General features: G+C 49.4%; 2 protein-coding genes across 2 annotated transcripts in view; one reads left to right on the forward strand and one right to left on the reverse strand.

Moving 5' to 3' along the window:
- Positions 1-8,878, forward strand: part of coq9 (coenzyme Q9 homolog (S. cerevisiae)) — a 56,632-nt gene extending 47,754 nt beyond the window's left edge. Inside the window, exon 7 of the mRNA XM_068048943.1 lies at positions 8,751-8,878. Coding sequence (XP_067905044.1) covers positions 8,751-8,878 — 128 coding nt within the window. The remainder of the gene's footprint in view (positions 1-8,750) is intronic.
- Positions 8,879-14,735: 5,857 nt separating this feature from the next.
- polr2c (RNA polymerase II subunit C) lies at positions 14,736-42,470 on the reverse strand. The gene is made up of 9 exons (XM_068049840.1): positions 42,247-42,470; positions 37,711-37,760; positions 37,489-37,557; positions 33,966-34,018; positions 32,310-32,438; positions 26,745-26,796; positions 22,583-22,751; positions 22,043-22,117; positions 14,736-15,535 (listed from the first exon to the last, which is right to left on the reverse strand). The coding sequence occupies exons 1-9, from the start codon at positions 42,330-42,332 to the stop codon at positions 15,391-15,393; spliced, it is 828 nt and encodes a 275-aa protein (XP_067905941.1). The 5' UTR covers positions 42,333-42,470; the 3' UTR covers positions 14,736-15,390.
- Between the last annotated feature and the right edge of the window lie 29,619 nt (positions 42,471-72,089).

The raw sequence follows: 72,089 nt of genomic DNA on the forward strand, positions 1-72,089 counted from the left end.
TGAGGGAGGGAGGAGGGTATGTGAGGGAAGGGGCCGGAAGTGTGAGGGAGGGAGGAGGGTGTGAGAGGGAGGGAGGACGGTGTGTGAGGGAGGGAGCAAGGTATGTGAGGTATGGAGGGGATGGGAGTGTGAGCGAGGGAGGAGAGTGTGTGAGTTATGGAGGAGGGTGTGTGGGAGGAGTGTGAGTGAGGAGGTGGGGGGCCGGGAGTGTGAGGGAGGGAGGAGGATGTGTGAGGAGGGGTGGGAAGTGTGAGGGACAGCAGAGGCTGTGTGAGGGAGGAGCGGGTGTGAGGGAAGGGGCTGGGAGTGTGAGGGAGGGAGGAGGGTGTGTGAGGGAGGAGGGTGTGTGAGGAAAGGGGCCGGGAGTGTGAGGGAGTGGGGAGGGTGTGTGAGGGAAGGGGCCGGTAGTGTGAGGGAGGGAGGAGGGTGTGTGAGGGAAGATTCTGGGAGTGTGAGGGAGGGAGGAGGGTGTGTGAGGGAAGGGGCCGGGAGTGTGAGGGAGGGAGGAGGGTGTGTGAGGGAAGAGGCCGGGGGTGTGAGGGAGGGAGGAGGGGGTGAGGGAAGAGGCCGGGAGTGTGAGGGAGGGAGGAGGGTGTGTGAGGGAAGGAGGAGGGTGTGTGAGGGAAGGGGCCGGGAGTGTGTGTGAGGGAGGAGGGTGTGTGAGGGAAGGGGCCGGGAGTGTGTGTGAGGGAGAAGGGTGTGTGAGGGAAGGGGCCGGGAGTGTGAGGGAGGGAGGAGGGTGTGTGAGGGAGGGAGGAGGGTGTGTGAGGGAGGAGGGTGTGTGAGGGAAGGGGCCGGGAGTGTGTGTGAGGGAGGAGGGTGTGTGAGGGAAGGAGCCGGGAGTGTGAGGGAGGGAGGAGGGTGTGTGAGGGAAGAGGCCGGGAGTGTGAGGGAGGGAGGAGGGTGTGTGAGGGAAGAGGCCGGGAGTGTGAGGGAGGGAGGAGGGTGTGTGAGGGAAGAGGCTGGAAGTGTGAGGGAGGGAGGAGTGTGTGTGAGGGAGGGAGGAGGGTGTGTGAGGGAAGGGGCCAGGAGAGTGAGGGAGGGAGGAGGGTGTGTGAGGGAGGGAGGAGGGTGTGTGAGGGAGGGGGTCAGGAGAGTGAAGGAGGGAGGAGGGTGTGTGAGGGAAGGGGCCAGGAGTGTGAGGGAGAGAGGAGGGTGTGTGAGGGAAGGGGCCGGGCGTGTGTGTGAGGGAGGAGGGTGTGTGAGGGAAGGGGCCGGGAGTGTGTGTGAGGGAGGAGGGTGTGTGAGGGAAGGGGCCGGGAGTGTAAGGGAGGGAGGAGGGTGTGTGAGGGAAGGGGCCGGGAGTGTGTGTGAGGGAGGAGGGTGTGTGAGGGAAGGAGCCGGGAGTGTGAGGGAGGGAGGAGGGCGTGTGAGGGAAGAGGCCGGGAGTGTGAGGGAGGGAGGAGAGTGTGTGAGGGAAGAGGCCGGGAGTGTGAGGGAGGGAGGAGGGTGTGTGAGGGAAGAGGCCGGGAGTGTGAGGGAGGGAGGAGTGTGTGTGAGGGAGGGAAGAGGGTGTGCGAGGGAAGAGGCCTGGAGTGTGAGGGAGGGAGGAGGGTGTGTGAGGGAAGAGGCCGGGAGTGTGAGGGAGGGAGGAGTGTGTGTGAGGGAGGGAGGAGGGTGTGTGAGGGAAGGGGCCAGGAGTGTGAGGGAGGGAGGAGGGTGTGTGAGGGAGGGAGGAGGGTGTGTGAGGGAAGGGGCCAGGAGAGTGAGGGAGGGAGGAGGGTGTGTGAGGGAGGGAGGAGGGTGTGTGAGGGAAGGGGCCAGGAGAGTGAGGGAGGGAGGAGGGTGTGTGAGGGAAGAGGCTGGGAGTGTGAGGGAGGGAGGAGTGTGTGTGAGGGAGGGAGGAGGGTGTGTGAGGGAAGGGGCCAGGAGAGTGAGGGAGGGTGGAGGGTGTGTGAGGGAGGGAGGAGGGTGTGTGAGGGAAGGGGTCAGGAGAGTGAGGGAGGGAGGAGGGTGTGTGAGGGAAGGGGCCAGGAGTGTGAGGGAGGGAGGAGGGTGTGTGAGGGAGGGAGGAGGGTGTGTGAGGGAAGAGGCCGGGAGTGTGAGGGAGGGAGGAGTGTGTGTGAGGGAAGAGGCCGGGAGTGTGAGGGAGGGAGGAGGGTGTGTGAGGGAAGGGGCCAGGAGAGTGAGGGAGGGAGGAGGGTGTGTGAGGGAAGAGGCTGGGAGTGTGAGGGAGGGAGGAATGTGTGTGAGGGAGGGAGGAGGGTGTGTGAGGGAAGGGGCCAGGAGAGTGAGGGAGGGAGGAGGGTGTGTGAGCGAGGGAGGAGGGTGTGTGAGGGAAGGGGTCAGGAGAGTGAGGGAGGGAGGAGGGTGTGTGAGGGAAGGTGCCAGGAGTGTGAGGGAGGGAGGAGGGTGTGTGAGGGAGGGAGGAGGGTGTGTGAGGGAAGGGGCCAGGAGTGTGAGGGAGGGAGGAGGGTGTGTGAGGGAGGGAGGAGGGTGTGTGAGGGAAGGGGCCAGGAGAGTGAGGGAGGGAGGAGGGTGTGTGAGGGAAGAGGCCGGGAGTGTGAGGGAGGGAGGAGTGTGTGTGAGGAGGGTTGGGAGGGTTTCTCTACCTCTGGAAGATACTGGCTGATAAATGAAACTCCTGTCTGTGATCTGATTGACAATGGGGATTGTGTGGGCAGCTACAGGCTGTTGATTCTGGGCCTGTGACTGTGGACGTATCCCCGAACTGGTTGTGAGAAGTAACTGAACGGTGATTTGATGTTTTCAGGTTGTGTGACACTGGTGAAGGATTGTTCACATTCCAGACCCGAGAGGGAGAGGAGATTTACCAGCGAGTGCATGCAGCAACTCTCTCTATTGCAGAGCAACACAAACACAACATCATGGACTTGGAGAAGAACATGAGAGTCAGTACCAACTCTGTCTCAGATGGGGGAGGGGAATAACGCATGGAATGTTCCAGAACATAAATACACCAGTGTTTCTTACCACCTGACCATGCCCATCCATCCTCCAGTCTACTCTCGCCCGGTCTAATCCCGCTCTGTCTAATCCCGCCCGTTCTAATCTCGTCCGTTCTGATCTCGCCCGTTCTGATCTCGCCCATTCTGATCTCGCCCATTCTGATCTCGCCCGGTCTACTCCCGCTCTGTCTAATCCCACCCGGTATAATCCTTCCCGACCTAACCTCACTCGGTCTATTCACGCCCGCTATAATCCCACCCACTCTAATTCCGCCCGTTCTAATCTCGCCCGGTCTACTCCCGCCCGATCTACTTCTGCCTGGTCTAATCTCGCCTGGTCCAATCTGGCCCGGTCTATTCCTGCCCGGTCTACTCCTGCCCGGTCTAATCTCGCCCGGTCTACTTCCACCTGGTCTAATCCCACCCGTTCTAATCCCGCCGGTTTACTTCCACCTTGTCTACTCCCGCCCGGTCTAATTCTGCAAGCTGTAGTCCCGCCCGGTCTAACCCGCCCACTCTAATCCCGCCCGTTCTAATCTCGCCCGGTCTAATCCCGCCCTGTTTACTCCCACCCGGTCTAATCCCGCACAGTTTAATTCCGCATGGTGTACTCCCGCCCGTTCTAATCTCACCCATTCTACTCCCGCCCGGTCTAATCCCGCCCACTCTAATTCTGCCCGTTCTAATCTCGCCCAGTCTATTCCCGCCCGTTCTAATCTCGCCCGGTCTAATCTCGCCCAGTCTAATCTCGCCCAGTCTAATCCCGCCCGGTCTAATCTCGCCCGGTCTAATCTCGCCCGGTCTAATCTCGCCCAGTCTAATCCCGCCCGTTCTAATCCCACCCGATCTAATCCCTCCCGGCCTAATCTTGCCCAGTCTAATCCCGCTCTATCTAATCCCTCCCGGCCTAATCTCACCCGGTCTACTCCCGCCCGGTCTAATCCCACCCGTTCTAATCCCGCCCGGTTTACTCCCTCCCGGTCTACTCCCGCTCATTCTAATCTCGCCCGGTCTAATCTTGCCTGTTCTAATCTCGCCCGGTCTAATCACAGCTGGTCTAATACCGCTCGGTCTAATCTCACACAGTGTAATCCCACCCGGTCTAATCACGCCCGGTCTAATCTCGCCCGGTCTAATCCCACTTGGTCTAATCCCACCATGTCTATTCCCACCCGGTCTAATCCCTCCCGGTCTAATCCTACCTGGTCTAATCTTGCCCGATCTAATCTCGCCCGGTCTAATCCCACCCGGTTTACTCCCACCCGGACTAATCCCGCCCGGTCTAATTCCGCATGGTGTACTCCCGCCCGCTCTAATCCCATCCATTCTAATCCCGCCCGTTCTAACCCTGCCCGTTCTAATCCCACCCAGTCTAATCCCACCCAGTCTAATCCCACCCGTTCTAACCCCGCCCGCTCTAATCACACCCAGTCTAATCCCACCCAGTCTAATCCCACCCGTTCTAACCCCGCCCGCTCTAATCACACCCAGTCTAATCCCACCCAGCCTAATCCTACCCGTTCTAATCTCACCCGGTTTACTCCTACCCGTTCTAATCCCACCTGGTCTAATCCCACACTGTCTAGTCCCACCCGGTCAAATCTCACCAAGTCTACTCCCGCCCGGTCTAATCTCCCCCGTTCTAATCTCACCCAGTCTACACCCGCTCGGTCTACTCCCGCCCGGTCTACTCCCGCCCGGTCTAATCCCACCCGTTCTAATCTCACCCAGTCTACACCCGCCTGGTCTACTCCTGCCTGGTCTAATCTCACCCGTTCTAATCTCACCCAATCTACACCCGCCCAGTTTAACCCCACCCGTTCTAATCTCAACCAGACTACACCCACCCGGTCTAACCCCACCCGTTCTAATCTCACCCAGTCTACACCCGCCCGGTCTAACCCCACCCGTTCTAATCTCACCCAGTCTACACCCGCCCGGTCTAACCCCACCCGTTCTAATCTCAACCAGTCTACACCCGCCCGGTCTACTCCTGCCTGGTCTAATCTCACTCAGTCTACACCCGCCTCGTCTAATCTTGCCCGGTCTACTCCCGCCCGGTCTAATCCCAGCCGTTCTAATCTCACCCAGTCTACACCCGCCCAGTCTAACCCCACCCGTTCTAATCTCAACCAGTCTACACCCGCCCGGTCTACTCCCGCCCGGTCTACTCCTGCCTGGTCTAACCTCACTCAGTCTACACCCGCCTCATCTAATCTTGCCCGGTCAACTCCCGCCCGGTCTAATCCCACCCGTTCTAATCTCACCCAGTCTACACCCGCCAGGTCTACTCCTGCCTGGTCTAATCTCTCCCGGTCTAATCCTGCCCGGTCTACTCCCGTCCGGTCTACTCCCGCCCGGTCTACTCCTGCCTGGTCTAATCTCGCCCGGTCTAATCTCACCCGGTCAACTCCCGCCCGGTCTACTCCTGCCTGGTCTAATCTCACCCAGTCTAATCTGACCCAGTCTACTCCCGCCCGGTCTACTCCTGCCTGGTCTAATCTCACCCAGTCTACTCCCGCCCGGTCTACTCCTGCCTGGTCTAATCTCACCCAGTCTAATCTCACCCAGTCTACTCCCGCCCGGTCTACTCCTGCCTGGTCTAATCTCTCCCGGTCTACTCCCGCCCAGTCTACTCCTGCCTGGTCTAATCTCTCCCGGTCTAATCGTGCCTGGTCTACTCCCGCCCGGTCTACTCCTGCCTGGTCTAATCTCGCCCGGTCTAATCTCGCCCGGTCTAATCCCGCCCGGTTTACTCCCACCCGGACTAATCCCGCCCGGTCTAATTCTGCATGGTGTTGTCCCGCCCGGTCTATTCCCGCCCACTCAAATCCCGCCCGGTCTAATCCTACCTGGTCTAATCTCGCCCGATCTAATCTCGCCCGGTCTACTCCCGCCCGGTTTACTCCCACCCGCACTAATCCCGCCCTGTCTAATTCTGCATGGTGTACTCCCGCCCGTTCTAATCCTGCCCGTTCTAACCCCGCCCGCTCTAATCCCACCCAGTCTAATCCCGCCCTGTCTAATTCCACCCGTTCTAATCTCGCCCAGTCTAATCCTGCCCGTTCTGATCTCGCCCGGTCTAATCTCGCCCAGTCTAATCCCGCTCTGTCTAATCCCACCCAGTCTAATCCAACCCGTTCTAATACCGCCTGTTCTAATCACGCCCGGCCTATGACCGCTCTGTCTAATCCCATCCGGTCTAATCCCTCCCAGCCTAATCTCACCCGGTCTACTCCCGCCCGGTCTAATCCCACCTACTCTAATTCCGCCCTTTCTAATCTCGCCAGGTCTAATGTCACCCGGTCTAATCCCGCTCGTTCTAATCTCACCCAGTCTACTCCCGCCCGGTCTAATCCCGCCTGGTCTAATCTCGCACGTTCTAATCTCGCCCGGTCTAATCTCACAGAGTCTAATCTCGCCCGGTTTAATCCCGCTCTGTCTAATACCACTTGGTCTAATCCCACGCAGTCTATTTCCACCCAGTCTAATTCCACCCGTTCTAATCTCGCCCGGTCTAATCCCGCTCTGTCTAATCCCACCCGTTCTAATCCCACTTGGTCTAATCACACACTGTCTAGTCCCGCCCGGTCTAATCCCACCCATTCTAATCTCACCCAGTCTACACCCGCCCGGTCTACTCCCGCCTGGTCTAATCCCACCCGTTCTAATCTCACCCAGTCTACACCCGCCCGGTCTACTCCCGCCTGGTCTAATGTCGCCCAGTCTAATCTCACCCGGTCTTATCTCACCCGATCTACTCCCGCCCGGTCTACTCCCGCCCGGTCTACTCCTGCCTGGTCTAATCCCGCACGGTCTAATCTCACCTGGTCTACTCCCGCCCGGTCTACTCCTGCCTGGTCTAATCTCACCCGGTCTAATCCCGCCCGGTTTACTCCCACCCGGTCTACTCCCGCCCGATCTAATTCTGCAAGGTGTTGTCCCGCCCGGTCTAATCCCGCCCACTCTAATCCCACCCGTTCTAATCTCGCCCGGTTTACTCTCGCCCGGTCTACTCTCGCCCGGTCTCATCCCGCCCGGTCTAATTCCGCATGGTGTACTCCCGCCTGCTCTAATCCCGCCCGGTCTAATCCCACCCGTACTAATCCCGCCCATTCTAATCCCGCCCATTCTAATCCCACCTGTACTAATCCCACCCGTACTAATCTCGCCCGTACTAATCCCACCCGTACTAATCTCGCCCAGTTTACTCCCACCCATTCTAATCTCGCCCGGTTTTCTCCCGCCCGGTCTAATCCCATCTGTTCTAATCTCGCCCGGTTTACTCCCGCCCGTTCTAATTCCACCCATTCTAATCCCACCCGGTCTAATCCCGCCCTGTTTAATTCCACATGGTGTACTTCCGCCCGCTATAATCCCACCCGGTCTAATCCCTCTCGTTCTAATCTTGCCCAGTTTACTCCCGCCCGGTCTAGTCTCGCCTGGTTTACTCCCACCCATTCTAATCTCGCCCGGTTTACTCCTGCCCGGTCTAATCCCACCCATTCTAATCTCACCCGGTTTACTCCCACCTGGTCTAATCCCACCTGGTCTAATTCCGCACGGTGTACTCCCGCCCACCCTAATCCACTCTCCTGCTTACTCACTCATTAAGAAAAGATGACCATAAAAAAGTCATAGCAAGAGTAAGCCTGCTTCCTTGGGTCTGATAATCAGTTACACACACACATACTACAGAACACTGTGCAAAAGTGCCGACAGCAAATGAGATTGTTAACCACAGACTCACTAACCATAATAAGATAAGAAATAGGAGCACCAATTGACCATTCGGCCCCTCAATGCTGTTCTGCCATTCAATACAATTATGGTTGATCTTTGACCTCAACTCTACTTTCCTGTGCAATCCCCACATCTCTCAATTAGGCTCAGGTTCAAAAATCTGTCTTTCCCAGTCTTCAAGTGAAACAATGCTGGAACATCCACTGCTCTCTGGGGTAGAGAATTCCAAAGATTCACAACCCTCTGAATGAAGACATTTCTCCTCATCTCTGTCTTAAATGATTGACCCTTTATCCTGAGTTTATTCCCCCAATGTTCTAGATACCCAGCTCGGGGCAAACAATGTCTCAGTGTCTACCTTATCCAGCACCTTTAGAATCTTGTATGTTTCAATGAGATCACCTCTCATTTTACTGAACTTCCCTCCACCACTGACGCACAGTGTCAGCAGTGTGCACCATCTACAAGATGAACTGCAGCAATTCACCAAGGCTCCTTAGACAGCACCTTCCAAACCCGTGACCTCTACCACCTAGAAGGACAAGGGCAGTAGGTGAATGGGAACCATCACGTGCAAGTTCCCCTCCAAGTCGCACACCATCCTGACTTGGAACTATATCGCCGTTCCTTCACTGTCGCTGGGTCAAAATCCTGGAACTTCCTTCCTAACAGCATTGTGGGTGTACCTACCCCACATGGACTGCAGTGGTTCAAGAAGGCAGCTCACCACCACCTTCTCAAGGGGGATTAGAGATGGGCAATAAATGCTGGCCTGGCCAGTGACGCCCACATCCCATGAATGAATTGTGAAAAAACTGGGCTCAGAGTTTGTGGGTTTCGGGTGTGAGGGGATGGGGAGGGGGAGAGGGGGAAAGGGGTGCTGCAGTATAAGTGCTGCTTGCAGGTGCTGGTGAGACTGTGTTGAATGCAGTATTACACTGGGATGTTTAAATCCACTGAGACTCTTTTCCAGCTCCAGCCCGTCTGGCAGCAGGTCTGCGAGAGGCAGGATTCACACTGTCCCTCAGGACAAGGGTCCAGACCAATGGACAGGAGCTTTTTCTGGGATGAAGTGATCACGTGTGTTGTGTTTTGCAGCTACTGAACAAGAATACAGAACTGGAACATTTCCCATCACCACCCAGCACTGTCCTTCCACGCAGTGTCTTCTGGCATCACATCACCAATTCACAGCACAGCACCGAAACCGAGCACAGCAACCGTAAGGAGGGGGGGAGGGGGGAAGGGAGGGAGGAGGGGGAGGGAGGGGGGAGGTGGGGCAGGGGGGAGGGAGGAAGGAGGGAGTGAGGGAGGGACAGGGGAGAAGGGGAGGGGGGTTCGAGCACACACACTCCCCCCACCCCACTCCCCAACCCAGGCCTCCTTTATATATATTTTATCAATAAATAATTTATATAAATAAATAAAATAATAAATAAAAACAGATAAATAAAACAAAACTCAAATTAAAATGCCATTCGCGGCGTCAATGATGCACTCCAGTCCCTGCGGTGCCCACCAGTCGTGGAAGGCCTCAAACTTACCGGCAAAGACCGAGGGGCAGGCAATCAGGGAGGAAGGACCCCCCGACGGCCAGCAGCCTGGACCTGTGAATTGCCACCTTGGCCATCCCAGGAGCAGACCATCGAGGGGATCCTCCTCCTGGCCCACGCCCCTCCGCACCGGGTGCCCAAAGATCAGGAGCGTGGGACTGAAGTGCAGCCAAAGCTTGAGGAGCAGCCCCTTCAAATACTCAAAGAGGAGCTGCAACCTCGCACACTCCATATATACATGGAACACGGATTAGCCCAGGCCGCAGTAATTACAGGCGGCCTGGGGGTCCGTGAACCTACTTAAAAGTCTATTGCACGGGAGTGCCCTGTGCAACACCCTCCACCCCAGGTCCCCGAAGTAAAGGGAGAGGACCCTCGCATAGAGAGACGTCCACGGAGGAATTCCCTGCGCTGTCAGATGGCAGCATGGACCGCCAGGGCGTGTCCAGGCAGCAGACGAGGACGAGGAAGTGGAGAGCGTGCAGGAGCAGCCCATACAGGAAACACCTCCACACAGTGTGGAATGGCATGGAGGGCATTTCCAAGAGGCAGCTCGGGTTGTGTGGGTTCCCGAGGAGGGTTTCAGAGCCAGGGTCCAACGAACAGTTCCAGCCAAGCAAGGGTCAGCTCGGCCGGGAGCGCTCCACTCTCATGAGCCCCCTAGCTATCCACAGTGAGGGGCATCTCAAGGGCTTCGGCTATTCCTCCGCCCACTGGTCCATCCCCAGAGCCGGTCACCCGAACAGCCGAGGCACTCTCCTCTGCCGGCGGGGGAGTGCCCTGACTGGAGGCGATCATGTTCCAGACTTTAAATAGATCCCGATAAAAGACAGGCAACCTCCTGAGTGGCAGGGCTAATGGACTCCGCCGGGATCTGCGTGTCGTCTTGAAGGCCGTGCCCCTGGCAGAAAAAAACATCACCAGCGCACACCATCTGGGAGGACGCTCGACGTACAGGTATCTCTGCAGGGTCTGAAGGCAGAGAGTCGCAGCCTGGGTGCGGATGCACACCAGCGACTGGCCGCCCTCCTCGATCAGGAGAATCAGGACCGCGGCAGAGACCCAGTGTTTCCTCTTGCCCCAGAAGAAATCGACGTGTTTCTTCTGGATCTTGGTGGCGAATGTAGGGGCGGGGCCAAAGTGACCAACCGGTACCACAGCATCGAGGCCATCAGTTGGTTTATGACCAGCGCTCAGTCCCTGTAGGAAAGCACTCGGAGCAGTCCTGTCCAGCGCCCCAGCCGAATGGTGACTTTTGCCTCCAACTCCTGCCAGTTTGCTGGCCAGGCTTCCTCAGTGGGGCTCAGGTGGACTCCCAGATAGAGGAGGTGCGTGGTGCTCCACGCAAAAGGTGTCAACTCCTCTGGCAGGGACTCTACCCGCCACTGACCCACCAGGAGTCCGGAACACTTTTCCCGAGGCTGCCTTTGCTGACAATGCAACCACTAGGTGGCGGAGTACTTCCACATGTGCAAATGCGTCTGTCTGCGATGTTTTCAGCAGCTGCCAGGATTGAAGATGGCGCTGCTCAATTTATCACAAAAAACAAATTATATCCAATCACTGCGATCCCACCCCAAACAATATCCCGCTTCTCTTCCCCGGCACTGCCTCCCGCTCACAACTCGCTCCCAGCTTCGCTGCTGCCTTCCCTCAGCAACTCGCTCCCCCTCGCCACTTCATCCCCATCAGCCACTCCCTCCCGCCCTCCCCACCCCCTCTACTGCTCCCCGTGGTGTAAGCAGGGGAGGGAGAGAGAGCGGCAAGATGGGGATAGGCAGGGGAGGGAGACTGCGAGCGCGCGAATGGAGGGTGGGGGGGTGGGCAGAGGTTGGCTTCCCGCTGGGTGTTGGGGCTGGATAACATTCCAGTACAGCTGCACGCTGGCGTTTTTGTGCACATGCGCGAATTAGTCCTGGCGAGAATGTAGGCCGCGCATGTGCAGCACCTTACTGATGTCAAGAGATTGTTCTGCACATGTGCGCAGCTGGGAGCACTCTGATGACGTCGGTGCACCAGATGTGTTGTCAGGAGTCACTTTATTCTCCCAATTGATCCTTGTGGAGGACACAGCAGAAAAGATCTGCTGTCACTTGCATCCTCCGCATGTCAACGGGATCTGTGACCAAGAGGAGCATGTCATTGGTGTACGTCGAGAGGACGACCCGTGTGCCCGGCCCATGCAGAGCCAAACCCGCCAACCTACTGCAAAGCAGGCACAGGAATGGCTGCACACATGGTATATAATTGGCTGGACATGGGGCATCTCTGACGTACTCCGCTCCCAAAGTGAAGCTGTGCCGTCAAGGATCTGTTAACTTTGACCAGACACACTGCAGCAGCGTATAAAAGCCAGAATCGGGCCACAAGATGTGGTCTGAGTTTGAACACACACCGAGTCCTGAAAAGATATTTGTGATCCACCCTGTCGACCGCCTTCTCCTGATTGAGGGAGAGAAAGGTGGCCGACAGGCCAGTCCTCTGGGAAAGATGGATCAGCTTCCGGACCAGGTGGATCTTTCAATAGCCTTGTATGATTCAGGGGGAGAGGGGACTAGAAATAGAGAGATTGGGCGAGGGGTGATGGAGAGAGAGGCAGCATGCGAGAGGAGAGGCTCGAAGTGTAAATCTTTGATGATCTCCATTTCTGATCCAGTATAATATTTTGCTTTATTGGTGAGCTTTGTGATTTTGGTGAATTTTTCTCCTGGAATTGAATGAGTTTCCTTCCCTTGTGTTCTAACAGAGCTGTACTGTACAGGCCAGGCAGCAGGAGATACAGACTCCTTCCCTGGGCAAGCAAGCCCTTTAAGCAGTGACTGCACACTGTCTCCACACTTCGCTGCTCAGTGAATGACCTGGTCAGAGTCTGCCTGTGGAGACGGTTGGGGCATATCTTCAATAAGGACCATCGGGAGATTGGGACAAAGCACCTTCATCCTCTCAGTACTGTGCACAAATTAAAAACAAGACAAAGAACTGCTGCCTAAAGCACTGCCGGCTATGGGAGAGGACAGGGACTGCTGGGAGTCCTGGAAGAGGATAACTTTTCAAAGCCTGAACACAAGGGCATTAGAGGCATGGGACAGAGCAGGCCTGAGAGGGAAGGACAGTTTACAGACATTCAGCAATCTAACTCAGGAGAATTGGTGCTGCTTTTGTCTCCAGTGTGTACAAAGTCCGGCCACGTCGCTGAAGAGAACATTTACTTTGAAAACATTCTTGGTATCTGTACATAGGATTTTGTACACAGGTTAATGCCTAGATAGACTGACACAAGGATACCTTCCCTCTGAAGATTGAGAATACTCTCCATCTAATGTTGGTATCCAATCAAAGTCACTTTATAATGGTTACTAAGTTCTGTTTCAGAAGGGCTTTCTGTGCTTTTATTGGATCACAAGCTCCTTTCAGTGTTGGGTCTTCTCTACATAACCTGAAGTGAGGCAAGTGCTGATTTGTCCTCTTGATTCACTGGCCTCTCAGCAACTCCAACTTCTTTCAGATATGCTGGGTTTGTTGTTGTTTGAAATGGATACATGTGGGTTGATGGGTCCAGTTACTGCCTTAATCCTATGTTTGATGTTTGCTTGTTAAGTGTCCTTCAGAATTCCCAGCCACAGCTTAATCTAGCAGCAGAGCTGCTGAGCCGACCAACTCACACCACCTCCCAGCAGGATAGGATCAGCCCTGTAACTAGGGCCAGGCACACAACGGACTGAATCTAACTGAACCAAACCCCCACAGCATCAGTCTAACTGGAGCTGGTACTTAGTGCTCGGTGTGACTCAGTAACCCCAACAGCGATTGCACTCAGCATCACTCTGGCGGGTGGGCTAGCAAGTATGTACAGGGTGTGTGGGGCAGCCTGCCCATGGTGTCTCCTCACTTTGCCTGGTTTCACTGGGAGTTTACTATGTTGTGGCTGAAGTCTGTTAGAAGCTCAACATATCACTAAACAGCAATGCTGAAAGGGGATGTTGTACACCACACAAGGTAGCTCTGCCCCACCTCTTACACAGCCTGTCCTGCACAGCCCTTACCACTCCTCCCTCACACATCCTGTCCCCCTCCTTCATCCCTCCCCAGAATGGTCAGGATCACTGCTACCCCACCCCCTGCCAGCCAAAGTGAAATATTAAAGGCAGTCTGAGTGAAAGAAAGACATTAGCTGGCTGCCATTGTGTGTTCTACAACCTCTGTCTTGGCTGGTGTGCAGCATGCTGGAGTACACAGAGGCTGGTAAGGACAGGCCCAAGTGTTGATTTAAAACCCAAACTGCTGGAGTCCACTAACCCAGCTCTCCCAGTAGCTTCTGGATCTTTGCAGTCCACCTCCCTCAGCCCTTGGTCCCAGCCACCTTCTCTCCCCTCACCCTGGTCTTCAGGTTCCAGCCGAGGTATGGAGTTACAGCAGGCTACCTTGACTTTGGAAGCTCCTGTAGCGGGGTCCCATCTGCAGCAGCTGGAACTCAGCCCTTGCCAGAAGAGTGAGGCCCTCTAACTTTGACCAGGTTGGGTGGTGTGTGTGGGAATTACACTGCCAGAAGGTACAGAGCAGCCTGAAGTGTGAGTGAAGTAGACAGGTATCTGGAAGGGAAGCGTATCCCTCATCAGCTGCCAGTGTTACCCATCAGACAGGCAGCTGGAAAGGGCACCAAGGCCAGTGCCCAGGCTGCACTCTCGTTCTCCAGTGACCCTCGCCACTGTATCCCCTGGAGACAGGTCCTCCAACCACTCCTGTTAGCTCGGGATTGGGAGGGGTGGTCGTGCTGGGTCAGTCAGCAATCACATGTTAAAACAGGCTGCTCAGGAAATCTGCAGTGAACTGTGCACTGGGACAATGATATAACCACTAAGGGACTATCACACACAGCTCCTGCAATCTTTAATTACTGTGGGGGACAGGAGCAGAGTCAGACTGAACACCTCACAAATACACCAATCCTAATATCCCTCAGCGGCACATACAAAACCAGCTGCCAAAAGGATGATGAAACATAAAGTCAGACCATCCATTGCAATCCTCTCTCAGACATGTCCTCCTTTAGCAAGAGCGTTCCTGTAACATGGAACAATGTTAATGCTTCGTCCTCATGCTGACCATAGCCCTCTCCTGGCCATGCATACTGCTCCCAGCTGCCAGCTGCACAGTGCCTAGCCAGGGGAGACACAAAGCAGCCTCAGGAGCAGCAGCAAGCACATCAGAAACACAGATACCTCAGTAAGACAGTGTGAGAGCAGGGCCAGGAATATGTCACAGTTACTAAAGTGTGAAGACTTAACAACCTCAGAGGGTCAGCTGTTCCGGAACAGGCGACAGCAGACAGTGTACCTTAGTACCTGTGTCCCATCTCCACCTCATCTTGGGCCACAGTGTGTTAAGCAACATACATTTATTTGCAGCATGAACAGATCCACATTATACTCTTCTCATTGTCTGCTGGCATGTGACTAGAATTAGCAGCTGTTTCTAACCGCAGCACAGAATCTGCACCTCTTCAATAAAGTGCAAAATATCTCACACTGCATTTGTATTTAATATATTTAATCAACCCCTTGTACAGTAACCCCCAGCTTTAATTCCCAGACAGCAACCTCTAGCCTAAATCTCTGTCCCTAGATTCACCATACTTCATTATAAAACCAGAAAATGCTGGAAATACTCAGCAGGTCTGGCAGCATTTGTGGAGAGAGAAACAGAGCTAATGTTTTAGGTCAGTGACCTTTCATCAGTGCCTTTGAAGGCTCCTAAAACCCGGATCTGAAACATTAACTTTGTTTCTCTCTCCACAGATGCTGCCAGACCTGCTGAGTATTTCTAGCATCTGCAGCATTCTGCTTTTGTGTTGTGGCCCAACACTCGTGTGGCCCAATTTCAAAGAATTCCTTTATCTTCAGCAAAAACAGCAGCAATGACAAAAACAATAATGTTTACAAATGAGCAAACAGGTGAACAACCCCCAAAACAGTGGGGTGCAAAAGTTACACATCTAAGAGAGTGGGGCAGCTTCAGATCCCCACGCCGCCAGTGTGGACAGGTCCAAACTCCCCCCACCCACCAGTGTGGACAGGTCCAAACTCCCCCCACCCACCAGTGTGGACAGGTCCAAACTCCCCCCACCGGTGTGGATGGGCCTGGTTCACAAGAGTCTGACCCTCTGGTCGGGACAGATCTGGATCTTGCTAATTGATGGTGAGGACATCACTCTGGATTTCATGACTCAGCATTGTCTGCAGGTCACTCAGCTTCTTCTTTAGGCCGGAGAGAGCTGACAGCACGATGGTCTCAGGGCGCAGCGCTCCAGAAGATTCCACATTGAAATAAAACCTGATGGGAACAAAATTCAAACACATGATGCACAAATGAAAAGTTCAAACAGTCTCATATACCAGGAGTCAGAGTGTTTAAACAGGGTCTCATATACCAGGAGTCAGAGTGTTTAAACAGGGTCTCATATACCAGGAGTCAGAGTGTTTAAACAGGGTCTCATATACCAGGAGTCAGAGTGTTTAAACAGTGTCTCATATACCAGGAGTCAGAGTGTTTAAACAGTGTCTCATATACCAGGAGTCAGAGTGTTTAAACAGGGTCTCATATACCAGGAGTCAGAGTGTTTAAACAGTGTCTCATATACCAGGAATTCGAGTGTTTAAACAGTGTCTCATATACCAGGAGTCAGAGTGTTTAAACAGTGTCTCATATACCAGGAGTCAGAGTGTTTAAACAGTGTCTCATATACCAGGAGTCAGAGTGTTTAAACAGGGTCTCATATACCAGGAGTCAGAGTGTTTAAACAGTGTCTCATATATCAGAAGTCAGAGTGTTTAAACAGTGTCTCATATACCAGGAGTCAGAGTGTTTAAACAGGGTCTCATATACCAGGAGTCAGAGTGTTTAAACAGTGTCTCATATATCAGGAGTCAGAGTGTTTAAACAGGGTCTCATATACCAGGAGTCAGAGTGTTTAAACAGTGTCTCATATATCAGGAGTCAGAGTGTTTAAACAGTGTCTCATATATCAGGAGTCAGAGTGTTTAAACAGTGTCTCATATATCAGGAGTCAGAGTGTTTAAACAGTGTCTCATATACCAGGAGTCAGAGTGTTTAAACAGTGTTTAGTTTAGTTTAGAGATACAGCACTGAAACAGGCCCTTCGGCCCACCGAGTCTGTGCCGACCATCTTCTTTTGGGCCTCCTTATCTCGAGAGACAATGGATACGCGCCTGGAGGTGGTCAGTGGTTTGTGAAGCAGCGCCTGGAGTGGCTATAAAGGCCAATTCTGGAGTGACAGGCTCTTCCACAGGTGCTGCAGAGAAATTTGTTTGTTGGGGCTGTTGCACAGTTGGCTCTCCCCTTGCGCCTCTGTCTTTTTTCCTGCCAACTACTAAGTCTCTTCGACTCGCCACAATTTAGCCCTGTCTTTATGGCTGCCCGCCAGCTCTGGCGAATGCTGGCAACTGACTCCCACGACTTGTGATCAATGTCACACGATTTCATGTCGCGTTTGCAGACGTCTTTATAACGGAGACATGGACGGCCGGTGGGTCTGATACCAGTGGCGAGCTCGCTGTACAATGTGTCTTTGGGGATCCTGCCATCTTCCATGCGGCTCACATGGCCAAGCCATCTCAAGCGCCGCTGACTCAGTAGTGTGTATAAGCTGGGGATGTTGGCCGCTTCAAGGACTTCTGTGTTGGAGATATAGTCCTGCCACCTGATGCCAAGTATTCTCCGAAGGCAGCGAAGATGGAATGAATTGAGACGTCGCTCTTGGCTGGCATACGTTGTCCAGGCCTCGCTGCCGTAGAGCAAGGTACTGAGGACACAGGCCTGATACACTCGGACTTTTGTGTTCCGTGTCAGTGCGCCATTTTCCCACACTCTCTTGGCCAGTCTGAACATAGCAGTGGAAGCCTTACCCATGCGCTTGTTGATTTCTGCATCTAGAGACAGGTTACTGGTGATAGTTGAGCCTAGGTAGGTGAACTCTTGAACCACTTCCAGAGCGTGGTCGCCAATATTGATGGATGGAGCATTTCTGACATCCTGCCCCATGATGTTCGTTTTCTTGAGGCTGATGGTTAGGCCAAATTCATTGCAGGCAGACGCAAACCTGTCGATGAGACTCTGCAGGCATTCTTCAGTGTGAGATGTTAAAGCAGCATCGTCAGCAAAGAGGAGTTCTCTGATGAGGACTTTCCGTACTTTGGACTTCGCTCTTAGACGGGCAAGGTTGAACAACCTGCCCCCTGATCTTGTGTGGAGGAAAATTCCTTCTTCAGAGGATTTGAACGCATGTGAAAGCAGCAGGGAGAAGAAAATCCCAAAAAGTGTGGGTGCGAGAACACAGCCCTGTTTCACACCACTCAGGATAGGAAAGGGCTCTGATGAGGAGCCACCATGTTGAATTGTGCCTTTCATATTGTCATGGAATGAGGTGATGATACTTAGTAGCTTTGGTGGACATCCGATCTTTTCTAGTAGTCTGAAGAGACCACGTCTGCTGACGAGGTCAAAGGCTTTGGTGAGATCAATGAAAGCAATGTAGAGGGGCATCTGTTGTTCACGGCATTTCTCCTGTATCTGACGAAGGGAGAACAGCATGTCAATAGTCGATCTCTCTGCACGAAAGCCACACTGTGCCTCAGGGTAGACGCGCTCGGCCAGCTTCTGGAGCCTGTTCAGAGCGACTCGAGCAAAGACTTTCCCCACTATGCTGAGCAGGGAGATTCCACGGTAGTTGTTGCAGTCACCGCGGTCACCTTTGTTTTTATAGAGGGTGATGATGTTGGCATCGCGCATGTCCTGGGGTACTGCTCCCTCGTCCCAGCACAGGCATAGCAGTTCATGTAGTGCTGAGAGTATAGCAGGCTTGGCACTCTTGATTATTTCAGGGGTAATGCTGTCCTTCCCAGGGGCTTTTCCGCTGGCTAGGGAATCAATGGCATCACTGAGTTCCGATTTGGTATATGTATATCCGACCATCAACCACCCATTTATACTAATCCTACACTAATCCCACATTCCTACCACATCCCCACCTGTCCCTATATTTCCCTACCACCTACCTATACTAGGGGCAATTTATAATGGCCAATTAACCTATCAACCTGCAAGTCTTTGGCTTGTGGGAGGAAACCGGAGCACCCGGAGGAAACCCACGCAGACACAGGGAGAACTTGCAAACTCCACACAGGCAGTACCCAGAATTGAACCCGGGTCGCTGGAGCTGTGAGGCTGCGGTGCTAACCACTGCTAACCATATACCAGGGGTCAGAGTGTTTAAACAGTGTCTCATATACCAGGAATTCGAGTGTTTAAACAGTGTCTCATATACCAGGAATATGAGTGTTTAAACTGTGTCTCATATACCAGGAATTCGAGTGTTTAAACTGTGTCTCATATACCAGGAGTCAGAGTGTTTAAACAGTGTCTCATATACCAGGAGTCAGAGTGTTAAAACAGTGTCTCATATACCAGGAGTCAGAGTGTTTAAACAGTGTCTCATATACCAGGAGTCAGAGTGTTTAAACAGTGTCTCATATACCAGGAGTCAGAGTGTTTAAACAGTGTCTCATATATCAGGAGTCAGAGTGTTTAAACAGTGTCTCATATACCAGGAATTCGAGTGTTTAAACAGTGTCTCATATACCAGGAGTCAGAGTGTTTAAACAGTGTCTCATATACCAGGAATTCGAGTGTTTAAACAGTGTCTCATATATCAGGAGTCAGAGTGTTTAAACAGTGTCTCATATATCAGGAGTCAAAGTGTTTAAACAGTGTCTCATATATCAGGAATTCGAGTGTTTAAACAGTGTCTCATATACCAGGAATATGAGTGTTTAAACAGTGTCTCATATATCAGGAGTCAGAGTGTTTAAACAGTGTCTCATATATCAGGAGTCAGAGTGTTTAAACAGTGTCTCATATACCAGGAATTCGAGTGTTTAAACAGTGTCTCATATACCAGGAATATGAGTGTTTAAACTGTGTCTCATATACCAAGAGTCAGAGTGTTTAAACAGTGTCTCATATACCAGGAATTCGAGTGTTTAAACAGTGTCTCATATACCAGGAGTCAGAGTGTTTAAACAGTGTCTCATATACCAGGAATATGAGTGTTTAAACTGTGTCTCATATACCAGGAATTCGAGTGTTTAAACTGTGTCTCATATACCAGGAGTCAGAGTGTTTAAACAGTGTCTCATATACCAGGAGTCAGAGTGTTTAAACAGTGTCTCATATACCAGGAGTCAGAGTGTTTAAACAGTGTCTCATATACCAGGAGTCAGAGTGTTTAAACAGTGTCTCATATACCAGGAGTCAGAGTGTTTAAACAGTGTCTCATATACCAGGAGTCAGAGTGTTTAAACAGTGTCTCATATATCAGGAGTCAGAGTGTTTAAACAGTGTCTCATATACCAGGAATATGAGTGTTTAAACAGTGTCTCATATATCAGGAGTCAGAGTGTTTAAACAGTGTCTCATATACCAGGAATTCGAGTGTTTAAACAGTGTCTCATATACCAGGAGTCAGAGTGTTTAAACAGTGTCTCATATATCAGGAGTCAGAGTGTTTAAACAGTGTCTCATATACCAGGAATTCGAGTGTTTAAACAGTGTCTCATCTACCAGGAATATGAGTGTTTAAACTGTGTCTCATATACCAGGAATATGAGTGTTTAAACTGTGTCTCATATACCAGGAATATGAGTGTTTAAACTGTGTCTCATATACCAGGAATATGAGTGTTTAAACTGTGTCTCATATACCAGGAGTCAGAGTGTTTAAACAGTGTCTCATATACCAGGAATATGAGTGTTTAAACAGTGTCTCATATACCAGGAATATGAGTGTTTAAACTGTGTCTCATATACCAGGAATATGAGTGTTTAAACTGTGTCTCATATACCAGGAGTCAGAGTGTTTAAACAGTGTCTCATATACCAGGAATATGAGTGTTTAAACAGTGTCTCATATACCAGGAATATGAGTGTTTAAACTGTGTCTCATATACCAGGAATATGAGTGTTTAAACTGTGTCTCATATACCAGGAATATGAGTGTTTAAACTGTGTCTCATATACCAGGAGTCAGAGTGTTTAAACAGTGTCTCATATATCAGGAGTCAGAGTGTTTAAACAGTGTCTCATATATCTGGAGTCAGAGTGTTTAAACAGTGTCTCATATACCAGGAATACGAGTGTTTAAACAGTGTCTCATCTACCAGGAATATGAGTGTTTAAACTGTGTCTCATATACCAGGAGTCAGAGTGTTTAAACAGTGTCTCATATACCAGGAATATGAGTGTTTAAACAGTGTCTCATATACCAGGAATATGAGTGTTTAAACTGTGTCTCATATACCAGGAATATGAGTGTTTAAACTGTGTCTCATATACCAGGAGTCAGAGTGTTTAAACAGTGTCTCATATACCAGGAGTCAGAGTGTTTAAACAGTGTCTCATATATCAGGAGTCAGAGTGTTTAAACAGTGTCTCATATACCAGGAATATGAGTGTTTAAACAGTGTCTCATATATCAGGAGTCAGAGTGTTTAAACAGTGTCTCATATACCAGGAATTCGAGTGTTTAAACAGTGTCTCATATACCAGGAGTCAGAGTGTTTAAACAGTGTCTCATATATCAGGAGTCAGAGTGTTTAAACAGTGTCTCATATACCAGGAATTCGAGTGTTTAAACAGTGTCTCATCTACCAGGAATATGAGTGTTTAAACTGTGTCTCATATACCAGGAGTCAGAGTGTTTAAACAGTGTCTCATATACCAGGAATATGAGTGTTTAAACAGTGTCTCATATACCAGGAATATGAGTGTTTAAACTGTGTCTCATATACCAGGAATATGAGTGTTTAAACTGTGTCTCATATACCAGGAATATGAGTGTTTAAACTGTGTCTCATATACCAGGAGTCAGAGTGTTTAAACAGTGTCTCATATATCAGGAGTCAGAGTGTTTAAACAGTGTCTCATATATCTGGAGTCAGAGTGTTTAAACAGTGTCTCATATACCAGGAATACGAGTGTTTAAACAGTGTCTCATCTACCAGGAATTCGAGTGTTTAAACAGTGTCTCATATACCAGGAATTCGAGTGTTTAAACAGTGTCTCATATACCAGGAATTCGAGTGTTTAAACAGTGTCTCATATACCAGGAATTCGAGTGTTTAAACAGTGTCTCATATACCAGGAATTCGAGTGTTTAAACAGTGTCTCATATACCAGGAATTCGAGTGTTTAAACAGTGTCTCATATACCAGGAATATGAGTGTTTAAACTGTGTCTCATATACCAGGAATTCGAGTGTTTAAACAGTGTCTCATATACCGGGAGTCAGAGTTTTAGTTTTTTTTTAGTTTTAGAGGTACAGCACTGAAACAGGCCCTTCGGCCCGAGTCTGTGCCGACCATCAACCACCCATTTATACCAATCCTACACTAATTCCATTTTCCTACCACACCTGTCCCTATATTTCCCTACCACCTACCTATACTAGGGGCAATTTATAATGGCCAATTAACCTATCAACCTGCAAGTCTTTGGCATGTGGGAGGAAACCGGAGCACCCGGAGGAAACCCACGCAGACACAGGGAGAACTTGCAAACTCCACACAGGCAGTACCCAGAATTGAATCCGGGTCGCTGTGAGGCTGCGGTGCTAACCACTGCGCCACTGTGTTTAAACAGCGTCTCATATACCGGGAGTGAGGGTGTTTTAAACAGGGTCTCATATACCAGGAGTCAGAGTGTTAAAACAGTGTCTCATATAGCAGGAGTTCGAGTGTTTAAACAGACCCTATTGATCAGTGTGTACCTCTCTGGTTTGCCATTCGGGTCGTACGGAGCCTGAATCTCCTCATCGTCCAGCTCGGAATATTCACTTTTGGGCCTTAAAATTTCATAGAAACAATTGTCACTTAGACATGCAATACAGAATTTAAACACCTCCCTTCCCCTGAGTATCCCCACCCACCGCCCCCCTCCCCCCCCACCCACTCTACCCCCATCCAGTATAATCCATCCCCCTAGTATACCCCCCTCCACTCACGGCGATTCCCCTCCCACTTCACGGCGACTCCCCACCCCTTCCCCTTCACAACGTCTGCCCACCCCTTACCCTTCACGGCGACTCCCCACCCCCTCACCTTCACAACTACTCCCCACCCCTTACCCTTCACGGCAACTCCCCACCCCTTACCCTTCACGGCAACTCCCCACCCCTTCCCGGCGTCTCCCCTTCCCCTCACGTCGACTCCCCATTCCCCTCGCCCACACAGACACTCCCCACCAACGCAAGCAATGTAAAGTGGAAGGTTCCAGCACAGGCACGGGTTAGAGACAGAGTAAGACTCACCATTCCTCAGGCTTGGGGTAGACGGTGTGTCTGAGTGCGTTGTCAGGATCGTATTCGAAGGAGACCCCTGCCGTCGGGTTCCACTTAGCATGTTCCTTTCCAAAACCCTTCTTGGCGTAAGCTCTGAGTCTCAGCTCCTGGCCTTTGCGCAGCTTCACAATCAGGATATCTGAGGCAGGAGAGATCATCATCGCAGGCATCACCATGATCACCGCCCTGCCATCAACATACCACCACCACCACTCCCCTCCCGAGCTCAACACCCTGTGATCAATGTGCCCAGTGATCTATCACCCCACCACCACCACTCCCCTCCCGAGCTCAACACCCTGTGATCAATGTGCCCAGTGATCTATCACCCCACCACCACCACTCCCCTCCCGAGCTCAACACCCCGTGATCAATGTGCCCAGTGATCTATCACCCCACCACCACCACTCCCCTCCCGAGCTCAACACCCCGTGATCAATGTGCCCAGTGATCTATCACCCCACCACCACCACTCCCCTCCCGAGCTCAACACCCTGTGATCAATGTGCCCAGTGATCTATCACCCCACCACCACCACTCCCCTCCCGAGCTCAACACCCTGTGATCAATGTGCCCAGTGATCTATCACCCCACCACCACCACTCCCCTCCCGAGCTCAACACCCTGTGATCAATGTGCCCAGTGATCTATCACCCCACCACCACCACTCCCCTCCCGAGCTCAACACCCCGTGATCAATGTGCCCAGTGATCTATCACCCCACTACCACCACTCCCCTCCCGAGCTCAACACCCTGTGATCAATGTGCCCAGTGATCTATCACCCCACTACCACCACTCCCCTCCCGAGCTCAACACCCTGTGATCAATGTGCCCAGTGATCTATAACCCCACCACCACCACCCTCTCCTGTGAGTAACGATCCCCTAACCACTCCCCATCAGCAAAATCAACACCCACCCTCCCCATTGGTAATCCACAGTCCCTCCCTCACCCCTCCCATTCTACACGACCCACCACTCATTCTCCCAGTCACTATGACCCCCTCCCTCAAGAGCTCACTTGCTCTCTCTCCCTGGCTTCAAAAGCTCTCAATCTCTGACCCTGAAACCTCACCCTCTAGAAAAATTACGACACAGAAGGTGGCTATTCGGCCCATTGTGTCTGTGCCAGTTGATGAGGTGCGACCCAGTCTGATCCCACCTTCCTGCACTCGGTCCATAGCCCTGCAGGTCATGGCTCTACAAGTAGAATTCCAAGTACTTTTTAAATGTGGTGAGAGTTTCTGCCCTACTACCCTTTCAGGCAGTGAGTTCCAGACCCCCATTATCCTCGGTGTAAAAAATATTTCATCTCCCTTCTAATCCTTTAAACAACTACTTTAAATCTATCCCCCCCCCCCCGCAAAAGTAAATAGATCGTCCCTATTCTACCAAGGCCCCTCATAATTTTACACACTTCAATCAGATCTCCCCTCAGCCTCCTCCGTTCCAAAGTAAACAACCCCAGCCTATCCAATCCTTCCTCATAGCTAAAATTCTCCAGTCCAGGCAGCATCCTCGTAAATCTCTTCTGTACCCTCTCTAGTGCAATCACATCATTCCTATAATGTGGTGGCCAGAACGGTATGTCGTACTCCAGCTCTGGTCTAACTTGTGTTGTATCCAGTTCTAACGTAATCTCCCTGCTCATATATTCTCTGCCTGAATGAATAAAGGAGAACATGCCATATGCTTCCTGACCACCTTATCAAGTTGTTACCTTTAAGAACCTATGGACATAAACTCCTCGGTCCCCCTGTTCCTCCACACTATTCAGTATCTTCCCATTTATTGTATATTTCTTGGCCTTGTTGCACCTCCGGAATGAATTACCTCAAACTTCTCCAGATTGAATTCCATTTTTCACTTTTCTGCCCAACTGAGCAGACCATCTATACCTTCCTGCAGTCTAAAGCTTTCCTCCCCACTGTCAACCACATGCCAATTTTTGCATCATTTGCAAACATCTTGATCATGCCCCAACACTGGAGTCTAAATCATTAAATATAAACTACAAAGAACAAGGGACCAAGTACTGAGCCCTGCAGAACCCCACTGGTAACAGTCTTCTAGTCACAACACTCGTCAACCATTACCCTTTGCTTCTTGTCACTAAGCCAATTTTGGATCCAATCTGCCACTCTCCCCTGGATCCCAAGGGCTTTTCCTTTTTTTTGACCAGAATGTCATGTGGAACCTCATCAAAAGCCTTGCTAAAATCCATACAGATCACATCCACTGCACTGTCCTCATCAACCCTACTTGTCACCCTCTCACAAAATTCAATCAAGCTAGTCAGACACGACCTTCCCTAAACAAATCCATGCTGACTTTCCTTAATTGATCGATGCCTTTCTAAATGAAGGTTTATACTGACCCTCAGAATTCATTACAATAATTTGCCCACAACCCAAGTAAGCTAACTGGCCTCTAATTACTTGGATTATCCCTTCCTCTCTATCCAAACAACCCTGCACATTCTTCCTTTTCATATAACTATCAAATTCCCTTTTGAATGCTTTAATTGAACCTTCCTCCACCACGTTCTCAGGCAATGCATTCCAGACCTTAACCACTCGCTGTGTGAAAAAGTTTTTCCTCAAGTCACTTTTGCTTCTCTTACCAAATACTTTAAATCTGTGCCCTCTCGTTCTTGATCCTTTCACGAATGGGAACGGTTTCTCTCTATCTACTCTGTCCAGACCCCTCATGATTTTGAACACCTCTATCAAATCACCTCTCAGCCTTCTCTTCTCCAAGGAAAACAGTCCTAACTTCTCCAATCGATCTTCATAATTGAAGTTGCTCATCCCTGGAACAATTCTCGCGAATCTTTTCTGTACTCTCTCCAATGTCCTTCTGTCGTTCCTAAATTGCGGTGCCCAGAATTGGACACAATACTCCAGCTGAAGTCAAACTAGTGTCTTATACAAGTTCAACAAACGTTCCTTGTTCTTGTATTCTATGCCCCTATTAATAAAGCCCAGGATACTGTATGCTTTATTAACCACTCTCTCAACCTGTCCTGCTACCTTCAATGACTTATGCACATATACACCTAAATCCCTCTGCTCCTGCACCCCCTTTAGAATTGTACCCTTTATTTTATATTGTCTCTCCATGTTCTTCCTACCAAAATGAATCACTTCACATTTCTCTGCATTGAAATTCATCTGCCACCTGTCTGCCCATTCCACCAACTTGTCTATGCTTTTTTGTAGTTCTGCACAATCCTCCTCACAGTTCACAATGCTTCCAAGTTTCATATCATCTGCAAACTTTGAAATTGTGCCCCGTACACCAGGGTCTAGGTCATTACTTCTCTGACAATATTTACCGTCCAATATTTCACACTCTTCCTCCTTAACTACAACACCATCATCCTTGTGATTGAGTTCCCAGCTCTTTTTCTCGTACAGCAGATATTTGTTTATTAATTATAAATGGATTACTGCTGTAATATAAGAGTATCGGCAGTGTAACTCCGGAGTAATAGCGTGCCTAGAACTTTATAAAGCACTGGTTAGGCCTCAGCAAGAGTATTGTGGACAATTCGGAGCACCGCACTTCAGGAACGATATAAAGGCCTTAGAAAAGATCCAGAGGAGATTCCCAGGACATAACCAGGGATAAGGGGCTAGAAAAGTTAAGACTGTTCTCCTTGGAACAGGGAGGGTTAAGAGGTGACCAAAGAGAGGTTTTAAAGATAATCAGAGGTTTTGATATCAGAGACACAGAATGGGTCATAAATTCAAAATCATTGACAGAAGATCTAGAGGGGAGGTAAGAATTTTTTTACTCAGTTGTTGGGATCAGGAACATTCTACCTGAAAAGGTGCTGGAAGCTGATTCCATAAATTATTTGGAAAAGGTTGTTGGGCAGGTGCTTGAGGATGAGGAACTGACAGGGTCACAGAGAGAAATGTGGAACTAAGCATGACTGCCCTTTCAAAGGGCCAACACAGGCTCGATGAGCTGAATGGCCTCTTGTGCTGTAAGGTTCACATTCAATTTAGAACATACAGAGAATCGAATGAATGCACAAGTCTCACAATACAGGTCTGGATTATATTTGTCACGTTTTCCCCACAGGCAGCCCATAATAACCCACAGCAGATAGCTTCTCCTCACCATCTTGTTCCACGTAATCATTGGGATCATTGTCTCGGCTACGAGATGTGACCTGGTTGAATTAAAAGAAAAAGTTTCTAATGTTAGTGATTACTTGCTATAAACCTGTGAGGCACCTCGATAAAGGCAGCTCCCATTTTAACTGTGGAGAGCAGAGTTTGTAAAGGAATTAATCCTATCTGCAAGGCTGGCGAGGTTATGCTGCAGCTCTATAAGGCCCTGGTTCGACCACACTTGGAATATTGTGTTCAGTTCTGGTCGCCTCATTATAGGAAGGATGTGGAAGCTTTAGAGAGGGTGCAGAGGAGATTTACCAGGATGCTGCCTGGACTGGAGGGCATGTCTTACGAAGAAAGATTGAGGGAGCTAGGGCTTTTCGCACTGGAGCGAAGAAGGATGAGAGGTGACTTGATAGAGGGGTACAAGATGATGAGAGGCATAGATAGAGTGGATAGTCAGAGACTTTTTCCCAGGGCGAAAAGGGCTATCACCAGGGGGCATAATTTGAAGGTGATTGGAGGAAGGTTTCGGGGAGATGTCAGAGGTAGGTTCTTTACACAGAGAGTGGTGGGTGTGTGGAATGCGCTGCCAGCGGTGGTAGTAGAAGCAGATACATTAGGGGCATTTAAGCGACTCTTGGATAGGTACCTGGATGATAGTAGAATAAAGGGTAGGTAGTTAGTTTGATCTTAGCGTAGGTTAAAGGTTCGGCACAACATCGTGGGCCGAAGGGCCTGTGCTGTACTGTTCTATGTTCTATAATAATCTCCACTTGGTCTCGACACCAAGGATTGCCAAGAATTGGTATATTAGGATCTAAAATTACCACATCAGTGCTGATCAAACTAACCAGAAAGTAGATTACTCCCAGTGCCACGCACTTGTGAGAGTAGAAATAAGACGATAGGGAGGTCGATGCATGGCTTGAAGTATGGTGCAGGAGGGAGGGCTTCAAATTCTCGGGGCATTGGGACCAGTTCTGGGGCAAAAGGCACCTATTTGAAAGGACTGCATCTCAATGGGGCCTCACCATCTTGTTCCATTGTCCTCGCGGGGAGGTTCACTAGTGCGGTCAAGGAGGGTTTAAACTAAATTGGCAGAGAGATGCGCACCAGCATGTAGTAGTAGAAAAGAAGAATAAGGTGCATAGAGGACTGAGAGTGTTGGACAGTACTAGAGAAGGACTTATTAGATTCCTTATTAGATAGGAGCAGACTTATAAGAACAATGAGGAATGCAAAGACAGGATTACAATGTATGCGTGTAAATGCACAAAGTGAGGTGAATAAGGTTGGTGAACTACAAGTACAAATAGCAGTTTGGGAATATGATGCAGTGGCAATAACGGAAACGTGGCTTAAAAACGGCGAGGACTGGGCACTTTATATACAAGGATATAAAGTTTTCAGAAAAAACAGAGAAGGAAAAAAGAAAAGTGGGGTGGCAGCACTGATTAGGAAAGACATTGCAGTGTTGGAAAGGAAGGATATCCTTCAGGGGCAAAGACAGAATCCATTTGGTTCGAGTTGAGAAGCAAAAAAGGGTCTGATAACGCTACTAAGAGTACTCTATAGGCCTCCAAATAGTGAGAAAGAGAGGGAGAGATAGAGGAGCAAACCTGCAGGGAAATCAGGGATGTGCAAGAACTGGACAGTGGTGATACTGGAGGACTTTAATTATCCAAATATCAATTAGGTTAATTTTTAGAGTAAACAGGAAAGGAGAGGGAGGAATTTCTGGATTGTGTTCAGTATGTTCTCAGCCCACCTAGAAAAGCAGCTTTACTGGATCTAGTACTAGGAAATGAGGTGGGCCAAGTACCTGTGGGGGAGCACTTGGGTAAGAGTGATTCTAAGGTTTAGACTTGTAATCCAGAAAAGTAAAGAATGATATAAGGTAGAATGGAAGAAGGTAAATTTCAATGCGATGTGAAGGGAGCTAGCCAGGTTAAAATGGAACCAAAGACTGACAGGAAAATCTAATAGGCTAGGAATATTCCAACAGGGGTGAAAGGTAGGGGAGCCAAAAAAAAGGGCTCCTTGGATGATGAGGGAGATGGAGAATATGATGAAACAAAAAAATGAGGGTGTATGATGCCTGTCAGGTGAATTCTTTAACTGACAACCAGTTCAGACACAATAAGTTCAGAGGGGAGGTGAAGAGAGAATATGAGAATAGAATTGTAGTCAACATAAAAGGGAAGTCAAAGCTCTTCTACCGACATGTAAACAGTAAGTGGGTAGTAAGAAGTTGAGTGGAGCCTGTTCTGGACAGAGGGTGATATATGCTTAGAGGCACAGGGCAAGGTGAGAATACTTAATGAGTACTTTGGATTGGTGTTTGCTAAGAGGAACTGACAAAATATCAGTAGAAGCAGAGAGTAGAGGCAATGGATAGATTTGAGAGTAAGGAGGTACTGGAAAGGCTGGCTATGCTTAGCGTAACCAAAATGGTGCCAATGGCTTGCATCTCAGGTTTCTAAAGGAAGTGAGGATGGAGATAGTGAAAGGGCATTCTGTAATCTTCCAATCTTCCCTAGGTGTCGGAGAGATGTCAGAGGATTGGAGAGTGGCAAATGTGACATTCTTATTCAAGAAAGGGTATACGGACAGTCCTAGCAACTACAGGACAGTTAGTTTATCAGTAAGATTTTAGAAACAATAATCAGGGGAAAAAAGATCAACAGCCAGCAAGGATTTGTAGAAGACAGATCATGCGTGACTAAGCTCATTGAATTTTTTGATGAATTAACAGAGAAGGTTGATGGATGTTGTCTATATCGATTTTGAAGAAAGTCAACAAAATTGAGGCTCATGGAATAGGAGGGTCAGTGTCCACAGAATCATTACAGTACAGAAGGAGGCCATTTGGCCCATCGTGTCTGCACTAGCTCTTTGAGTGAGCAATTCACTTAGTGCCATTCCCCTATCTTCTCCCCACAACCCTGTACATCCTTCCTTTTCAGGTATCTATCGAAATCCCTTTAGAATGCCTTGATTGAACCTGCCTCCACTGCACTCTCTGGCAGTGAATTCCAGATCCAAGCCTCTGGCTGCATGAAAATGTTTTTCCTCATGTCGCTTTTGCTTCTTTTACCAATTACATTAAATCTGTGCTCTCTCGGTCTCGATCCTTTCACAAGTGGGAACAGTTTCTCTCTATTCACTCTGTCCAGACCCCTCATGATTTTGAACACCTCTATCAAATCACCTCTCAGCCTTCTCTTCTCCAAGGACAGTGTTCCCAACTTCTCCGATCTATCTTCATAACTGAAATTCCTCATCCCTGGAACCACTCTCGTGAATCTTTTCTGTACTCTCTCCAATGCCCTCACATCTTTCCTAAAGTGCGGTGCCCAGAACTGGACGCCGTACCCCAGCTGAGGCAGAACTAGTGTTTTATACAAGTTCAACATAACCTCCTTGCTCTTGTACTCTACGCCCCCATTATAAAGCCCAGGATAATGTATGCTTTATTAACCGCTCTCTTAACCTGTCCTGCCAATTTCAATGACTTATGCACATAAACACCCAAGCCCCTCTGCTCATGCACTCTCTTTAGAGTTGTACCCCCTCCATTATATTGTCTAATTGGATAAAAAAAATTGGCTCAGGGACAGAAAACAGTGAGTCGTGGTAAATGGTTGTTTTTCAGACTGGAGGATGGTCGACAGTGATGTTCCCTAAGGGTCAGTGCTTGAATCACTGCTTTTTTCCTATACATAAATGATTTTCATCTTGGAATACAGAGTAGAATTTCAAAATTTGCTGATGGTACCAAACTTGGAGTTGTTGTAAACAGTGAGGAAGATGCTAACCGCCTGCAACAGGACATAGACAGGCTAGTAGAATGGGTAGACAAGTGGCAGATGGAAATTAATACAGAGAAGTGTGAGGTAATGCATTTTGGGAGAAGCAATATAGACTTAATGGCACAGTTCTAAAGGGTCTGCAGGAACCAAAGGACCTGGGGGTGCACGTGCATCAAACTTTGAAGGTGGCAGGACATATTGAGTGGTTAACAAAGCATATGGGATCTTGGGCTATATAAATAGAGGGATTGAGTACAAAAGGAGGGATGTAATGCTTAACCTTTATAAAGCTCTGGTTTGGCGACAACTAGAGTTTTGCAGCCAATTCTGGTCACCACACTGTAGGAAGGATGTGAGAGTCCTTGAGAGGGTGCAGAGGAGATTTACCAGAATGGTTCCAGGGATGGAGGATTTTAGTTACAAGATTAGGTTGGAGAAGCTGGGGTTGTTCTCCTTAGAGCAAAGGAGTTTGAAGGGAGATTTGATCGAGGTATACAAGATTATGACAGGTTTAGATAAGTTAGACGAGGAAAAACCATTCCCAGTAACTGATGGTACAAGGATTAGGGGCCACAGATTGAAGGTTTTGGGCAAGAGATGCAGGGGGGATAGGAGGAATAAGGGGACACTCATTTAAAACTGAGATGCGAAGGAATTTCTTCTCTCAGAGGGAAGTGAATGTCTGAAATGTTCTACCCCAGAGAGTTGTGGAGGCTAGATCACTGAAAGTATTTAAAGAGTAGATAGATTTTTGAAATATCAGGGAATTGAGGGCTATGAGGAGCTGGCACGAAAGAGGAGTTGAGGTCTGGGGCAGCCATCATCTTATTGAATGGCGGGGCAGGCTTGAGGGGCCGAATGGCCTACTCCTGCTCCTATTTCTTATGTTCTTATATTCTCAGAACTTTTTTATGCAGCGAGTGGTTCATGACCTGGAACCCGCTAAGAGTTTGGTGGAAGCAGAGACAATGAATGATTTCAAAAGAAATTGGATGGGCACTTGAAGGAAATAAACTTTCAGGGCTACGGGAATCAAGTGGGGGGTGTGAAACTGACTGATTGCTTCGCAGAGAGCTGGCATGGACTCAATGGGCCAAATGGCCTCTTTCTATGCTGTAATTGACTCTAAGCACCCAGAGTAATCATCATAGAGAAGAGATGACTGGCTCCAACATTAACTGGTCCATCCCAACCTCTGGCGCCTCTGCTACCTGGTCTGAGAGATTTCACACGGCTCTGTCCAATTTCTGCTGCAAATTTATCTTTCAATCATGGGAAGTTCATGATTCTAACCCTCCAGGCTGACAATCAGAACTAACATGCTAAGCTCAATTTACCTCCTCCTCTCCCTACTGATTAAAGTCTTTACCACAGTAACCAGAAATACACACAATAAGCAAGTAGAGACTGACCAGACCCCCATACGACACAAATGCTCCAAAACCTCCAACAGGACACAGCACCTCCTGTTACAATGCTCTCTTAACCTTGATACAATGCCCCCCCTCCCACCAAGCCAACATTGCCAACCCTTACTCCCCCAGTAGTTGCTGCTAGAGACAGCCCCATAGAGCCCTCGCTGCCCATCCACTGGCTCTCACCGGGCTGCGGTAGACTGTCAAAATCAAATTGTCTCCAATAGCCCACACAGTGTCGGGTTGCAGTTAAGCTCTCTGGGGATCAGCTATCGCCAATTGCACCCCCACGGCCACCAAGCCCTGGAAAGGAGAAAGGAGTCATTGCACAGTACTCACTGGGATAACCCGGGAATTGTTGGACAGTAGATCCCGTGAAGTGACGTGTCGAGTCTGATCTTCATTACATTTCACATCGAGTGTCAACTCCACTGAACATTCCGGGCAGAATTCATCACATGTACAGTCCTGTGGACAGAGAGCAGCAGACAGCAACAGAGTCATTACAGCAAAGATACTGAGATACAAAGCACCAGCTCTCTAATTTATACACACACGCACGCGCGCACACACACACAGGCAGCGCGTCTGACACACGCACGCAGCGCGTCTGACACACGCACGCAGCGCGTCTGACACACGCACGCAGCGCGTCTGACACACGCACGCAGCGCGTCTGACACACGCACGCAGCGCGTCTGACACACGCACGCAGCGCGTCTGACACACGCACGCAGCGCGTCTGACACACGCACGCAGCGCGTCTGACACACGCACGCAGCGCGTCTGACACACGCACGCAGCGCGTCTGACACACGCACGCAGCGCGTCTGACACACGCACGCAGCGCGTCTGACACACGCACGCAGCGCGTCTGACACACGCACGCAGCGCGTCTGACACACGCACGCAGCGCGTCTGACACACGCACGCAGCGCGTCTGACACACGCACGCAGCGCGTCTGACACACGCACGCAGCGCGTCTGACACACGCACGCAGCGCGTCTGACACACGCACGCAGCGCGTCTGACACACGCACGCAGCGCGTCTGACACACGCACGCAGCGCGTCTGACACACGCACGCAGCGCGTCTGACACACGCACGCAGCGCGTCTGACACACGCACGCAGCGCGTCTGACACACGCACGCAGCGCGTCTGACACACGCACGCAGCGCGTCTGACACACGCACGCAGCGCGTCTGACACACGCACGCAGCGCGTCTGACACACGCACGCAGCGCGTCTGACACACGCACGCAGCGCGTCTGACACACGCACGCAGCGCGTCTGACACACGCACGCAGCGCGTCTGACACACACACGCAGCGCGTCTGACACACACACGCAGCGCGTCTGACACACACACGCAGCGCGTCTGACACACACACGCAGCGCGTCTGACACACACACGCAGCGCGTCTGACACACACACGCAGCGCGTCTGACACACACACGCAGCGCGTCTGACACACACACGCACGCAGCGCGTCTGACACACACACGCACGCAGCGCGTCTGACACACACACGCACGCAGCGCGTCTGACACACACACGCACGCAGCGCGTCTGACACACACACGCACGCAGCGCGTCTGACACACACACGCACGCAGCGCATCTGACACACACACACACGTAGCGCATCTGACACACACACACACGCAGCGCATCTGACACACACACACACACGCAGCGCATCTGACACACACACACACGCAGCGCATCTGACACACACACACACGCAGCGCATCTGACACACACACACACGCAGCGCATCTGACACACACACACACGCAGCGCATCTGACACACACACACACACATGCAGCGCATCTGACACACACACAGTCTGAGCATCGGACACACTAACTGTAAACATTGGTGCATGCTCTCCTTCCGACAAGCACGCTGCTGCTCTTCCTCCAACACACAACCCCTTGTTACCATCCCTACACATACACTCCTGCGTCTCATTCTGATGGTCACGTACCCTTGAATACTGCATCTTATCCACAATGTCATCACTTGTTAGAGGAATTAATCCTGAAAATGAAGAACAAACATTTATTTGGAATAGACACAGCAAATAAAGGGGGCCTGAGGAATAAAGGCCCCCTCGACATAAAATATATAAAAGGGGCCTGGGGTATAAAGGCCACCTTAAAAAAAAAACGGGGTTAGATACAGAGTAAAGCTCCCTCTACACTGTCCCCATCAAACACTCCCAGGACAGGTACAGCATGGGGTTAGATAGAGTAAAGCTCCCTCTACACTGTCCCCATCACACACTCCCAGGACAGGTACAGCACGGGGTTAGATACAGATTAAAGCTCCCTCTACACTGTCCCCATCAAAAACTCCCAGGACAGGTACAGCACGGGGTTAGATACAGAGTAAAGCTCCCTCTACACTGTCCCCATCACACACAGATAGGGTACGATGAAGTTGGAAGGAGGCTCAATTGCAGCATAGCTGCCAGCCTGGATTAGTTGGGCCGAATGGCATATTTCAGTGCTGTACATTCGATCATACTATGATCAAATCCAATGTCATGTTTCAGAAAGGGAGAACCATGAAACAGCTACTGAGATTCTAGATTTAGATATTGACCTAATTATTGATCTGGTTAGGAAACTGACTGAGCAGCAGGAGACAGAGCAGGGAGAATGGGCAGGTAGTTTAATTGGCAGGATGAGACTAGTGATGTCCCACAAGGATCTATATTGACACCTCTACCACACAGTGTATTTATTACTGATTTAGATGTTGGGATCCAAAGCCACATATTTAAGTTTGCCAGTGACACAAAGATAGGTGGTGTTGTAAGCAGTGTAGATGGAAGCATAAAATTACAGAGAGATAATGACAAATTAAGTGAATGGGCAAAACTGTGACAAATGGATTTCAATGCAGGCAAATGAGAGGTCCTCCACTTTGGGCCTAAAAGGGATAGAACAGGATACTTTCTAAATAGTGAAAAGCTAGAAACAGTCGAGGTCCAAAGAGACATGGGAATCCCGGTACACAGATCATTAAAATATCATGAACAGAAAATAATCAAACAGGCTAATGGAATGTTGGCCTTTATATCCAGAGGACTAGAATACGAGGGGGTACAAATCATGCTTCAGCTATACACAGCCCTGGTTAGACCACACCTGGAGTTACCGTGAACAGTTCTCAGCACCACACCTGAGGAAGATAAAAGCAAAATACTGCAGATGCTATAATCTGAAATAAAAACAGAAAGTGCTGGAAATGGTCAGCAGGTCTGGCAGCATCTGTGGAGAAAGCAGAGTTGAGTATTTCCAGCACTTTCTGTTTTTATTACCTTAGGAAGTTGTATTGGCCTGGGACATGGTGCAGCTTCGATTTACCAGAATGATAATTTAACCCTTGGAATCCAGGTTATGAGCGAGTGCACAAACTTGGGTTGTATTCCCTGGAATTTAAAAGGTGAAGGGTGATTTGATTGAAGTTTTCATGATCTTCAGGGGAACAGAGAGGGTAGATGGGGAGAAACTATTTCTGTTGGTTGGGGAGTCTAGGGCTAGGGGCATTGTCTAAAAATTAGAGTCAGAGCTTTCAGGAGTGAAACTAGAAAACATTGCTACACATAAAGGGTGGTAGAAATTTGGAATTCTCTTCCACAAATGACAACTGATGCTAGATCAATGGTTAATTTTAAATTTAAGATTGATAAGTTATTGTGAACTAAAGTTATTCAAGAATATGGGGCAAAGTATATGGAGTTAGGCCACAGATTAGCCAGGATATTATTGAATGGTGGAACACGTTCGAGAGGCAAAATGGCCTCCTGCTGTTAGTCCAGAGGTTACAGAGAATTCTTAAGTATTTACATCACAAGTGCAACATCAACTAAAAGATTTTTGACACCGAGCCACAGGAGGAGAAATCAGAACAGGTGGCCCAAAGTGTCTTGAAAGAGAAAAGTAGAGGTGGATTAGGGAGGGAATTCCCAAACTTAGAACCCAGGCAGCTGAAGGCACTGCCACCAATGGTAGAGTGATTAAAATTGGGAATACTCAGGAGGCCAGAATTAAATGGGTGCAGATATCTCAGAAGGTTGTGGGGCTGGAGGAGATTACAGAGATAGGGTGAAGCCATAGAGGGAATTGAAAATAAGGTTAAGAATTTTAAATGGAGGCATTGTTGGAAGGGGAGTGAGCATAGAAGTGATAGGTGAATGAGATTTGGAGTTAGCTAAGTTACAGTCAGTACAGGTTTATGGTCAGGTTTTGAGGTAACAAAGACATGGATGAGAGTTTCAGCAGCAGATAAGCTGAGGCAGGATTGGAATCAAGCGATGATGTGGAATTGGAAGTAGGCACCTACCAAGTGGAGATGGGGCAGATACATGGTTGGAAACTCACCTGGGCAGGGGTCAAAGACAACACTGTCTCCCTCAGGTTAAGACAGTTACCAGGGATGGAGACGGTGGACAGAGAGTGCAGATTGTATCATGGGACTGAAAACAATGGCTTCAGTCTTCCGAACACTGAATTGGAAGAAATTTCTGCTCATCCAGTACTGGATGTCAGACAAGCAGTCGGATAATTTAGCAACAGTGGAGGAGTCAAGAGAGCTGGATATCAACGGTGTACAGGTGAAAACTAACACTGCTTTCAGATGACGTTGCCAAGGGGTAGCATGTTGATGAGAAATAGGAGGGGTCAAGGATAGATCCTTGCAGGGACACCAGAGGTAATGGCATGACCATCGATAAATTCCAAACCATCAACATCCTGTGGGTCGCCATTGACCAGTAACTGAACTGGAGCCGCCAGTAAATGCACATAAATACCGTGGCTACAAGAGCAGGTCAGAGTCTAGGAATCCTGCGGTGAGTAACTCACCTCCTGACTCCCCCAAAGCCTGTCCACCATCTACAAGGCACAAGTCAGGAGTGTGAAAGAATACTGTCCACTTGCCTGGATGGGTGCAGCTCCAACAACACTCAAGAAGCTCGACACCATCCAGGACAAAGCAGCCCACTTGATAGGCATCCCATCTACAAACATTCACTCCCTCCACCACTGACGCCCAGTGGCAGCAGTGTGTACCATCTACAAGATGCACTGCAGCAACTCACCAAGGCTCCTTCAACAGCAGCGTCCAAACCCGCAATCTGCAACACCTAGGAGGACAAGGGCAGCAAATGCATGGGAACACCACCACCTGCAAGTTCCCCTCCAAGCCACACACCATCCTGACTTGAAACTACGTCGACGTTCCTTCACCATCGCTGGGTCAAAATCCTGGAACTCCCTTCTTAACAGCACTGTGGGTGTACCTACCCCAAATGGACTGCAGCGGTTCAAGAAGGCAGCTCACCACCACCTCCTCAAGGGCAATTAGGGATGGGCAATAAACACTGGCCTGGCCAGCGACGCTCACATTTGACGAATAAATAAAAATGCCTTGTCCCCTTTATTTACTCTCCCAGTCCCTCCCTCTTAGAGGAGACATGGAATGGTTTGGATTACACTTACCGATTCTGTGTGCAATGAATTCATCGTGGAGTACTGAGGAATTTGCATCGATCTGAACCCAGTCAATCGCTGCAACACAAGATAGCAGAGAGCAGCTCACACATCTGACAGTAACAGTGATTGAGTACATCACAGGCACAGAGAGAAATAGGCAGGGAGAGAGGGGGCAGAGCACGTGCGAGGGGGACAGAGCGACACGCCACAGGATAAACAGATGATTACCTAAAGTCGCCACTTCTGCCATGAGAACTCTCCGCAAAGCATTTGCCACTCTGTAATCGAAACAAAGATCGGTGACACAGCTGTATACAGCTCAGATTTCACCCCCCCCCCACCCCCACCGACCACCTCCACTGGCCATCGCCCACCTACACCCCCCCACCCCCGCCGACCACCTCCACTGGCCATCGCCCACCTACAACCCCCCACCCCCGCTGACCACCTCCACTGGCCATCGCCCACCTACACCCCCCCACCCCCGCTGACCACCTCCACTGGCCATCGCCCACCTACACCCCCCCCCCGCCGACCACCTCCACTGGCCATCGCCCACCTACACCACCCCCCCCACGCACCTCCACTGGCCATCGCCCACCTACACCCCCCCACCCCCGCCGAGCACCTCCACTGGCCATCGCCCACCTACACCCCCCCACCCCCGCCGACCACCTCCACTGGCCATCGCCCACCTACACCCCCCCCACCCCCGCCGAGCACCTCCACTGGCCATCGCCCACCTACACCCCCCCACCCCCGCCGACCACCTCCACTGGCCATCGCCCACCTACACCCCCCCAACCCCCGCCGACCACCTCCACTGGCCATCGCCCACCTACACCACCCCACCCCCGCTGACCACCTCCACTCGCCATCGCCCACCTACACCACCCCCAACCCCGCCGACCACCTCCACTGGCCATCGCCCACCTACACCCCACCCACCCCCGCCGACCACCTCCACTGGCCATCGCCCACCTACACCACCCCCACCCCCACCGACCACCTCCACTGGCCATCGCCCACCTACACCCCCCCCACCCCCCTCCACTGGCCATCGCCCACCTACACCCCCCCACCCCCGCCGACCACCTCCACTGGCCATCGCCCACCTACACCCCCCCACCCCCGCCGACCACCTCCACTGGCCATCGCCCACCTACACCCCCCCACCCCCGCTGACCACCTCCACTGGCCATCGCCCACCTACACCACCCCACCCCCGCTGACCACCTCCACTCGCCATCGCCCACCTACACCACCCCACCCCCGCCGACCACCCCCACTGGCCATCGCCCACCTACACCACCCCCCACTGCCCACAGAACACCACATACACTATCCCACACAGCACACTCCCAACCTCCCCACCCCCCATAACACACACTCCACCATTCCTCCACCCCAACCTCGCCACACTGCCCATGCTTCTCTCCCTCATCCTCTACCTCCCCCCACCCATAAAAACATTAGAAACCAAAGCAGGAGACGACCATTCGGCCCATTGAGCCTGCTCCACCATTCAATATGATCATGGCTGATCTTCAGCTTCAATTCCACTTTCCCGCTCACTCACCACATCCCTTGATTCCGAGACCAAAAAAATCGATCTATCTCAGCCATAAATGTATTGAACAATGGAGTAACCGCAACCCTCTAGAGAAGGGCTAGAGAATTCCAAAGATTTACAACCCTCAGTGAAGAAATTTCTCTTCATCTCAATCCTAAATGATTAACACCTTATCCTGAGACTGTGCCCCCGTGTTCCAGATTCCTCAGCCAGGGGGAACAACCCTAGAGGTCCTGTCTTTTAACTTTCTCCCTAACTCCCTAAACTCCCCCTGCAGGACCTCGTCACTCTTCCTGCCTCTGTCGTTGGTACCGATGTGTACCACAACCTCTGGCTGTTCACCCTCCCCCTTCAGAATGCCCCCTGCCCGTTCAGAGACATCCTTGACCCTGGCACCAGGGAGGCAACATACCATCCTGGAGTCTCTTTCACATCCACAGAAGCGCCTGTCTGTGCCCCTGACTATAGAGTCCCCTATAACTATTGCTCTTCTGCACTTTGTCCCTTCCTGCTGAACAACAGAGCCAGGCCTGGTGCCACTGCTCTGGCTGCTGCTGTTGTTTTCCCCTGATAGGCCATCTCCCCCAACAGTATCCAAAACGGTATACTTGTTGGAGAGGGGGGACTGCCACAGGGTATTCCTGCACTGACTGCCTGCCCCTTCTAGCAGTCACCCATCTATCTGCCTCCAGTTTCACTAGGGCTCCTTGTTGCCATACTCGGTCAAATGCTGCCTTCATGTCAAGAGCAGTCACTCTCACCTCACCTCTGGAGTTCAGCTCTTTTGTCCATGTTTGGACCAAGGCTGTAATGAGGTCAAGAGCTGAGTAGCCCTGGCGGAACCCAAACTGAGCATCAGTGAGCAGGTTATTGCTGAGCTAGTAATACTTGATAGCACTGTCGATGATGCCTTCCACCAACCTTATTCACCAAACCTTGTACGTTTACATACGTGCATTCTAAGCCTATCTTTGTCTTTCTCAGAGTCCTACTTAGTCTGCTCCTATCAATTGCTTCCAGTTCTGGACACCGTAGTTCAGGAAGGATGCAAATGTATTGGAGAGAATACAGAAAAGATTGCTGAGATTAGTTCCAGGGATGAGGAATTTCAGTTATGAAGATCGATTGGAGAAGTTAGGACTGTTTTCCTTGAAGAGACCGAGAGGTGATTTGAGAGGTATTCAAAATCATGAGGAATCTGGACAGGGTAGATAGAGAGAAACTGTTCCCACTTGTGAAAGGATTGAGAACAAGAGGGCACAGATTTAAGGTAATTGACAAAAGAAGCAATGGCAACAAAAAGAAAACTTTTTTCACAGCGAGTGGTTAGGATCTGGAATGCACTGTCTGAGAGTGTGGTGGAAGCAGAGTCAATCGAGCCATTCAAGAGGGAATTAGATTGTTATCTGAAAAGGAAGAATGTACAAATTTACATGGAGAAAGCAGGGGAGTGGCACTCGGTGAATTGCTCTTTCATGCATGATGGGCCGAATGGCCTCCTTCTGTGCTGTAACAATTTTGTAATATGCTACTACTTCCTTCTCTAGTACTGTCTAGCACTCAAACTTTAAGCAGCGTATTCCTCTTTCACACTTCTATATGCTGGTGCTCACCCCCTGCCAATTTAGCTTAAACCCTCCCCAATCACACTAGTGAACCTCCCCACGAGGACATTGGTCCCAGTCCTGTTGAGGTGCAACCTGTCTCTTTTGAATAGGTGCCTCCTGCCCCAGAACTGGTACTAATGCCCCAAGTATCTTAATCCCTCCCTCCTGCACCATGCTTCAAGCTACTCATTAATCCTCCCTATCTTCCTATTTCTACTCTCGCTAGCATGTGATACTGGGAGTAACCCAGAGATTACAACCCCCAAGGTCCTACTCTTTAAGTTCCTCCCTAACTCCTGAAATCTGACCATAGGACTTTTCGTTTTAATTCTTTTCAGGAGATGTGGGCATCGCTGGCTCGGCCAGCATTTGTTGCCCATCCCTACTTGCCCTTGAGAAGGTGATGGTGAGCTGCCTTCTTGAACCGCTGCAGCCCATGTGAAGTAGGTACACCCACAGTGCTATTAGGAAGGGAGTTCCAGGATTTTGACCCAGTGACAGTGAAGGAACAGCAATATAGTTCCAAGCCAGGCTGGTGAGTGGCTTGGAGGGGAACTTGCAGGTGATGTTCCCATGCATCTGCTGCCCTAGTCCTTCTAGGTGGTAGAGGTTGCGGGTTTAAGGTGCTGTCTAAGGAGTCTTGATGAGTTACTGCAGTGCACCTGGTAGGTGGTACACACGGCTACCACTGTGCACTGGGTGGTGGAGGGAGTGATTGTGGATTAAAGCCAGGCTAGGGTATAAAATTAAAACCTGACCCGGATCCAACCCAACCCCGACCCGGGCCCGAGTTTTTCCATTTTTTTCGCGCCCTTCATCCGTTCAGGCTGCAGGCTATTACTGAAGATGGAGTTGTGGGGGATCATGGATAGGCCTGATCCCATAACTTCCCGCAAGCATCACTGTCCAGTCCGACCCGACCCCGAATGCTGGATTTGGAATATAGACCCGACCCAGACATGTAGTCGGGTTCAGGTTGGGTCGCCAGGCTTTATTGTGAATGGGGTGCCAATTAAGCGGGCTGTTCTGTCCTGGATGGTGTCGAGCTTCTTGAGTGTTGTTGGAGCTGCATCCATCCAGGCAAGTAGAGAATATTCCATCACACTCCTGACTTGTGCCTTGTAGATGGTGGACAGGCTTTGGGAAGTCAGGAGGTGGATTACTCAAACAGAATTGCCAGCCGCTGTCCTGCTCTTGTAGCCATGGTATTTATATGGCTACTCCAGTTCAGTTTCTGGTCAATGATGAACCCCAGAATGTTAACGGTGTTGATAAACACCTAAATACCTGCCCTCTCTATGTCGTTGGTACCAAGGTGTACCACAACTTCTGCCTGACTTCCTTCCCCCTGCAGAATATCCTGCACCCTTTCTGTGATGTCCTTTACCCTGGCACCAGGGAGGCAACACACACTGTGCTCGCTTCAAAATGTTGTTTAACGTGGAATGCTCCCTTCACCCTCCCCATCACCTCCTCTCATCTCCCACCCCATCCTACCTCTTCACCCTCCCCATCTCCCACCTCCTCCTTCACGTCCCTACCATCTCCCTCCCTCACTCACTCTTTCTCTCCCCTAGCACTCACGAGAGCTCCGTGTTCTCCACGATGAATTTCACATTCTCATCTGTTAGCTCCGTGATCCGCACTGTTGGCTGGTTGGCGTACGGCATAGCGAAAACACCGGGACAACTCCGAAGCACTCCTCCAGCGTCCCGTCACGCACCGCGGGCCCCACTCCTCCAGCATCCCGTCACGCACCGCGGGTCCCACTCCTCCAGCGTCCAGTCGCCCACCGCGGGCTCCGCTCCTCCAGCGTCCCGTCGCCCACCGCGGGCTCCGCTCCTCCAGCGTCCCGTCGCCCACCGCGGGCTCCGCTCCTCCAGCGTCCCGTCAGGCACCGCGGGCTCCGCTCCTCCAGTGTCCCGTCAGGCACCGCGGGCTCCGCTCCTCCAGCGTCCCGTCGCCCACCGCGGGCTCTGCTTCTCCAGTGTCCTGTCAGGCACTGACCTACTAGCTGCTGTCAGAGGTTTTGATGTTGCTGGAAAGATGTTTCGAATTAAACACGAGTTTTGCAGCTGAGAGGGATAGTTCCTCTGTGGAGTGCAGCTAAAGTCAGGTCCATGGCATTGTTCTGGAGAAAAATGCAGGACTGTACTCGGCTTCCTACATGAAGCAGGCTCACTGCAGGCATCCATCAGAAGGATAAAGTCACAGTACAAACAAGACTGTTGTCCTGTGAGCTCATAATATGCTGTAAGAGTGGAAATGAGATTGAGTATTGAAGAGTTGTATTGAAGCACAGCTTCTGAAAGAGGAACACAGGAATGTTCAGAGCTGCTAAAAGCAACAAAAATGTGTTAGTAGTTAAGACACAATGGCTGCAAATCTTCCTCTCTCGACACCTTGTTAAAATGAAAGGTGATATGAAGCAGAACTGGCAGTCTTCCGTATGCAATGGCAAAATTACAATATTGTGACTATTTTAATTCAGAAACCAGAGCAGCTATAAGTTCCTACACGTTTATCACGGTTGGGCAGAGACTGTTACAAAATGTATTCCACACTAAATCCCTCTGAAGAATAAAAAAATGAACAGAAATTTTTAACGCCTTTGAACCCCAAGTGAATGTAACTTATGAACGGTATGTGTTCCATTGATCAATATGTGACTGCATTAACACAGCTCGCAGAATCCTGTGAATTTGCACAACTAAAAGCTGATTTAGTTAAAGACAGGATTGTATTTGGCATAAGAGATCTCACAGTTTGAGCAAGTCTACTGAAATTTACTCTCAGGAGAACGATTGACATATGCAGAAGCGCTGTAATTGTAAATCAGCATCTCGAGCATATTCGTGGCAGAACAGACCAGGCCTTGAATTATGCTGATAGACATTCCAGGCTGAAAGGGCAGAAAGATCACAGACAAAGGGCAGAATACTGCAGAGGACATCACATGTCCAACGTGCAGAAAGCAGTGTTCTCACCGCAAGAAGTCATATCCTTTTGCACACAAGTGTTTGGCTAGAAGGAAGCACAACAAGCAGGTACAGATGGCCGCTGGAGAGATAACAGCTGAAGATTCTGAGAAATCATTATATGCCATACAACAGACTGGTTCAGTCAGGTCGATAGGTGATAAATGGTTTGTGACTGTTGGAATTATGACTGCAGAAGGAGAATATCGACTCAACATAAAGTATCAGAAAGACACCAGTGTGTCATGCAACATCATGACCTTCACAGACCTGTGTGGAGTAGGGCGGCACAGTGGCGCAGTGGTTAGCACCGCAGCCTCACAGCTCCAGGGACACGGGTTCGATTCCGGGTACTGCCTGTGTGGAGTTTGCAAGTTCTCCCTGTGTCTGCGTGGGTTTTCTCCGGGTGCTCCGGTTTCCTCCCACATGCCAAAGACTTGCAGGTTGATAGGTAAATTGGCCATTATAAATTGTCACTAGTATAGGTAGGTGGTAGGGAAATATAGGGACAGGTGGGGATGTTTGGTAGGAATATTGAATTAGTGTAGGATTAGTATAAATGGGTGGTTGATGTTCGGCACAGACTCGGTGGGCCGAAGGGCATGTTTCAGTGCTGTATCTCTCTAAACTTCTAAACTCGACATGGCGATCCAAAAATGAAAGGACAGCCTGACAACATCAAGGACACACCTGTGATCACAAGAGCGTATTGGGCTTACAAAGATGAACTGACAGCCCAAGATGGCATTGTGTACAAAGGAACTAGAGTCATTATCCCTAAGGAGTTGAGAGATGCTAAAGCTCATCCGTGCAAGTCACCAAGGAATTGATTCAAGTCTGAGGAAGGTAAGAGAAGTGCTCTACTGGCCAAACATGAGCAATGAAATCAAGGACCACATCAGCCAGTGCTGTGCGTGTAACGAGCACCAAGCTAAGCAAGCTAAAGAGCCGCTGATGACGCATGACATCCCAGACAGACCATAGATGTAGTTGAGAGTAGACCTCTTCACTCTCGCAGGAACTGATTACCTTATCACTGTAGACTACTATTCTGACAACGGGGTGGTAGACCAGCTGACTTCAATGACTACCGGTGAGATTGTAGAATGCCTGAAAGCACACTTCAGTCATTACAGCATTCAGACATTGTGATGAGCGACAATGGCCCTCAGTTCACAAGTGAAGAATTCAGCCGCTTCATAAAGGATTGGGAAATTCAACACCATACATCATCACCACACTGTCCCCAGTCAAATGGAAAGGCTGAGGTGGCAGTGAAAACCACCAAAGGAAACATAAAGAAATCGAGCAAACCCTGCACAGATGTATACAAGGCAATCCTCGAGTGGAGAAACACACCTACTGAAGGTATGGAAAATAGTCCGGTGCAAAGACTAATGTCACATCAAACCCAAACTACTCTTCCAATAGCAAAAGTTCTACTGAAGCCAGAAGTATTAACAGGTGGGAGTGATAAAATCAGGGTGAAATGGCAGAAAGCTAACTTTCATTTTGACAAAACAGCCAAACCATTGCCAGAATTGAGCATTGGAGAGCCAGTCAGGGTACAAACCTTCAACACTCTCAACAAGAGTCAGCCCAAGTGGCAACTTACAACCTGCGTTGAGCAGCTATGACCTCTATCGTACGCAGTGGAAGTGAACGACCAGATATACTTTCGCAACTGCAGGCACATACACACAACTGGAGAAGCTGTTCCTTCACAGCAGGTGGACGATCAGGAAGATGTGAACTCACCATCTGTACAGACCACAGATCAACCATCAGTCCCAGAGGTTCACAGCACCCCAACAACGGAAATGCGGCAACAAGTGACGTGCGAAGGAAAATCACCCAGATTAACAGCCAACAGTACGCACACCATTAACAGGCCGACACGATATAAAAACTGTGTGTGCAATGCATGTGCAGAGACTGAGAATAAAGAACGGCTAATGCATGAGAACAGTTCTGTGCACAGTGGGTAACTTGGGCAACTCATAGAAACATAGAAAATAGGAGCAGCAGTAGGCAATTCGGCCCTTCGAGCTTGCTCCGCCATTCATTGTGATCATGGCTGATCATCCAACAGTAAAACATACAATGTTTTGGCCTTACCTGCTTTCTGCGATAGTGAATTCCATAGACTCACCACTCTCTGGGTGAAGTAATTTCTCCTCATCTCAGTCCTGAAAGGTTTACCCGTATCCTTAGACTATAACCCCTGGTTCTGGACTCCCCCAGCATCGGGAACATCTTTCCTGCATCTACCCTGTCAAGTCCTGTTAGAATTTTATAGGTTTCTATGAGATTCCCCCCTCACTCATCTGAACTCCAGCGAATATCATCCTAACCGACTCAATCTCTCCTCATATATCAGTCCCGCCATCCCAGGAATCAGTCTGGTAAACCTTCGCTGCACTCCCTCTATAGCAAGAACATCCTTCCTCAGATAAGGGGACCAAAACTGCACACAATATTCCAGGTGTGGCCTCATCAAGGCCCTGTATAATTGCAGCAAGACATCCCTGCTCCTGTATTTGAATCCTCTCGCTATGAATGCCAACATACCATTTGCCTTTTTTACTGCCTGTTGCACCTGCATGCTTACCTTCAGCGATGTTTGTATGCGAACACCCAGGTCTCACTGCATATTCCCCTCTCTCAGTTTATAGCCGTTCAGATAATAATCTCCCTTCCTGTTTTGCTACCAAAGTGGATAACCTCACATTTATCCACATTATACTGCATCTGCCATACATTTGCTCACTCACTCAGCTTGTCCAAATCACCCTGAAGCCTCTCTGCATCCTCCGCCAAACTCACCCTCCCACCCAGTTTTGTTTCATCTGCAAATTTGGGGATATTACATTTAGTTCCCTCATCTAAATCATTAATATATATTGTGAATAGCTGGGGTCCTAGCACCAATCCCTGCGGTACCCCACTAATCATTGCCTGCCATTTTGAAAAAGACCCGTTTACTCCTACTTTTTGTTTCCTGTCTGCCAACCAATTTTCTATCCATCGCAATACACTACCCCCAATCCCATGCGCTTTAATTTTACATGCTAATCTCTTAAATGGGACTTTGTCGGAAGCCTTCTGAAAGTCCAAATAAACCACATCCACTGGCTCCCCCTGATCAACTCTATTAGTTACATCCTCGAAGAATTCTAGTAGATTTGTCAAGCATGATTTTCCTTTCGTAAATCAATGCTGACTCTGTCCAATTCTACCACTGTTCTCCAAGTGCTCTGCTATAAAATTTTTGATAATGGATCCTAGAATTTTCCCCACTACCGACGTCAGGCTGACTGGTCTATAATTCCCTGTTTTCTCTCTACCTCCCTTTTTAAATAGTGGGGTTACATTAGCTACCCTCCAATCTGTAGGAACTGTTCCAGAGTCTATGGAATCTTGGAAGGTGACCACCAATGCATCCGCTATTTCTAGGGCCACTTCCTTAAGTACTCTGGGATGCATACCATCAGGTCCAGGGGATTTATTGGCTTTCAATCCCATCAATTTCTCCAACACCATTTCTCTAATAATACTGATTTTCTTCAGTTCCTCTCTCTCACTAAGCCCTGTGTTCCCCAACATTTCTGGTATGATATTTGTGTCCTCCTTTGTGAAGACAGAACCAAAGTATGCATTTCGTTGGTCAGCCATTTCTTTATTCCCCATAATAAATTCCCGTTTCTGACTGTAAGCGACCTACATTTGTCTTCACCAATTTTTTTCTTTTCACATACCTATAGAAACTTTTACAGTCAGTTTTTATGTTCCCCGCAAGCTCGCTCTCGTACTCTTTTTTTTCCCCACCTTAATCAGTCCCTTGGTCCTCCTTTGCTGAATTCTAAACTGCTCCCGATTCTCAGATATGTTTTTTCTAGCAAATTTATATGCCTTTTCCTTGGATCTAATGCTATCTCTAATTTCCCTTGTAAGCCATGGTTTGGCTACCTTTCCTGTTTTACCTTTGCACCAGACAGGGATAAACAATTGTTGCAGTTCATCCATGCGCTCTTTGAATGTTTGCCATTGCCTATCCACCGTTATCCCTTTAAGTAATGTTTCCCAATCCATCTCGCGCCTCCTACCTTCGTAGTTTCCTTTATTAAGATTCAGGACCCGAGTCTCAGAATCAACTACATCACTCTCCATCTTGATGAAGAATTCTATCATATTATGGTCGCTCATCCCCAAGGGCTCTCACACAACTAGATTGTCAATTATTCCCCTCTCATTACACAATACCCAATCTAGGATGGCCTGCTCTCTAGTTGGTTCCTCAACGTATTGGTCCAGAAAATCATCCCTCATACACTCCATGAATTCCTCCTCTACGGTATTGTGACTAATTTGATTTGCCCAATCTATATGCAGATTAAACTCACCCATAATTACAGATGTTCCTTTATCGCATGCTTCTCTAATTTCCTGGTTAATGCCATGTAAATGATAATGCATGCAAATTTGTGTTTTTTGTATGAAAAGGGGGATGCTTGGGAGATAAATGCAATACTGTACTCGTGAATCAATCCCATTTAACACAATGGAGGGTGTCCTCAGTGTGATGACGGGACTTTGCCTCCACAATGAGATCACTCCTACCAATACTGTCATGGACAGATGCATCTGTGACAGGTAGATTGGTGAGGTTAGTTTAGTTTAGAGATACAGCACTGAAACAGGCCCTTCGGCCCACCGAGGCTGTGCTGACCATCAACCACCCATTTATACTAATCCTACACTAATTCCATATTCCTACCACATCCCCACCTGTCCCTATACTCCCCTACCATCTACCTATACTAGGGGCAATTTATAATGGCCAATTTACCTATCAACCAGCAAGTCTTTGGCATGTGGGAGGAAACCGGAGCACCCGGAGGAAACCCACGCAGACACAGGGAGAACTTGCAAACTCCACACAGGTAGTACCCAGAATTGAAGCAGGGTCGCTGGAGCTGTGAGGCTGCAGTGCTAACCACTGCGCCACTGTGCCGCCCTGGATGAGGTCAAGTAGGTTTTTCCCTCTTGTTGGTTCCCTCACCACCTGCCACAGGCCCAGTCTGGCAGATATGTCCTTTAGGACTCGGTCAGCAATGGTGCTACCGAGCCACTCTTGGTGATGGACATTGAAGTCCCCCACCCAGAATATATTCTGCTTCCTTGCTTTGTGCTTCTTCCCAAGTGGTGTTCATCATGGAGGAGCACTGATTCATCAGCTGAGGGAGGGTGGTAGATGGTAATCAGGTTTCCTGGCCAATGTTTGACCAGATGCCAAGAGATTTTTGGGGTCTGGAGTCAATGTTGAGGAGTCCCAGGGCATCTCACTCCTGACTATACCACAGTGCCGCCACCTCTGGTGGGTCTGTCCTGCTAGTGGGACAGGACATACCTAGGAATGGTGATGGTGGTGTCTGGGACATTGTAAGGTATAATTCCATGAGTATGACTATGTCAGGCTTGACTAGTCTGTGGGACAGCTCTCCCAATTTTGGCACAAGCCCCCAGATGTTAGAAAGAGGACTTTGCAAGGTCGACTGGGCTGGGTGTGCCATTGTTACTTCCCATGCTGGGTGGTCTGTCTGGCTTTATTCTTATTTGACTTTTCTGTAGCGGGTTTAATACAACTGAGAGTCTTGCTTGGCCAATTCGGAGGGCAGTTAAGAGTCAACCACATTGCTGAGTTTGGAGTCACAGTGACTTTCCCTCCATCATAAAGTCAGAAGTGGGGATTTTCGCTGATGATTGTACGATGTTCAGTCTGATTCATAACTCCTCAGATACTGAAGCAGTCAGTGCCCACATGCAGCAAGACCTGGACAACATTCAGGCTTGGGCTTCTAAGTGGCAAGCAACATTTGCACCACACAAGTGCCAAGCAATGACCATCTCAAACAAGAGATAATCTAACCATCTGCCCTTGACGTTCAATGGCATTACCATCGCTGAATCCCCCACTATCAACTTCCTGGGGGTTATCATTGAGCAGAAAATTAATTGGCTCTGCCATATAAATACTGTGTCTACAAAATCAGGTCAGAGGCTGGGAATCCTGCAGCGAGTAACTCGCCTCCTGTCTCCCCAATGCCTGTCCATCATCTACAAGGCATAAGTCAGGAGTGTGATGGAATACTCTTCACTTGCCTGGATGGGTGCAGCTCCAACAACACTTAAGAACCATCCAGGACAAAGCAGCCCACTTGATCAGCACCCCATCCACCATCTTCAACGTTCACTCCCTCCGCCACTGACGCACAGTGGCAGCAGTGTGTACCATCTACAAGATGCACTGCAGCAATGCACCAAGGCTCCTTAGACAGCTCCTTCCAAACCCGTGACCTCTACCAACTAGAAGGACAAGGGCAGCAGATACATGGGAACACCATCACCTGCAAATTCCCCTCCTAGCCACACACCATCCTGACTTGGAACTATATCGCTGTTCCTTCACTGTTGCTGGGTCAGAATCCTGGAACTGCCTTCCTTACAGCACCCATTGGTGTACCTACATCCCAAGGAGTGCAACGGTTCAAGAAGGCAGCTCACCACCACCTTCCTGAGGGCAATTAGGGATGGGCAATAAATGGTGACCTTGCCAGTGAAGCTTACATTAGAACAAATAAAAAGAATTCTCTGATTAACTGAAGCTTAAGAAGACAGCCCAAGTGTAAAATGTACAGTTCTAGTGAGTATGGTTTGGATCTGAAATCAGTGCAGGAACTTCACACTGTTCAATGTGTTTGAATTGGGAGATCCATGAAGAAATGCCCTTTTCGGGAAGTTTCTGGAGGAGTCTGGCGTCTAAGGCAGCAACATCTGGTTTTTCCCGTATATCCATGTGCCCTCGCTGGAGGTTGTTATTATCCGGATAAATAATGATGAGAACCACTTGCTTCCAGATTGTTTTCGGTGCACAATGTGGCTCTTCCATTTCGTCAATCTGTGCAATGGGAGACAATCGCAGCACCAGTACCTCTATTCACACCTGTATGTATACTGCTGTCCTGAACGGTGCACAAACCCTGCAAACTCCTGTAACCGTGAACACACACCCTACAACCCCTGATAACTTACACTCCCCTGTAGCTATACACATATCCCTACCCTCCCGAAACTGTATACAAACCCACCATTCATTACTATCATGGCTGATCTTGGGCTTCAATTCCACGTTCCTACCCGCTCACCATATTCCTTGATTCCCTGTGTGACTAAAAATCTATTTCAGCCTTAAATATATTCAACGCTGGAGCATCCACAACCCTCTGGGGTAGAGAATGCCAAAGATTCACAACCTTTTGAGTGAACTAACTTCTCATCTCAGTCCTGAATGATTGGTCATTTATCCTGAGACTATGTCCCCATGTTCTAGATCACTGACCAGTGGGAACAATCTCTCAGCTTCTACCCTATCAAGCCCTTTCAGAATCTTGTATGTCCCAATTAAATCACCTCTCATTCTTCTAAACTCCAGAGAATATAGACACAATTTACTCAGCCTCTCATCATAGGACAAGCCCCTCATCCCAGGAACCAATTTAGTAAATCTTCGCTGCACTGCCTCCAGTGTAAGTATATCCTTTCTTAAATGTGGAGACCAAAACTGTACACAGTATTTCAGGTGCAGTCTCACCAAAGCCCTGTACAATTTTAGTAAGACTTCTTTATTCCTGTTCTCCAATCTCCTTGCAATAAAGGCCAACATGCCACTTGCCTTCCTAATAGCCTGCTGCACCTGCATGTTAACTTTGTGTGTTCTTTGTACAAGTACCCCGAAGTCTCTCTGAACATCAACACTTCCCAGTTTCACACCTTTTAAAAAATATTCTGCTTTTCTATTTTTATGACCAAAGTGAACAGCTTCACACTTCCCTACATTATACTGCATTTGCCATCTTGTCGTCCACTCACTGAACCTGTCTATATCTCTTTGCAGCCTCTATGTCCTCCCCACAGCTTACCTTTCCATCGAGCTTTGTATCATCAGCAAACGTAGATACATTACTCTCTGTCACTTCATCCAAGTCATTAATATACAGTGTAAATAGCTGAGGCTCCAGCACTGATTCTTGTGGCACCCCACTATTCACTGCCTGTCAACTTGAAAATGCCCCATTTATGCCCACTCTCTGGTTCCTGTCTGTTAACCATCCTCTATCCACACTAATATATTACCCCCAACACCATGAGCTCTTACCTTGCCTATTAATCTTTTATGTGGCACCATATCGTACAGCCCCCGGGAAACCGTACAACAACCCCCCCGCCCCGTAACCGTGCACACACCCTTACTCCCCCCTGGGCTGTGACGGAAACCACACCAACCAAATGAAAACATATCAATTGCATCATGGAATACAGCTTGAAACTTCTACTGGACGTTGCAAATAACTTTAAAAAGCAGAACTGAACAATTTTTAAAAATGACCGCACATTTGCATTCTGAGAAGACAAGGGCTGGCTGAAAGACAGAAGGAAATTAACCAGTCTAGTTGGACCAATGGGAGTGCTCCCTGATCCGATTAACGAGATTGGCTTTGCCAATAGGGGTAATCAAAAGACATCAACACTCCCTTGACTCTTGTAAGAGCCAAACTCCACAACCCACGAGGATGTCTGAAAGACTAAATTCCAACACCCCTCCAGGAACTGTGATTTTAAACAGAGATAGTCACATGACCTACTTCCTGGGATAAGGCTGAGGTTTTTTGAAATGTTTTCTTTTGGGCCTCCTTATCTCGAGAGACAATGGATACGCGCCTGGAGGTGGTCAGTGGTTTGTGAAGCAGCGTCTGGAGTGGCTATAAAGGCCAATTCTAGAGTTACAGGCTCTTCCACAGGTGCTGGAGAGAAAGTTGTTTGTCGGGGCTGTTACACAGTTGGCTCTCCCCTTGCGCCTCTGTATTTTTTCCTGCCAACTACTAAGTCTCTTCGACTCGCCACATTTTAGCCCTGTCTTTATGGCTGCCCGCCAGCTCTGGCGAACGCTGGCAACTGACTCCCACGACTTGTGATCAATGTCACAGGATTTCATGTCGCGTTTGCAGACGTCTTTAAAGCGGAGACGTGGACGGCCGTACATTTTTTGAAATGGACCTCAGAGAGAACAAAACACTGCAACTGGACTGCAAAGTCCCAGGAAAACCACGGTGGCAGCTTTTCCGTTTCAAGACTGCGGACAAAGCCTCTCTTCGACTTTCCAGTACCAGAGAAGCAAGCCTGAAATTGTGCACGTGACCCCAGCGAGGACTCCAAGACCTTAACTTCAATTGAGGACATTATATCAAGGACATTAAGAACTGTAATCTGTATTCCATTTATTACCAATTCTACTTCAACCTCCCAATTCTTTCTTCCCCTCAGTATCTATTTTTGTGTGTGTGCCTCTCTTATGCATCTGAGTGTGGATGATTTGTGTAGTTTAGTAATTTTAATCGGTTTAGAGTGATAAGGTTAATAAACTTGCATCTTTCTTATATAAACTCAAGAAAACCTGTCTGATTGGTTCATTTGCAATTGTAATGAGAGTGCAGTGAGCAAGGGCACATTGAGGTGATAAGCTAAAATCACTGTGTTTAAAAAGATAAACTTATTACAGCCAAACCAGGAAAGGGGTGAGAGGGGAGCGTGAGACCCCTTCCTCACCTGGTCGCAACAGAAATTTGGGGGCTCTAGTCCGACACTGAACCCACAGACAAACGAGAAATTGGAAGTGGGAAATCACATTGATCCCAATCAAAAGAGAAAAGACTGCATTTTATTTTTATTTAGAGATACAGCACTGAAACAGGCCCTTTGGCCCACCGAGTCTGTGCCGACCAACAACCACCCATTTATACTAACCCTACAGTAATCCCATATTCCCTATCACCTACCTATACTAGGGGCAATTTACAACGGCCAATTTACCTATCACCTGCAAGTCTTTGGATGTGGGAGGAAACCGGAGCACCCGGCGAAAACCCACGCGGACACAGGGAGAACTTGCAAATTCCGCACAGGCAGTACCCAGAATCGAACCCGGGTCCTTGGAGCTGTGAGGCTGCGGTGCTAACCACTGTGCCACTGTGCCGCCCAAATACAGGTTTTCTTGTGGTTTGTGTTGCTTGAATACCAACATGCCAACAACCAAAGTCAGTATCTCCCCAAGCCGGAGTGAAGTAACTTGGGATAAGTTAAAGGCACTATTTATAGAGGAGTTGAGGAATATGGCTGAGCAGTATGGGATAACTTTCTGTGCTAGGAAATCTGAACTCCTAATACTTGTGGCAAACCATTTTTCCTTCGAATCTGAAGAATCAGAGACAGGGTTAAAAATAGACTCCAACAGGGTATTGTTAGCAAAGGTACAACTGGAACAGAGGAAACCTGAATTAGAAGACAGGGAAAGAGAAAGAGAGGAAGGGAGAGAGAGACTGGAGAAAGAACTTTCCAGACGGAACAGGTGAAAAGAGAGCCACACCGGCTTGAGTAAGCTAGGGGGCGACAGAGTAACCCCAGTGGAAACATGGCCAATATGGGGGCTACACCTACCACCGGGACGTGTGCTGAGCTTTTGAAATTTTCCCAATTGATTCCAAAGTTCAATGAGGAGACATGGAAGCATTTTTTGTAACTTTTGAAAAGCTTGCTAGACAGTTAAAATGGCGGCTGAGAGCTGGACCCTCCTGCTACAGAGCAAGTTGACAGGATAAGCCCATGAGGTTTATTCCCTGTTGCCAGATGAGAGTTCATCAAATTATGAACTGACTAAAAATGCTATCCTCGGGGCATATGAACTAGGACCGGAAGCCTACCTCTAGAAGTTCCGAATCCTCAGGAAGCAAGCTGATCAAATTTACTTGGAGTTTGAGAGAAGTAAGCAGTTGGCTTTTGACCAGTGGTTGAGGACTTTGAAAGTGCAGCCCAGCTATGAAAACTTCAGAGAGGTGATTTTACTTGAGGAATTTAAAAACTCTCTCCCACTCTCCATAAAGACTCATGTGGAGGAACAAAGAGTGCACAGAGCGAGGCAATCTGCAGTTCTGGCTGATAAGTTTGCTCTAATATACAAATCAGTTCCCCAGGGGGAAACCTTTCCTAGTCAACCCACAAATCTGAAAAGGACAAACAGTGGGAAGGTAATAGCAACCCAAGCAGTCGTGGGAGAGAAAAAATCTGGACACACAGGGAGCCCGCCTCCAGCCAAAAAGGATGGTGCTGAAAGCAAGAGGGAGACCTGTGTGCTTCCATTGTAATAAGGCAGGTCACCTCAGAGCTGACTGCTGGAAATTACAGGGAAAGCCAGTAGGGTTAGTCAGGGCACACCTGCTCAGAGAGGGAGAGATTTTGGAAAGATGTAAAGGTAACAGGGTTGTGGTGGTGGGTGATTTTAAATTCCCCTATATTGACTGGGACTCACTTAGTGCTAGGGCTTAGATGGGGCTGAATTTGTAAGGAGCATCCAAGAGGGCTTCTTGAAACAATATCTAGATAGTCCAACTAGGGATGGGGCCATACTGGACCTGGTATTGGGGAATGAGCCCGGCCAGGTGGTCGAAGTTTCAGTAGGGGAGCATTTCAGGGACAGTGACCATAATTCCATAAGTTTTAAGGTACTTGTGGATAAGGATAAGAGTAGTCCTCGGGTGAAGGTGCTAAATTGGGGGAAGGCTAATTATAACAATATTAGGCAGGAACTGAAGAATTTGGATTGGGGGCGGCTGTTTGAGGGTAAATCAACATCTGACATGTGGGAGTCTTTCAAATGTCAGTTGATTAGAATCCAGGACCAGCATGTTCCTGTGAGGACGAAGGATAAGTTTGGCACGTTTCGGGAGCCTTGGATAACGCGGGATATTGTGAGCCGAGTCAAAAAGAAAAAGGAAGCATTCATAAGGGCTGGAAGGTTAGGAACAGACGAAACACTTGAGGAATATAAAGACAGTAGGAAGGAACTTAAGCAAGGAGTCAGGAGGGCTAAAACGGGTCATGAAAAGTCATTGGCAAAAAGGATTAAGAATAATCCCAAGGCTTTTTATACGTATATAAAGAGCAAGAGGGTAACTAGGGGAAGGGTTGGCCCGCTCAAGGACAGAGATGGGAATCTATGTGTGGAGCCAGAGGAAATGGGCGAGGTACTAAATGAGTACTTTGCATTAGTATTCACCAAGGAGAAGGACTTGGTGGATGATGAGCCTAGGGAAGCGCGTGTAGATAGTCTCAGTCATTTCATTATCAAAAAGGAGGTGTTGGGTGTCTTGCAAAGCATTAAGGTAGATAAGTCCCCAGGGCCTGATGGGATCTACCCCAGAATACTAAGGGAGGCAAGGGAAGAAATTGCTGGGGCCTTGACAGAAATCTTTGCATCCTCATTGGCTACAGGTGAGGTCCCAGAGGACTGGAGAATAGCCAATGTTGTTCCTTTGTTTAAGAAGGGTAGCAAGGATAATCCAGGAAATTATCAGCCGGTGAGCCTTACGTCAGTGGTAGGGAAATTATTAGAGAGGATTCTTCGGGACAGGATTTACTCCCATTTGGAAACAAATGGACTTATTAGCGAGAGACAGCATGGTTTTGTGAAGGGGAGGTCGTGTCTCACTAATTTAATTGAGTTTTTTGAGGAAGTGACAAAGATGATTGATGAAGGAAGGGCAGTGGATGTTATCTATATGGACTTCAGTAAAGCCTTTGACAAGGTCCCTCATGGCAGACTGGTACAAAAGGGTGATCACACGGGATCAGAGGTGAGCTGGCAAGATGGATACGGAACTGGCTCAGTCATAGAAGACAGAGGGTAGCAGTGGAAGGGTGCTTTTCTGAATGGAGGGATATGACTAGTGGTGTTCCGCAGGGACCTTTGCTCTTTGTAGTATATATAAATGATTTGGAGGAAAATGTAGCTGGTCTGATTAGTAAGTTTGCGGACGACACAAAGGTTGGTGGAGTTGCGGATAGTGATGAGGATTGTCAGAGGATACAGCAGGATATAGATCGGTTGGAGACTTGGGCAGAGAAATGGCAGATGGAGTTTAATCCGGACAAATGTGAGGTAATGCATTTTGGAAGGTCTAATGCAGGTGGGAAGTATACAGTAAATGGCAGAACCCTTAGGAGTATTGACAGGCAGAAAGATCTGGGCGTACAGGTCCACAGGTCACTGAAAGTGGCAACGCAGGTGGATAAGGTAGTCAAGAAGGCATACGGCATGCTTGCCTTCATCGGTCGGGGCATAGAGTATACAAATTGGCAAGTCATGTTGCAGCTGTACAGAACTTTAGTTAGGCCACACTTAGAATATTGCATGCAATTCTGGTCGCCACACTACCAGAAGGATGTGGAGGCTTTGGAGAGGGTACAGAAGAGGTTTACCAGGATGTTGCCTGGTCTGGAGGGCATTAGCTATGAGGAGAGGTTGGAAAAACTCGGATTGTTTTCACTGGAACGACGGAGGTGGAGGGGCGACATGATAGAGGTTTACACAGTTATGAGCGGCATGGATAGAGTGGATAGTGAGAAGCTTTTTCCCAGGGTGGAAGAGTCAGTTACTAGGGGACATAGGTTTAAGGTGAGAGGGGCAAAGATTAGAGGGGATGTGCAAGGCAAGTTCTTTACACAGAGGGTGGTGAGTGCCTGGAACCTGCTGCCGGGGGAGATGGTGGAAACAGGTACGATAATGACGTTTCAGAGGCATCTTGACAAATACATGAATAGGAAGGGAATAGAGGGATACGGACCCTGGAGGTGCAGCAGGTTTTAGTTTAGACAGGCATCAAGATCAGTGCAGGCTTGGAGGGCCAAATGGCCTGTTCCTGTGCTGTACTGTTCTTTGTTCTTTGAGAGGGGACCCTGATGGAAAGTGCAGCAGAGCAGGTTGTGGCCTTAACTGCAGCAGCAGTAAGAGCCATAAAAAATACTGCTGTTGGTGCAGGAACATTTAATAGGGTCCCTGAAGCTTATCAGGATTTTGTATCTGAAGGGTGAGTAACCCCATACCCCTCAAGTGGGGCAAGCAGGCCCATAGAAATCCTCAGGGCCCACCAGGTCCCTTTTGCTGGGAAAAGGCTTGACCTTTCCCTCAGAGGGTGCAGTAAACACCAGAATGGTGGTGAATGGTATTGGAGGGCAGTGTATACCTGTATCTGTACACCTGATGCACTTGGAGTGCAACCTAGTTTCGGGACTGCTGACTGTAAGGATTGTCCCCAGTTTGCCTGTGGATGGGGTTGACCTGCTCCGAGGTAATGATCTGGTGGGGGTGAAGGTGGTAGCTTCCCCAGTAGTGATACAGAGACAGAAGGAGGTCAGAGAGACAGGGCAGTGGCAGGAGACAGTCCCCTCCAGTTTCCTGAATGTGCAGTGACTCAAGCCATGGCCAAACCAGCTCCCCCACAGGAGACTGAATTGGCACTGCAGGCAGATGACCACGAGGTATGGTTGTCTGAAACGTTCTTTGGAAAGTTAGAGGACCCAGGGAATGGAATAAATGAATCTTCGCTAGTTGAGGCTCAGCAAGCCGACCCAGTATTAATAAAGTTAGCACAGGCTGCCCGAACTGAAATTGAAGCAGAGGGAGTCCCTGATTGTTATTATGTCATGAATGAGGTACTGATGAGGAAGTGGAGTTCTAAAGAGTGGACAGTGGTTCACCAGTTAGTGGTGCCGCAGAGGTACCAGAGAGAAATATTAAGAATGGCCCATGAGATTACAATGACTATACATGTCGGTATACGAAAAACCAAAGCCCGCATAAGACAGCAGTTTGACTGGCCAAATCTCCACAAAGATGTGGTGGAGTACTGCAGGAGTTGTCACATGTGCCAGGTTGAGGGGAAACCCCAACCTACAGTGAAATCTGCACCCCTAAATCTTGTATCGGTGTTTGGAGGACCCTCCAGCAGAGGGCTGGTGAATTGTGAGGGACTCTGCCGAGAACAAAAGGGGACAGACGGGCACAGAACTAGCAAAAAGTTAGAGAGGAAATGGAAAAAAGGGACAAAGAGGACAGGTTAAAGGAGGATTCCCAAATGAAAACCCCTACTGTCTGGTCAGCCAACCCTGAAATGTTGGAAAGATTAGACCCCATATCTTCCTATGTAAATGCAGACAACAGAAGCACCCTAACAGGGCTGCTAACAGCATTTGCAGAAACCTGCAGGGACAAAGAAAGTCCTCAAGAGGGTGAAGAAACAGCGAGGCTGATGCCTCACCTAGTCGAAGTGCCGCAGGAGAGTGCAGTAAAATCTGGACAAATACCTGTAAGCAGGAATCCCGAGGACACAGGGGAGATTAGCAAAGAATCCACACCCACTGAAAGTGAGGTCAGAGTGGATCCACCCACTGCAGACTTCCAGGATCAGAGCTCAAATCCACAGCTAATTAAATCCAACAATCTCCCTGCAGACCCCAACAGGAACAAAGGGACCTTAGACAATTATGGAAATTTGCAGGCGCCAAACTCCCCCAAAAATAACATTTCTATTGGAATGCCCATCCCCAGCTTTAAACTTTAAACCCATTGGACAACACCTAATTTATGTCAGACCCACCTAAAGGGAAAAGGGGCAGTTTAAAGCAGAACTGCTAGGAAGAAAAAACAGGCTGAAACAAGTTTTACATTTTCTGAGTGAATGAGATGATTATTATCTATTGGATGGTGGGATTAGAATGGGTGGATCGTTTCTCAGCTGGCACAGACACGAAGGGTCAAGAGGCCTCTTTCTGTGTTTTAAACATTTTACAAATCTATCAGTGCAAATGAGAGAAATGCATGTGTGTGTTCCTGTATTTTCTCTTCTTTCTGACTTATAATGAAATGCTCCTTATCATCGCATTTCATTTGGTGTGGTGCGGCGGTGGAAGGGAAACCATACCAACTGGACGTTGCAAATAATTTTAAAAAGTAGAACTGAACAGTTAAAAAAAAATGACCGCACATTTGCATTCTGAGACAAGGGCTGGCTGAAAGACAGAAGGAAATTAACCAGTCTAGTTGGACCAATGGGAGTGCTCCCTGATCCGATTAGTGAGATTGGCTTTGCCAATAGGGGTAATCAAAAGACATCAACACCCCCTTGACTTTTGTAACAGCCAAACTCCACAACCCACGAGTATGTTTGAAGACTCTAAATTCCAACACCCCTCCAGGAACTGTGGTTTTAAACAAAGAGATGGTCACATGACTTACCTGCTGGGATAAGGCTGAGGTTTTTTGAAATGTACCTCAGAGAGAACAAAATACTGCAACTGGACTGGCAGAGAATAGTCTCTCTCTCTCTCTCTGTCACTCACTCCAACAAAGTCCCAGGAAAACCACGGTGGCAGCTTCTCCCCTTCAAGACTACAGACAAAGCCTCTATTCGGCCTTCTGATACCACGTGGCCTCAGTGAGGACTCCAAGACTTCAACTTCAATTGAGGACATTATATCAAGGACATTAAGAACAGTATCTGTATTCCATTTATTGCCAACTCTACTTCAACCTCCCAATTCTTTCTTCCCCACTGTATCTATTTTTGTGTGTGTGCCTCTTATGCATGTGAGTGTGGATGCGTTGTGTCGTTTAGTAAGTTTAACCGGTTTAGAGTGATAAGGTTAATAAACTTACATCTTTCTTATTTAAACTCAAGAAAACCAGTCTGATTGGTTCATTTGCAATTGTAACGAAGTGCAGTGAGCAAGGGCTCACTGAGGTGGTCAGCTAAAATCACTGTGTTTTAAAAGATAACCCCTGTCACGGCCAAAGCAGAGAAGGAGCGACAGGAGAGCCTGAGACACCCCTACACGCCCTGTAACCATACACACATCCCTACACGCACCCCTCCCACCATAACCATACAGTCCCCCAGACCCCACTTGAAACCATACACACACCCCTAGATCCCCCTTCAAACCAAACACCCCCAGTAACCATACACTCCCCCGACACTCGCTGTACCCATATACACCCTCCTGTAACCAAACACAACCCCTACACTAAAATAAAAGCAAAATACTGCGGAAGCTGGAAATCTGAAACAAAAACAAGAAATGCTGGAATCACTCAGCAGGTCTGGCAGCATCTGTGGAAAGAGAAGCAGAGTTAACGTTTCGGGTCAGTGACCCTTCTTCGGAACTACACTCCCTGGAACCATACACACCCCCCTGTAACCATACACACCCCCCCGACACTCCCTGGAACCATACACAACCCCGACACTCCCTGTAACCATACACACCCTCCTGTAACCACACACACCCCCGACACTCCCCGCAATCAGACACACCCCCTACATTCCCTGTAACCATACACACCCCCCTGTAACCACACACACCCCCTACACTCCCCGCAATTAGACACACCCCCTACATTCCCTGTAACCATACACACCCTCCTACACTCCCCGCAACCAGACACACCCCCTACACTCCCCCCAACCAGACACACCCCCTACACTCCCTGTAACCATACACACCCCCTACACTCCCCGCAATTAGACACACCCCCTACATTCCCTGTAACCATACACACCCCCCTGTAACCATACACACCCCCTACACTCCCCGCAACCAGACACACCCCCTACACTCCCTGTAACCATTCACACCCCCTACACTCCCCGCAATTAGACACACCCCCTACATTCCCTGTAACCATACACACCCCCCTGTAACCATACACACCCCCTACACTCCCCGCAACCAGACACACCCCCGACACTCCCTGTAACCATACACACCCCCCTGTAACCATACACACCCCCTACACTCCCCGCAACCAGACACACCCCCGACACTCCCTGTAACCATACACACCCCCCTGTAACCATACACACCCCCTACACTCCCCGCAACCAGACACACCCCCGACACTCCCTGTAACCATACACACCCCCCTGTAACCATACACACCCTCCGACACTCCCCGCAACCAGACACACCCCCTACACTCCCTGTAACCATACACACCCCCCTGTAACCATACACACCCTCCTACACTCCCCGCAACCAGACACACCCCCTACACTCCCCCCAACCAGACATACCCCCTACACTCCCTGTAACCATACACACCCCCCTGTAACCATACACACCCTCCTACACTCCCCGCAACCAGACACACCCCCGACACTCCCCGCAACCAGACACACCCCCGACACTCCCTGTAACCATACACACCCCCCTGTAACCATACACACCCTCCTACACTCCCCGCAACCAGACACACCCCCTACACTCCCCCCAACCAGACACACCCCCGACACTCCCTGTAACCATACACACCCCCCTGTAACCATACACACCCTCCGACACTCCCCGCAACCAGACACACCCCCTACACTCCCTGTAACCATACACACCCCCCTGTAACCATACACACCCTCCTACACTCCCCCCAACCAGACATACCCCCTACACTCCCTGTAACCATACACACCCCCCTGTAACCATACACACCCTCCTACACTCCCCGCAACCAGACACACCCCCGACACTCCCCGCAACCAGACACACCCCCGACACTCCCTGTAACCATACACACCCCCCTGTAACCATACACACCCTCCTACACTCCCCGCAACCAGACACACCCCCTACACTCCCCCCAACCAGACACACCCCCTACACTCCCTGTAACCATACACACCCCCGACACTCCCCGCAACCAGACACACCCCCGACACTCCCTGTAACCATACACACCCCCGACACTCCCCGCAACCAGACACACCCCCTACACTCCCTGTAACCAGACACACCCCCTACACTCCCTGCAACCATACACACCCCCCGACACTCTCCGCAACCAGACACACCCCCGACACTCCCCGCAACCATACACACCCCCCTACACTCCCCGCAACCAGACACACCCCCTACATTCCCTGTAACCAGACACACCCCCTACACTCCCTGCAACCATACACACCCCCTACACTCCCCGCAACCAGACACACCCCCTACATTCCCTGTAACCAGACACACCCCCGACACTCCCTGCAACCAGACACACCCCCCTACACTCCCCGCAACCAGACACACCCCCTACACTCCCTGTAACCATACACACCCCCGACACTCCCCGCAACCAGACACACCCCCTACACTCCCTGCAACCATACACACCCCCCTACACTCCCCGCAACCAGACACACCCCCTACACTCTCCGCAACCAGACACACCCCCTACACTCCCTGTAACCATACACACCCCCGACATTCCCCGCAACCAGACACACCCCCAAAACTCCCTGTAACCACACACACACCCTACACTCCCTGTAACCAGACACACACCCTACACTCCCTGTAACCAGACACACCCCCTACACTCCTTGTAACAGACACACCCCCTACACTCCCTGTAACCAGACACACCCCCTACACTCCCTGTAACCAGACACACCGCCTACACTCCCTGTAACCAGACACACCCCCTACACTCCCTGTAACCAGACACACCCCCTACACTCCCTGTAACCAGACACACCGCCTACACTCCCTGTAACCAGACACACCCCCTACACTCCCTGTAACCAGACACACCCCCTTACATTCCCTGTAACCACACACACCCCCTACACTCCCTGTAACCACACACACACCCTACACTCCCTGTAACCACACACACACCCTACACTCCCTGTAACCAGACACACCCCCTACACTCCCTGTAACTAGATACACCCCCTACACTCCCTGTAACCAGACACACCGCCTACACTCCCTGTAACAGACACACCCCCTACACTCCCTGTAACCAGACACACCGCCTACACTCCCTGTAACCAGACACACCCCCTACACTCCCTGTAACCAGACACACCCCCTACACTCCTTGTAACAGACACACCCCCTACACTCCCTGTAACCAGACACACCGCCTACACTCCCTGTAACAGACACACCCCCTACACTCCCTGTAACCAGACACACCCCCTACACTCCCTGTAACCACACACACACCCTACACTCCCTGTAACCAGACACACACCCTACACTCCCTGTAACCAGACACACCCCCTACACTCCCTGTAACAGACACACCCCCTACACTCCCTGTAACCAGACACACCCCCTACACTCCCTGTAACCACACACACACCCTACACTCCCTGTAACCAGACACACACCCTACACTCCCTGTAACCAGACACACCCCCTACACTCCCTGTAACAGACACACCCCCTACACTCCCTGTAACCAGACACACCCCCTACACTCCCTGTAACCAGACACACCGCCTACACTCCCTGTAACCAGACACACCCCCTACACTCCCTGTAACCAGACACACCCCCTACACTCCCTGTAACCAGACACACCGCCTACACTCCCTGTAACCAGACACACCCCCTACACTCCCTGTAACCAGACACACCCCCTTACATTCCCTGTAACCACACACACCCCCTACACTCCCTGTAACCACACACACACCCTACACTCCCTGTAACCAGACACACCCCCTACACTCCCTGTAACTAGATACACCCCCTACACTCCCTGTAACCAGACACACCGCCTACACTCCCTGTAACAGACACACCCCCTACACTCCCTGTAACCAGACACACCGCCTACACTCCCTGTAACCAGACACACCCCCTACACTCCCTGTAACCAGACACACCCCCTACACTCCCTGTAACAGACACACCCCCTACACTCCCTGTAACCAGACACACCGCCTACACTCCCTGTAACCAGACACACCCCCTACACTCCCTGTAACCAGACACACCCCCTACACTCCCTGTAACCAGACACACCGCCTACACTCCCTGTAACCAGACACACCGCCTACACTCCCTGTAACTAGATACACCCCCTACACTCCCTGTAACCAGACACACCGCCTACACTCCCTGTAACAGACACACCCCCTACACTCCCTGTAACCAGACACACCCCCTACACTCCCTGTAACCAAACACACCGCCTACACTCCCTGTAACCAGACACACCCCCTACACTCCCTGTAACTAGGTACACCCCCTACACTCCCTGTAACCAGACACACCGCCTACACTCCCTGTAACAGACACACCCCCTACACTCCCTGTAACCAGACACACCCCCTACACTCCCTGTAACCAGACACACCCCCTACACTCCCTGTAACAGACACACCCCCTACACTCCCTGTAACCAGACACACCGCCTACACTCCCTGTAACCAGACACACCCCCTACACTCCCTGTAACCAGACACACCCCCTACACTCCCTGTAACCAGACACACCGCCTACACTCCCTGTAACCAGACACACCCCCTACACTCCCTGTAACCAGACACACCGCCTACACTCCCTGTAACCAGACACACCCCCTACACTCCCTGTAACCAGACACACCCCCTACACTCCCTGTAACCAGACACACCGCCTACACTCCCTGTAACCAGACACACCCCCTACACTCCCTGTAACCAGACACACCCCCTACACTCCCTGTAACCAGACACACCCCCTACACTCCCTGTAACCAGACACACCCCCTTACATTCCCTGTAACCACACACACCCCCTACACTCCCTGTAACCACACACACACCCTACACTCCCTGTAACCACACACACACCCTACACTCCCTGTAACCAGACACACCCCCTACACTCCCTGTAACTAGATACACCCCCTACACTCCCTGTAACCAGACACACCCCCTACACTCCCTGTAACCTGACACACCCCCTACACTCCCTGTAACCACACAAACCCCTTACACTCCCTGTAACCAGACAAACCCCCTACACTCCCTGTACCCATACACACACCCCCTACACCCCCTGTAACCATACACACACCCCTAGACCCTCCCCCCATAACCATACACACACCCCTCGACCCCCCATAACCATACACACACCCCTAGACCCCCCATAACCATACACACACACCTAGACTCCCCCCATACCCATACACACACCCCTAGACCCCCCCATCACCATACACACACCCCTAGACCCCCCATAACCATCCACACACCCCTAGACCCCCCATAACCATACACACACCCCTAGACACCCCCCATACCCATACACACACCCCTAGACACCCCATCACCATACACACACCCCTAGACCCCCCCATAACCATACACACACCCCTAGACCCCCGCCGTAACCATACAAACCCCCCTAGACCCCCCGTAACCATACAAACCCCCCTAGACCCCCCATAACCATACACACACCCCTAGACCCCCCATAACCATACACACACCCCTAGACCCCCCTAACCATAGAACCCCCCCTAGAACCCCGTAACCAAACAAACCCCCCTAGACCCCCGCCCATAACCATACACACCCCTACACCACCAACCGTCTCCCCCTAAATATGCCCCTATACTCAATAAACCCATAATATAGTTTGCACATTCCGACAGCCTTTCCTATCCAATCTGGCTGCTCAGAGCCAGCTCTCATGAGCCAAGGATCAGCTGTGTAGATGTGGCTATTTCACCAACCCCTACAGACATACGAATTAGGAGCAGGAGTAGGCCATTTGGCGCCTCAAGTTTGCTCCGCCATTCAATAAGATCATGGCTGATCTGAATGTAACCTCAACTCCACATTCCCACCTACCCCAGATAAACTTTCACCTCCTTGCTCCTCAAGAATCTATCGACCTGAAAAATATTCAAAGACTCACGACCCTCTGACAGAAAAAATTTCTCCTCATCTCCATCTTAAATGGGTGACCCCTTATTTTTAAACAGTGACCCCTAGTTCTAGAATCTCCCACAAGAGGAAACATCCTTTCCACATCCACCCTGTCAAGACCCCTCAGGATCCTACATGCTTCAATCAAGTCACCTCTTACTCTTCTAAACACCAGCGGATACAAGCTTAGCCACATAAGACAACCCGCCCATTCCAGATATTAGTCTAGTAAAACTTCTCTGAACTGCCTCCAACGCATTTACATCCTTCCTTAAATAAGGAGACTAGTACTGTAAACAGTACTCCAGATGTGGTCTCACCAATGCCCTGTATAACTATCGTATAACCTCCCTACCTTTGTATTCAATTCCTCTTGCAATAAATGATAACATATTATTAGCTTTCCTAATTATTTGCTGAACCTGCATACTAACCTTTTACGATTCATGCACCAGAACACCCAGTTCCCTCTGCATTTTTCTAAATGCCCTGCTATAACGTTTTTAATAATAGCTTCTAACATTTTCCCTATTTCAGATGTTAAGCTAACTGGCCTGTAATTTCCTGCTTTCTGTCTCCCTCCCTTTTTGAATAAAGGAGTTACATTGGTTATTTTCCAATCTAATGGAACCTTTCCTGAATTTAGGGAATTATGGAAAATTAAAACCAACGCATCAACTATCTCACTAGTCACTTCTTTTAAGACCCTGGGATAAGTCCATCAGGTCCCGGGGACTTGTCAGCCCACAGCTCCAACAATTTTGCTCAGTACCACTTCCCTGGTAATTGTAATTTTCTTCAGTCCCTCCCTCCCTTCCATTTCCTGATTTACAGCTATTTCTGGGATGTTACTTGTATCCTCTATAGTGAAGACCGATGCAAAATACCTGTTCAATTCATCTGCCATCTCCTTACTTTCCATTATTAATTCCCCAGACTCATTTTCTATAGGACCAATGCTCAGTTTGTTAAGTCCTTTTTTAAAATATCTATAGAAACTCTTACCATCCATTTTTATATTTCAAGCTAGCTTTCTCTCGTACTCTAATTTTTCCCTCATTAATCTTTTAGTCTTTCTTTGCTGATTTTTATATTCTGTTCAATCTTCTGACCTGCTTCCCATCTTTGCACAATTAGCTGCTTTTTCTTTAAGTCTGATGCTGTCTGTAATCTTTTTAGTTAACCACTCTTCTCTCCCTCAAGCTGAATGTAAAATTCAATCATATTATAATCGCTGCTGTCTCGGGGCACCTTAACTATGAGGTCATTAATTATCATTAATCTCTTTGCACAATGCCAGGTCTAATATAGCCTGCTCTCTGGTTGGCTCAAGAACGTGCTGTTCTAAGAAACTATCCCAAAAACATTAGAGTCATAGAGTCGTACAGCATAGAAACAGGCCCTTCGGCCCACCGCGACCATGCCGACTATAATGCCTATCTATACTAATCCCACCTGCCTGCATTAATTCAATATCCCTCTATGCCTTGCTCATTCAAGTACCTGTCCAGATGCCTCTTAAATGTCGCTACTTTTCCTGCCTCCGCCACCTCCTCTGGCAGCTCATTCCAGATACCCACTATTCTTTGTGTGAATACTTTACCCCTTTGATCCCCTTTAAACCTCCTCCCTCTCACCTTAAATCTATGCCCTCTAGTTTTAGTCACCCCTACCATGGGAAACAGACTCTGGCTATCTACCCTATCTACGCCTCTCATAATTTTATATATCTCTATCATGTCCCCTCTCAGCCTCCTTCGCTCCAGGGAAAATAGACCCAGCCTATCCAATCTCTCTTTATAACTCAAGCCCTCCAAACCAGGCAACATCCTTGTGAATCTTTTCTGCACCCTCTCTAGCTTAATCACATCTTTCCTCATCCTCATCTAGGCTACCTTTGCTCATATGATTTTTCCAGTCTATACGTAGATTAAAATCCCCCATGATTATCGCTGTACCTTTCTGACAAGCTCCCTGACAAGGAAGGAAGATTATTTCTTCGTTCTGTTACTGTTAGGTGGCCTGTACACGACTCCCACAAGTGACTTCTTGCCTTTATCATTTCTCATTGCTACCCAAACCACTTCTACATCCTGGTTTCCTGATCTTAGGTCATCCCTCTCTATTATGCTAATACCATCATTAATTAAAAGAGCCACCCCTCCACCTTTTTCTAGCTTCTTGTCCTTCCTAAATGTCATGTGCCCTTCAATATTCAGGTCCCAATCTATGCCATTCTGCAGCCATGTCTCTGTAATGGCTATCAGATCCTACTTACTTATTTCTATTTGCGCTAGCAGTTCATCTGTTTTGTTTTGAATGCTCCGTGCATTTAGATACAGAGCCTTTAGATTTGTCTTTATTTTTCTCAGATCCAGTTTTGAGTGCTGATTTCCTCTTAGATTTGTACACACTGTCCCTTCCTGTCACGATCTGTTTATCATTTCCCATATTAATACCTTTCTCTCTAGTCTTTGATTTACACATCTTCCCAAATTTGATCCCTTTCCCCCACTATTTAGCTCAAAACCCTCTCTACTTCTCTAGTTGTGTGGCTCGCTGGAACACTGGTTCCAGCATGGTTCAGGTGTAGGCCGTCCCAACGGTACAGCCCCAACTTTCCCCAGTACAGGTGTCAGTGCCCCATGAACTGAAACCCACTTCTACCACACCAGTCTTTGAGCCATGTATTTTCTCTAATCTTATTTGCCCTACTCCAATTTGCACATGGCTCAGGTAATAATCCAGAGATTATTACCTTTGAAAATCTGCTTCTTAATTTGGTGCCTAGTTCCTCATACTGACTATGCAGAATCTTCTTCCTTGTCCTACCTATGCCGTTGGTACCTACATGGACCATGAGGACTGGATCCTCCCTCTCCCACTCTAAGTTCTTCTCCAGCCCTGAGCAGATGTCCCAATACCCTGGCAACACTGCCGTCTGGACTCTCGCTCTTTGCTGCAGAGAGCAGTGTCAGTCGCCCTCACTATACTGTCCCTTACTGCCACTACTTTCCTTTTTGCTCCCCCACTTCTTGAATGGCTTCCTGTACCAGGGTTCCATGGTCAGTCTGCTCATCCACACTACAGCCCTCGCTCTTGTCCATACAAGCTGCAAGAACCTCGAACTTGTTGCTGAATTGCAAGGGCTGAGGCTCCTCCACTCCCACCTTCTCAATTCCCTTACCTGCCTGACTCGCAGTCACACCCTCCTGTCCCTGACCACTGACCAAATCAATGACAGCCTTCAGCCTCTGGAATGGTGGCAGAGGGCAAGACATGGGAGTCTGAACAGGATAAGCTGAGAGTAGCTGGTGAGTGAAACTCCAGGGTTATTCTCCGCCTCCGGGCTCACTTCTTCGACCAGGAGTCCTCCCCCCGACCAGCAGACCCATTCACCCGCCTCCAGCATTCTCCCTCTACCTGGACCCCTCCCCCTGGCCTCTTACCCGCTCTTGATCTCTTCATTGAAAACTGTCGGCGAGACATTGGTCGTCTCAATTTCTCTGCCCCCCTCACTCACTCTAACCTGTCCCCCTCTGAACTTGAGGCACTCCGTTCTCTCAGGTCTAACCCCGACATGGTCATCAAACCTGCAGACAAGGGTGGTACTGTTGTTGTATGGCGTACCGACCTCTACCTTGCAGAGGCTCAATGCCAACTCACGGACACTTCTTCCTACCTCTCTCTGGACCATGACCCCACCACCGAACACCAAGCCACCGTCCAAAGGACTGTCACTGACCTCATCTCCTCTGGAGATCTTCCCTCTACAGCTTCCAACCTCATAGTCCCGCAACCCCAGACAGCCCGCTTCTACCTCCTTCCCAAAATCCACAAACGGGACTGTCCCGGCAGACCCATTGTGTCAGCCTGCTCCTGCCCCACTGAACTTATTTCTTCCTATCTAGACTCTATCTTTTCTCCGCTGGTCCAGTCTCTTCCCACCTACATCCGTGACTCTTCTGACGCCCTACGTCATTTTGACAATTTCCAGTTTCCTGGTCCCAACCGCCTCCTCTTCACTATGGACGTCCAATCGCTCTACACCTCCATCCCCCACCAGGATGGTTTGAGGGCTCTCCGCTTCTTCCTGGAACAGAGGCCCAACCAGTCCCCATCCACCAACACCCTCCTCCGCCTGGCTGAACTTGTTCTCACATTGAACAACTTCTCCTTCAACTCCACGCATTTCCTTCAAGTAAAAGGTGTCGCTATGGGTACCCGCATGGGTCCTAGTTATGCCTGTCTTTTTGTGGGATATGTCGAGCATTCTTTGTTCCAGTCCTACTCAGGACCCCTCCCCCAACTCTTTTTCCGGTACATTGATGACTGTATCGGTGCCGTTTCCTGCTCCCGCCCCGAACTAGAAAACTTTATCAACTTTGCTTCCAATTTCCACCCTTCTCTCACCTTTACATGGTCCATCTCTGACACTTCCCTTCCCTTCCTCGACTTCTCTGTCTCCAACTCTGGGGATAGGTTGTCTACCAATATCCATTATAAGCCCACTGACTCCCACAGCTACCTCGACTACACTTCTTCACACCCTACCTCCTGTAAGGACTCCATTCCATTCTCCCAGTTTCTCCGTCTCTGACGCATCTTCTCTGATGATGCTACCTTCCATGACGGTGCTTCTGATATGACCTCCTTTTTCCTCAACCGAGGATTTCCCCCCACTGTGGTTGACAGGGCCCTCAACCGTGTCCGACCCATTCCCCGCACCTCTACCCTCAACCCTTCCCCTCCCTCCCAGAACCGTGACAGGGTTCCCCTTGTCCTCACTTTTCATCCCACCAGCCTCCATATCCAAAGGATCATCCTCCGCCATTTTCGCCACCTCCAGCGTGATGCCACTACCAGTCGCATCTTCCCCTCCCTTCCCCTTTCAGCATTCCGAAGGGATCGTTCCCTCCGCGACACCCTGGTCCACTCCTCCATTACCCCCACCACCTCGTCCCCGTCCCAGGGCACCTTCCCTTGCAATCGCAGGAGGTGTAATACCTTCCCATGTACCTCCTCTCTCCTCACTATCCCAGGCCCCAAACACTCCTTTCAGGTGACGCAGCGATTTACTTGTACTTCTTTCAATGTAGTATACTGTATTCGCTGCTCACAGTGTGGTCTCCTCTACATTGGGGAGACCAAGCGCAGACTGGGTGACCACTTTGCGGAACATCTCCGCTCAGTCCGCAAGCAGGACCCTGAGCTTCCGGTTGCTTGCCATTTCAACACTCCCCCCTGCTCTCATGCTCACATCTCTGTCCTGGGATTGCTGCAGTGTTCCAGTGAACATCAACGCAAGCTCGAGGAACAGCATCTCATCTACCGATTAGGCATACTACAGCCTGCCGGACTGAACACTGAGTTCAATAATTTCAGAGCATGACAGCCCCCCACTTTACTTTCATTTTTAGTCATTTTTAGTTATTTTTTCTTCCTTTTTTTTACATTCCTTTTTACATTTTTTACAATCTTTTTTTGCATTTATTTCATTTCATCTTAGTTTGTTCATTTTGCTTACCCACTGTTCTTTTCAGGTTGTTTTTCTTCAGGTTTGTACTTGCTGCTGTTCAATATTCAGTATATTCACACCTAATCTGTACTAATGCTTTGTCTTTCAACACACCATTAACATATTGTTTGCCTTTGCTCCGTGACCTTTTGGTCAGCTATGTGGCCTGGTCCAATCTGCACCTTCTCCTTTGTTATCTCTTGCCCAACCCCCACCTCACTTGTTTATAATCTGTGACTTTTCTAATATTTGTCAGTTCCGAAGAAGGGTCACTGACCCGAAACG

The sequence above is a fragment of the Heterodontus francisci genome, chromosome 17 (genome assembly GCF_036365525.1).
Source record: "Heterodontus francisci isolate sHetFra1 chromosome 17, sHetFra1.hap1, whole genome shotgun sequence".
In the NCBI taxonomy this organism is placed as follows: Eukaryota; Metazoa; Chordata; class Chondrichthyes; order Heterodontiformes; family Heterodontidae; genus Heterodontus; species Heterodontus francisci.

Excerpts from the sequence above, each read along its gene's own strand:
- polr2c (XM_068049840.1), bottom strand. The coding sequence starts at position 42,332 with ATGCCGTACGCCAACCAGCCAACAGTGCGGATCACGGAGCTAACAGAT. Across the intron at positions 37,558-37,710 it reads GGCAGAAGTGGCGACTTTAG|CGATTGACTGGGTTCAGATC; the intron begins GTAATCATCTGT and ends CTTGTGTTGCAG. Across the intron at positions 15,536-22,042 it reads CCGAATGGCAAACCAGAGAG|GTTTTATTTCAATGTGGAAT; the intron begins GTACACACTGAT and ends TGTTCCCATCAG.